The sequence below is a fragment of the Podarcis bocagei genome (assembly GCF_964188305.1).
Source record: "Podarcis bocagei genome assembly, chromosome: Z".
Taxonomy (NCBI): domain Eukaryota; kingdom Metazoa; phylum Chordata; class Lepidosauria; order Squamata; family Lacertidae; genus Podarcis; species Podarcis bocagei.
The window spans coordinates 33,842,716-33,914,804 of record NC_138140.1 but is presented as its reverse complement, the minus strand read 5'-3'; positions in this window follow the sequence as shown (position 1 = coordinate 33,914,804).

The following is a 72,089-nucleotide window of genomic DNA, read 5'->3' as shown; positions in this document are numbered from 1 at the left end:
TCCCTCTCCTTGTTCAGCTTGCAGAAATAGTCTGCCCTGTACTTGGCAGAATAGTCTATGGACCTCAGGTATGTCAGCGAGCCCATAGAGCTTGCCCAGGAGCACTGGGAAGACAGTGAAGAAAGCGACCGAGCGCTAGATGAGGTTGAAGTGGCCTTCCTAGAACTGGGAGCATGGGATGCTGCAGGAAAAGGAATAGCAAGGCTGCTACTTTTCAGGGGAAAGTGGTGCTTTAAACAGCTGCGCAGCAGAACTGGAAGGGGAGGAGTGTTTTATTTGCATAGAGGTGCTACGGAGTATTACCTGTGGGTTCCTGATCATCAAAATAGGATGGCTGCCTCAGGCAGCTGATTTTAGATGCCCTGAGAGGGGTAACAGGTTGTTCCTGATTTTAATTTATTATTATTGTATGTTTTATGGACAAGGAGCAGGAGAGCACTGTCCCTCAGACCTTGTGGGGGGCTGGACTAAATTTTTTTGGGGGAAGGAATTCCTATGCCCCACAAATAACCTAGAGAGGCATTTTTAATAAAAGGACACATTCTACTCATGTGAAAACACACAGATTCCCAGACCGTCAGCAGGCCAGATTTAGAAGGAGATTGGGCCGGATCCGGCACCCGGGCCTTAGTTTGCCTACCCATTGTTTGTTGCTGTTCTGCCTTGTGGGCTAGAAGAAACTGGCCACTCCTTATCCCTCAGCAAAATGTCTTAGGTCAGCTCTCAAAAGTTCAGTAGGCAAGCATGATTTCATAAAGTGGATATTCCTCAAGTTTGTGCTTCTTCAGATTAATTAAAAGAGTGAAAAGTAGTGTGGCCCTTACCTGTTCTGATTCTCTCCCTATCCTCCACTTTTGCAAAGAAACAGTGGACATTTTAAACATTGCAGTTTGGTTAATTCTTAGAATTTAAGTGCCCTTCCTGGGTTCAGAAGGTGTTGGAGCTTCACAATTACTATGGTTTTTTGTTTTTGATTTTTAATTGAAGATTCTTACTGGAAGGTTTTTATTTTATGGGAGCCAAAGTTTGTGAATCACTCTGCAATTTTCTAAATTCAAAGCAGTGTAACCTAGTCTCTCTAATCCCCCAGCAGAACTACAAAACCTGAGGGATCTTTAGTGGAGTTGTTCATTAAAATGTAGCTACCATCTTCAATGCTGCTTTTAGACAACCAATTGTGGTCATGACGCTATAGCTAAATGGTTATGTCAAGATTCAATCTCTAACATGAACAGGCTTCCACAGAAAATTTAGCATTTCACAGCCTTACTAGCAGATCAGTAGTCTCAATATATGTAACAATGTATGAAATTAAATTGGTCCGTTCTCCTCCTTACAGCCAGTTGCTTTGAAAGCATCACATCCCCAAACTGGCATTTCATTCTCTCATTCAAACATCTGACACCTTTGCAGTTGAAGGATTATTGTTGTTGGAGCCTCCTTTGGAATTCATTTGTTCCTGAATTTGCCCTCTTTTGTTCCAATGTGGGTAATGTGTCCAAAGTTCATGGGTTCTCCTAGCATGTTTCTGTCAAGGCTTGGAGGCTTCTTCACTTTGAGCTGGTCACCAATGCAACAATTAAAACAAACCAGGAACATTGTAGCACTCAGTGGCAGCCAAGTCTGCTAAACCAGCCACTCCTCTAAACACTGTAGTTTTTCTAAAATCACAATTGCTATTGTTGAGTCCAATGGGGCTTGCTCCCAAGTAATTGTGTGCTGAAAGCCAATTTCAGCCAGGGTCCCAAAGTCCCAATGAGTACGAGAATGTGCAGAGTGCCACCTTCTCCCACCTGTGTAGTGTCAGCTCCTATTTAGCTGAGATGGGAGGCAGAGAGGCGAATAAGAAACAGAAAACTTTTACAGCTTAATTCTTGTTTGTGTGACTGCTGGTTAGAAGACCCAGACGGACAGCTGGTCTTTCCTAGAATCGCCACCCTAAACGCCGGATGTTCTAGATTATAGATTTTTGCCAAAGCTCCTGTATCTTTCTGCCGTGCCTGTGACTCCCACCTGCATGCTTAAGTCAGCCTTCGCTAACCTGCTGTCTTTCAGCCTGCCAGGTGTGCCTGTGCCTTTAAGGGAAACGCAGGGCTAGAAAGAAATCTGCAGGTGACAATTCCGGGGACAGAAAGGGAAACAATGGAGCCTCAAGGCAGGGTCTGGAGGAGGCTGAAAAGTTGGCGGCCATGGGGTCTTTTGGATTTCCTTGGGGAACCAGGCTATAAGCTTGAATACACGTGTATTCGCAAGATATAGGGGGTTTAATTTATTGGAGGGTGCGTGGTCCCCGTGGGGGTGAAATGGGGAAGCAGAGTCCCTTTAACTCGCTGGAGTTTAAACTGGCCAGGGGGCGGGGCTGCAGATCTCTGTTTCTATCAGCTGGGGCGTCCTCGGCGTCTTCTCTGCTTCCATCTGCCTGGCGCTGCGGGAGGGAGGGTGGCAATGGGTGCTTGGAGCTCGCTCGCTCGCTCCTGCACCTCCTGCACCTCCTTCTCCTCCTTGGCGAAGGATGCGCTCCTGGCCGCGGCTCTGCTCAGCATCCGGGCGGCGCGCATCCGTGCCCTTTTCCAAGTGCTGCGGGACGGCGGAGAGTCCTGGGGTAGGTAGGGTTCTGGCGGGGGTTAGGGGCGGGTGGGGGGGGGGTTGGGTAGCCGCCTCGCTCAGCCAAGCAACTTCGTTGTGGCTTTGGGGATGTGTCCGGTCAGGAGGAAGGGCTGCTGCGCGGAGGTAGAGTTTTGCGGTGTGTCTGTGTGTGTGGGGGGGGGGGAGTGAGGGCAGGGTTACTCTACCCGCAGTATTTCCAGGCAGGGCTAGGGAAAGAGTCGGGTCTGAAAATGCGGAGAGCACGTGTGTATGGACATGGGCAGTGGCGTGTGGGGTTGGGACGGGGGAGGGTAGTCCGAAGCGCGCAACTTTTAGGGGGCGGGAGCCAGGCGCCCCCACGCAGAGAACCCCGTCCGGCCCTGAGTGCCGCCAGGACCCGGCTTGGACTAGCCGTTGCGCGTCCCAGGCCAGCGTGGGGGAGCGGGATTTGCCTGCCGACCAAGCTTCTCCTGGCAAGGGCAGGCAGGGGCGAAGCGCAGCCCCGCTTGGCTCTGGTGGCCAGGCTGAGTTGACGCGCGGAACCCTTCGCGCCCTGGGCACGTGTGCCCGACAACGTTGGTGGGTTGTGTTGGCCGCGCGCACTCCAACGCAAAAAAAGGACGCAAAGCCGCTGCGTCTTGGTTTTCCCCCAACCAACCCCCCATTTTTTGGCTTGAGCACCCCACGTCCCATCCCTTCCTCCTTGGTGCCTTTAGCTTCTGTGGGGAAGGTGAGGTGCAGGCAGAAGTTCCACAGGATAATCCCTGGCTTTTTGGGTAGGGTAGATTTCTTCTGGCCATGGAGGTTCTTTTACGTTATCCTTGGTTGTGATGGATGTTAGATGAATCCTATGTCTTCTTCTTTGGGAGCAAAGCCTGCTGCGCTCGCTGCAGTTTACTCTTAGGTAAAAATGTGTAGGATTATGCTGCTGCTCTATGATGGTTTCTTTCCTTTTAAAAAACAACAACACGCTTTTCTGTACACTTAGACGGGAAAACGTGTGCGAGTACTGCACATGGAAGGTTGGAAGCCATAGCAGCTTCTGTGGGGGAGGTGAGGTGCAGGCAGAAGTTCCACAGGATAATCCTTGGCCTCTTTGGGGTAGGGTTGGGAATGTCCCCTTGTCTGATATGATGGTGGGCTCCTCACAGTCAGGACAGAACTCTGGATGCGTCTGTGGTCAGATTTGGTACAACACAGCTCCTCTTTATGTTGTGTTCTTGGTTTTCCTCGAAATGTTTTTTTCTAGAGCCTAACTGCTAACCCAGAGCAGCTGCAGAGGAGCAGGAACTTTTGTCACTAGGGGGCGCAAGTCTCTAGAAATCTTAAGGGCTGCCTTTCACCAGCCTCTTAGTTCTCCTTAGTCCTTGAAGTGCAGCAGCAGCCTGCCTGGCCCTGGAGAGAGACTTTCTGCAGTGCAGCTATGCTGTCCATATCCTGCGTATGCTTACTTGGAATTGAGTCCTGCAGTGCTCAGTGGGATGTACTGCCTTGTCAAATGTGCCCAGGAAGAAAGCTGGCATGTGCTCCTGGGTGGCCTGGCTCTCAATATCTGGCTGCTGCTGGGCTCTCCATGGCTGAACTGGGAATAGAGAACTCTCCTGCCTGGACTTTTCTGTTGAGCTGACTAAGATGGTTTGAGTTTTCATCTGGCATTATTGTTCTTCCTCCCTTGCAGGGTTGGAGTGACCATGTTCTGAGGCAAGACGTGCAACTTGTCTTCAGCAGCAGTGTATAGGAATGTCAGAGGAGCCTTCTGCACCAGGCCAAAGGGGGACCATCTAGCTGAGCATCCTGTTCCCACCGTGACCACCAAGATGTCAGCCAAAGAGACAGGGCTGCTCTGTGGATGGGCAGAGCTAATGCACAGGGAAGAAGCCTCCCTGCCCGTCAGCAGTGCTTGCATGGGCAGGACAGGAGTGCTTCTGAATCCCAGCTGCTGCAAACCGCAGGCGGGGAGAGTTGCTCTTGGGCTCTTGTCCTATTTGTGGGTTTCCCTTAAGTAGCATGCGGGTGGCCACTGTGAACAGGATGATGGAGTGGAGGGGCCAGTGGCCAGATTCAGTAGACTCTTCTTACTTTCTTCTGTAAATACTTTCTTTTCTTTTCAATTTTTATTGGTTTTTACAACATTATAAACAAACAAACAAACAAACAAACAAACACATAAGACAAACAAACATAAATCATATCCTTATTGAAAATTACACTTCTTAACATTAAGTGACTTCCTCGCTTCCCCTTGGTTGGATTTCATTGCATATCCTTTTAACGGTTTTCCAAATCACAGTTCTCATAAAATTTAACTTAAACATTAGCATCCTTAGATCTTCACATTATGAAATTAAACATATTAATTCATCACTTAACATAAATAAAATCCTAAGCCAACTGAGTATCTGCAAGCTGTTTTCAGTTAATTTAACTTAACATATTTTACTTAGTAATCATTAAATTTAATCCACTCTTCCTGATACTCCTCCTCCTTCTGGTCGCGGACTCTTCCGGTTAGGTCGGCTAGCTCCGAAAAATTCATCATCTTCATCTGCCATTCTTCTATCCTTGGTAATTCTTGGGTTTTCCATTTTTTAGCTAACAAAATACGAGCAGCAGTTGTGGCGTACAAAAATAATTTAACATCTTTCTTGGGCAATTCCAAACCTGTTATTCCAAGAAGAAAGGCCTCTGGTTTCTTTATAAATGTATATTTCAACATTTTTTTCAATTCATTATAAATCTTTTCCCAGAAGTCTATCTCCTTGGGACAGGTCTACCACATATGATAAAAGGTTCCTTCCTTTTCTTTACATTTCCAACATAGATTGTCACAGTTATGATATATCTTTGCTAATTTTACAGGAGTCAAATACCATCTGTACATCATTTTCATTATATTTTCCTTTAACACAGTACATGCAGAGAACTTGACCCCTTTCTTCCACAATCTTTCCCAATCCTCAAACATTATATTATGTCCTACATCTCTTGCTCAATCTATCATCACAGATTTAACTTGTTCATCTTTTGTATGCTACTCCAACAATAACTTGTACATTTTAGATAATTTTTTACCTTTTGTATCGAACAACTCCGTCTCCAACTTATATTTTTCAAAAGCAAAACCATTTTTCTTATCCAATTTATACAATTCATTAATCTGGTGATAATGTAACCAATTTAACGTATCTTTACCTTGATCAAATGGTTTTAATTTCTAACCTTTTTCTTCTTCTATTAATAAATCATAATAGTTCAACCATTTGGTATCCATATTTAGTTTTCTCTGGGTCTTTGCCTCCATTGGTGAAAGCCATCTGGGCATCTTTCTTTCTAAAAGATCTTTATATTTTGTCCAAACATTATACAACAATTTCCTAATTACATGGTTTTTAAATGCATTATGGGCCTTTACTTTGTCATACCATAAATATGCATGCCAACCAAACACATTGTTGAATCCCTCCAAATCTAATAGATCTATGTCTTCTAACTGCATCCATTCTTTAATCCAGCAAAGTGTAGCAGCTTCAAAATAAATTTTTAAATCTGGCAAGAAAAATCCCCCTCTTTCTTTAGAGTCTGTAAGTAATTTGTATTTAATTCTGGGTTTCTTCCCCTGCCAGATAAATCTGGATAGTGCTTTCTGCCATTCTTTAAAACATTTCACATTATCTATAATTGGGAGGGCTTGAAACAAAAAAAGCATCTTTGGCAGCACATTCATCTTAATCACAGAAATCCAGCCCATTAATGACAGTTTTAGGTTCGACCATATCTCCAAATCTCATTTAATTTTATTCCATAGTTTCTCATAATTATCTTGTATATAAATTCAAAATTTTCCCTGTCAGGTTCACCGCCAAATATTTAACCTTTTCCACAAAATCTAGGCCCGTTTTTTCTTGCAATAGTTTTCTTTCTTCATTATCCAGATTTTTCACAGTTACTTTGGTCTTGCTCTTGTATAATTTGAATCCTGCTACCTGACCAAACTCTTGTATCAGTTCCAGTGCTTTGACTGCACTGGAGTCTGGATCTTGTAATGTCAGGACTAGATAATCAGCAAAGGCTTTTAATTTATATCGTTTCGAACCTACTGTAATACCTTTGACTTGTTCATCCTTTCTAATCATACTTGGCAAGACCTCCAGGACTGAAATAAACAGCAGAGGGGAAAGTGGGTACCCTTGCCTGGTTTCCTTCTCAATTCTAATTTCCTCTGAAACCACATTATTTACAATAATTTTAGCTTTTTGTTCTAGATAGACAGTTTTAATACTATTTAAAAAATCATGGCCTATCCCCATACTCTTTAAATTATGTAACATAAAACTCCAAGATACATTGTCAAAGGCTTTCTCTGCAACAATAAACATTAATATTGCTCTACAACTCTTTCTTGCTTCTAACTTTTCCAAATTATCCCCAACATTTCTAATGTTGTATTTCATATGTCTTCTGTAAATACTTTCTTATCCACTCTGAATCTTCCTGCATTGGTTCCTGCATTGGTTCCTAAGAATTAAGTTCTTAACCCGAGGTAACATTGTATTATTCAGAGAGAGAAGGAGGAACAGATTAGCTAAGCATGGAAGAGGTGTTGGAAGAGGTGTCCGGGCCTTAGTTTGCCTACCCATTGTTTGTTGCTGTTCTGCCTTGTGGGCTAGAAGAAACTGGCCACTCCTTATCCCTCAGCAAAATGTCTTAGGTCAGCTCTCAAAAGTTCAGTAGGCAAGCATGATTTCATAAAGTGGATATTCCTCAAGTTTGTGCTTCTTCAGATTAATTAAAAGAGTGAAAAGTAGTGTGGCCCTTACCTGTTCTGATTCTCTCCCTATCCTCCACTTTTGCAAAGAAACAGTGGACATTTTAAACATTGCAGTTATATAGTAGAAGATGAAACAAAACAGCGGGTACACCTGAAGAGGGACACAATTGAAAATACCTGCACCACAGCATACCCAATTCCAAACAAACTAAGGAAAATTCCCGCAATACTTAACAGGTACACACAGACCATGCTTAAAGCATGGAAAGCAGAAATAGGTAAGATTTTGATCACCTCCAGAAAGAATTAAGTTCTTAACCCGAGGTAACATTGTATTATTCAGAGAGAGAAGGAGGAACAGATTAGCTAAGCATGGAAGAGGTGTTGGAAGAGGTGTCCGGGCCTTAGTTTGCCTACCCATTGTTTGTTGCTGTTCTGCCTTGTGGGCTAGAAGAAACTGGCCACTCCTTATCCCTCAGCAAAATGTCTTAGGTCAGCTCTCAAAAGTTCAGTAGGCAAGCATGATTTCATAAAGTGGATATTCCTCAAGTTTGTGCTTCTTCAGATTAATTAAAAGAGTGAAAAGTAGTGTGGCCCTTACCTGTTCTGATTCTCTCCCTATCCTCCACTTTTGCAAAGAAACAGTGGACATTTTAAACATTGCAGTTATATAGTAGAAGATGAAACAAAACAGCGGGTACACCTGAAGAGGGACACAATTGAAAATACCTGCACCACAGCATACCCAATTCCAAACAAACTAAGGAAAATTCCCGCAATACTTAACAGGTACACACAGACCATGCTTAAAGCATGGAAAGCAGAAATAGGTAAGATTTTGAATACCAACAGACCCATCAGATGGAGTTGGGGATTTCATAGTTAGTTTGTTTGGAATTGGGTATGCTGTGGTGCAGGTATTTTCAATTGTGTCCCTCTTCAGGTGTACCCGCTGTTTTGTTTCATCTTCTACTATATAACTGCAATGTTTAAAATGTCCACTGTTTCTTTGCAAAAGTGGAGGATAGGGAGAGAATCAGAACAGGTAAGGGCCACACTACTTTTCACTCTTTTAATTAATCTGAAGAAGCACAAACTTGAGGAATATCCACTTTATGAAATCATGCTTGCCTACTGAACTTTTGAGAGCTGACCTAAGACATTTTGCTGAGGGATAAGGAGTGGCCAGTTTCTTCTAGCCCACAAGGCAGAACAGCAACAAACAATGGGTAGGCAAACTAAGGCCCGGACACCTCTTCCAACACCTCTTCCATGCTTAGCTAATCTGTTCCTCCTTCTCTCTCTGAATAATACAGTAGTGTGGCCCTTACCTGTTCTGATTCTCTCCCTATCCTCCACTTTTGCAAAGAAACAGTGGACATTTTAAACATTGCAGTTATATAGTAGAAGATGAAACAAAACAGCGGGTACACCTGAAGAGGGACACAATTGAAAATACCTGCACCACAGCATACCCAATTCCAAACAAACTAAGGAAAATTCCCGCAATACTTAACAGGTACACACAGACCATGCTTAAAGCATGGAAAGCAGAAATAAGGAAAATTCCCGCAATACTTAACAGGTACACACAGACCATGCTTAAAGCATGGAAAGCAGAAATAGGAGCTGACACTACACAGGTGGGAGAAGGTGGCACTCTGCACATTCTCGTACTCATTGTTGAGTCCAATGGGGCTTGCTCCCAAGTAATTGTGTGCTGAAAGCCAATTTCAGCCAGGGTCCCAAAGTCCCAATGAGTACGAGAATGTGCAGAGTGCCACCTTCTCCCACCTGTCTAGTGTCAGCTCCTATTTCTGCTTTCCATGCTTTAAGCATGGTCTGTGTGTACCTGTTAAGTATTGCGGGAATTTTCCTTATTTCTGCTTTCCATGCTTTAAGCATGGTCTGTGTGTACCTGTTAAGTATTGCGGGAATTTTCCTTAGTTTGTTTGGAATTGGGTATGCTGTGGTGCAGGTATTTTCAATTGTGTCCCTCTTCAGGTGTACCCGCTGTTTTGTTTCATCTTCTACTATATAACTGCAATGTTTAAAATGTCCACTGTTTCTTTGCAAAAGTGGAGGATAGGGAGAGAATCAGAACAGGTAAGGGCCACACTACTTTTCACTCTTTTAATTAATCTGAAGAAGCACAAACTTGAGGAATATCCACTTTATGAAATCATGCTTGCCTACTGAACTTTTGAGAGCTGACCTAAGACAGATCTTACGAAGATGTCCTGCTTGCATTCCCTTATGTACCTGGCAGCAAAGCAAGTGTTTTGCTCAGTTGGGTTAAAGGTGCCACTTGAAAATAATTCCCCTCTTTTCTCCTAGATTATTTCCGTTCAAAGTGCAATAAAGCCATTTTTTCCCCACATACACCCTGTGTTGGAGTTTTGCCAACATAGTGCCCCCCCGAGATGTTTTGGGCTATACCAGGTTGGCGAATCCTTCTCTAGAACCTGGGTTTGGCTGAGTCTATCAGTGGTCAGTGGCTTGAATAGCCAAATAGAACTTCCTGTTGAAGGAGCAGTCTACCTCTGAATATCAGCTGCTGGGGAGCCACTTAAGAACATCAAGGGGGATCAGGTTAGTCCTTGATGGAAGCAAGGTGCTGGACTAGATACACCTTGGCTCTGACAGAGAAGGGATTCTCTTTTGAGCAGAGGCCTCACTGTGCAGCAGCTTTCACCAAGTTTGTGTCTTCCAAGTGTTTCAGATTGAAAATCCCACAAGGCCCATCATGTGACTGGACCTGCTGGGAGTTGTTCAAAACATATGAAGAGTGCCATATTCACCATGGTTCTCCTATAAGCCCTTTCTGTTACTCGTTTTGTTAAAAGCAGATTTTGAATACCAACAGACCCATCAGATGGAGTTGGGGATTTCATAGAATTAGAAGGGACCTGAAGGGTCATCTAGTCCAACTCCCTGCAATACAGAAATCCCAATCAATGCATCCATGACTGATGGCCACCCAACCTCTACTGACAAACCTCCCAGCAAGGAGAGCCCACATACCTCCCAAAGCAGGCTGTCCCACTGTCTAAAGAGCTCTTACTGTCAGCAAATTCTTCCTGATGTTTAGTCCAAATCTCCTTTCATGTACCTTGAAGCCATTGGTTTGAGTCCTACCCCCCAGAACAGGAGAAAACAAGCTCGCTCCATCTTCCATGTGACAGCCCTTCAGATATTTGAAGATGGCTATCATATCGCTTCTAAATCTCCTCTTTTCCAGGCTAGACATACCCAGCTGCTTCAACCGTTCCTTCTAAGACTTGGTTTCTAGACCCTTGAAAATATTGGTTGCCCTCCTTGGCACAGGTTCCAGCTTGTCAACATCCTTCTTAAATTGTAGTGGCCAGAATTGCACAGTATTGCAGGTGTGGTCTGACCAAGGCAGAATAGCAAGGAACTATTCCTTCCCTTGATCTGGACACTATACTTCTGTTGATGCAGCCTAGAACAGTGTTAGCTTTTTTGTTGTTGCTGCTGCATCACACTGTTGATTGGTGTTAAGCATGTGGTCCACCCTTGATTGGTGGAAAGAGGAAACTGTGTCAGAAATACAGCCACAGACTATAGACTTGGCTATACAGATGCGTATACAATGTATTAAGTGCACTATACAAATGTGACACTAGATGGCGAGGGTGAGTTTATGGCAAATTCAATATATTTTTCAAAACACTTTTAAATTATTTTCTGTTTTCAATTTTTTATTTTCAAAGTTTCAAAAAGAAAAACACATTTTTTTACACACACACACACACACACACACACACACACACACAGAGAGAGAGAGAGAGAGAGAGAGAGAGAGAGAGAGAGAGAGAAACAGAAACATGCTTACATTACATCTCAGTCCATATCAGTACCTTTATAGTGTTCCCCCGGACTTTCCTCCACCCCACCCTTGGTTTCCAAGATTTCTCTTATTTTTTAAACTGCATCTAATTGCATTTATCCAAATTATGGTACTTCATTTTTATCCTTTGTTATTTTAAATTACAAGTGCTATGTCAATCCTGCCAACATTTTAAAATGATTACAGTGTTCTTTAATAATAATAATAATAATAATAATAATAATAATAATAATAATAATAATTAATTTATTATTTATACCCCGCCCATCTGGCTGAGTTTCCCCAGCCACTCTGGGCGGCTCCCAATCAGTGTTAAAACCAGTACAGCATTACATATGAAAAACTTCCCTGAACAGGGCTGCCTTAAGATGTCTTCTGAATGTCAGGTAATTAGTTATCTCTTTGACATCTGATGGGAGGCCGTTCCACAGGGCGGGCGCCACTACCGAGAAGGCCCTCTGTCTGGTTCCCTGTAGCCTCACTTCTCACAATGAGGGAACTGCCAGAAGGCCCTCGGTGCTGGATCTCAGTGTCTGGGCTGAATGATGGGGGTGGAGACACTCCTTCAGGTATACAGGACCGAGGCCGTTTAGGGCTTTAAAGGTCCGCACCAACACTTTGAATCGTGCTCGGAAACGTACTGGGAGCCAATGCAGATCTCTCAGAACCGGTGTTATGTGGTCCCGGCGGCCACTCCCAGTCACCAGTCTAGCTGCCGCATTCTGGATTAATTGCAGTTTCCGGGTCACCTTCAAGGGTAGCCCAATGTAGAGCGCGTTGCAGTAGTCCAAGCGTGAGATAACTAGAGCATGCACCACTCTGGCGAGACAGTTCGCGGGCAGGTAGGGTCTTAGCCTGCATACCAGATGGAGCTGGTAGACAGCTGCCCTGGACACAGAGTTAACCTACACCTCCATGGACAGCTGTGAGTCCAAAATGACTCCCAGGTTGCGCACATGGTCCGTCAGGGGGCACAGTTACCCCATTCAAGACCAGGGAATCCCCCACACCAACCCGCTCCCTGTCCCCCCGAAACAGTACTTCTGTCTTGTCAGGATTCAACCTCTATCTGTTAGCCGCCATCCATCCTACAAGCACTCACACAGGACCTTCACCGCCCTCACTGGTTCTGATTTAAAGGAGAGGTAGAATATATATAAAGAATATATTCTTTAGAGGTATGTCATTCTTTAGTAAATTGGTTAAACTCTTGGTGCCTGATTTTCCCAGTCAGCCTTGCCATCTCAGCATAGTCCATCATCTTCATTATCCATTCTCCTTTCGATGGGGCTCTTTCTTTTTTCCATCCCTGGGCAAGTAGTATTCTGGCATTGTCAACACATACATAAACAGTACTTTCTTATCCTTCGGTAATTCTTCTCCTACCAAATATTTTTTAATGTCTTTTTTATTAAAGATTTCTTGGTTTACAAAAGTATGTGCAATGTTTCTTTTTTCAAGTTAGATTTTCTTGATATATACAGGTCAGTTTCATTTGTTTTTTTAAAATGTATTTTTAGTAAAGATTTTCTTGATTTACAAAGGTATGTGCAATGTCTCTGTCTTGTATCCCCCCCATAACACATTCCCCCCCCCCATTTGTTGAGACTTTAGGAAGAATAGGGGGAAAGAGGTGGAGGTGGAGGAAAAAAAAAAGATGAGTGGGGGTTAGGGTTTGGTGGTGACAGTGGTGTAGCATGGGGGGTGCAGGGGGGGCTGGCCGCACCGGGCGCAACATCCGGGGGTTAGGGTTAGGGGGCGCAAATCCATGGGTTAGGGGGCACAAATTACTTGCCTTGCCCCGGGTGCTGACTACCCACGCTACGCCACTGGGTGGTGATGTTTCTATTTTACTTAATATATGTGGGGTTTCGTGTCAGCGTTGATTGTGCAGGTTCTTTGCTGTTCACTTGTGTTCCTTTGGTGGTGAGAGGGGTTGGGGTTGGCCTAGGGTGTGACTGTTGACTCTGGTGGTCTTTGTTTCCATGTGTGAGTGGGGTGGGTGGGATTTTTGGATCAGGTTAGCCATATTGATTTGTATTCTGTTGGTGGATTTTTGTCATTGTCTTGTTGGGCTATGTATGTGATAAAGGGGAGCCATACCAGGGTGAAGGCATCTTCTTTGATTTGTCCCTGTGTCAGTTTCAGTTTATTGGTTAATTTTTCTAGTAAGGCTGTTTCCCATAGTATTTGGTACCATTGGTCCATACTTATTCCTGACAGGTCACTCCAGTGTCTGGTCATGATGCTTCTGGCTGCTGAGAGTAGGTGGGTTATGAGATCTTTGTGGTGTAAGTGGGCATTATTGTCTTAGAAGATGTATAGTAGGGCCAGTTCTGGGGTGATTTCTAATACCTGCTTAGGTATTTTACATACGGTATTTCTCATATGGTTTTTGTACAGAAGAGTTGGATTTGTGGACATTCCCACCACATGTGGAGGTATGTGCCTGTGGAGGTGCACCCTCTCCAGCATTTTGGTGAATTACATGGGCTTCTTAGCTCTAATTTCCTTGGTGTTAGGTACCACCTGTAGGTGAGTTTCAGAGTGAGTGCTTTCCTTTTCTTTGATATGGATTGAAAGCAGGGTTTATACCACGTTCTGGTCCACTGAGTGGGGTTAATCTCATAGGAGGTTTCTGGGGGAGGTTTTGGAAGGTTGTCAGGGGCCTAGTTGCAGGTGATTTTACTACTGGATTGTTTAAGAGGGCATGTAATTGGTGGTGTGTTAACCAGGGCATTTGGGCGTCTTCTAGTTTGCCTTGCATTTCTTGTGTTGGCAAGGGTTTGCTATTTTATAGAGGTTAATTAGGCGATATAAGCCTTTTGTTTGACAGGTCTTTATCTGGAGGTTTTGTGCTGAGTGATGGAATAATGGGTGGTGTGGCAGGGGAAATAGTGGTGATGGGGTTGGGGACAGTTTACCTATTTCTGCTTTCCATGCTTTAAGCATGGTCTGTGTGTACCTGTTAAGTATTGCGGGAATTTTCCTTAGTTTGTTTGGAATTGGGTATGCTGTGGTGCAGGTATTTTCAATTGTGTCCCTCTTCAGGTGTACCCGCTGTTTTGTTTCATCTTCTACTATATATGGGATTATGTAGCATACTTGGTTGGCAATGTAATATGCTTCTGTGTTGGGGATTCGCCTTCCTCCCTCTGAGGAGGGGAGGTGCAGGTATTTGGGGCTTATTCTTGGTTTTTTGTTTGGAATAGGTAGGTTAGTTTTGGGAGGGTGATCATTTTGATCATGGCTATTTTGTCTGAGAGAGTGAAGTTGATGTTGTTCCATCTCTTTAGGTCTTGGTTAATTTGCCGCCAACAAGGGGTTGTAATTGTGAAGGTATACTTTATTGAGGTTTTTGGTTCTTTGTACCCCATGGTATCTGAAGTTGGTGTGGCAAAGTTTTATCTTGGTGACGTTAGCAAGTTCTTTTTGGGTGTGGGAAGCACATAGCTTCTGACTTTGCAAAATTTACCTGTAGGCCCGGCACCATTGCAAATGTGTTGAGTTCTCTGATTAAGGAGGTTATTGTATTCATGGGGTCTGGTGCTGTCATCTGCAAAGTGTCCTAATTTGTAGGTTTTGCCTTTTATTTCCACTCCCTTGATGTCTGTGGCTGCTCGGATTCAGATTGCTAAAGGTTCCAGAACCAAGATGAATAAGAAGAGAGACCGTGGGAATCCTTGTTTTGTGCCTTTTTGGATTGCTATGATATTAGAGTCCCTATTGTTAGTCTTCCATATTGCTGAGGCTTGGGATTATATTTGTTGGAGGATTTGCAGGAAATTGGGGCCAAATTTCATGACAATGCCAGAATACTACCGTACTTTTTGCTCTATAACACGCACCAGACCATAACACGAACATAGTTTTTGGAGGAGGAAAACAAACCAAAAAATATTCTAAATGAAACAGTGAATGTATGATTTTTGTTGTTCATGCTGTGGCCACAGACATGTGATCTAACGGTGAGTTTGGGGTAGCCCAATGCAAAAATCCTGAAGATCCATGTGGATCCATGCTAAAGTCACCCTAAAGTTGCAGGGGCGCTGGAAGTCGGAGGGGCGCTGGGGGACTGAACGGGAAGCAAGAGAAGGAGAACGATCCCACACACACACACACACACACAGACACACACAGTATCAATCCTAAAGTCGCAGGAGAGCGCAGGGGCACTGGGAGAGTGAACGGGAAGCAGGAGGAGGAGAACTATAGCTCAAGCACACACACACACACACAGTCAGTGGCGTAGCGTGGGTTGTCAGCACCCGGGGCAAGGGAAATAATTTGCGCCCCCTAACCCTAACCCCCAGATGTTGCGCCCGGTGCGGCCGGCCCCCCCTGCACCCCCCACGCTACGCCACTGCTCAGCCTGCAGAGGCCTCTTCCCAGCCGTGCTTGAAAGGGGCAGGCAGGCACTGCCCCCCACCTCCCCCCAGACAAATAGGACGTTGATTAGTTTTTCAATGGACCTGTTTAAAAGATTTTGTAAATTGTTCTTCTTCCTGAAGGAGCATCTCCACCCCCATTGTTCTGCCTGGACACTGAGGTCCAGCTCCGAGGGCCTTCTGGCGGTCCCCTCATGAGAAGCCAAGTTGCAGGGAACCAGGCAGAGGGCCTTCTTGGTGGTGGCGCCCGCCCTGTGGAACGCCCTCCCACCAGATGTCAAAGAGAAGAACAACTACCAGACTTTTAGAAGACATCAGAAGGCAGCCCTGTTTAGGGAAGCTTTTAATGTTTAATAGGTTATTGTACTTTAACATTCGGTTGGAAGCCACCCAGAGTGGCTGGGTAAACCCAGCCAGATAGGCAGGGCTTAAATTATTATTATTATTATTATTATTATTATTATTATTATTATTATTATTATTATTAGTTTTCATTACTTTGCTCCCCATTCTTGGGAGTGGGGAGAATTCAGCTGTAGAGAAGGCTATAGATTCTGCGAATAAGTCAATCATATTTCCCCTCTTTGGCCAGCTGCTGGTCCCCTCCATTTGTCAACTCCGAGGAGCCCAGGCTCTGCCTGTCCCTAAGCAGGGGCAGAGGAAGGGGGCGGTGGGGGCGGTCCACACCAGGTGTCATCACTCAGGGGCATGACATTCGGCGCACCGTGACTCCCAGGCCTACCCCGAGCCGTCAGGGGAAGGGGTGGAGATGCGCCGCCTTGCCAGCGGCCTTCCCCACCTTCCCCCTTTGTTTTAACAGCTGGGGGAGGCTTTGGAGTTGTGGGCCGGCGTTGCGCCATTGCCCCTCGCTTCCGGGCTGCTTGGGGGGGGGGGAGCCTCCCCATAGCTGTTAAAAGGAAGAGGGAAAGGAAGAAGGGCGCTGGCAAAGCGGCATGGCTCCCCACCCCCCAGGAAGCAGCCCAGCATGGACAGCTCGCTCCACCCCCCCCATGGGCATCTCTCCCCCTGGGACACTCACCCCATGGCATGTGCACCGCTCCGGGCGCTGGAGCAGCTAGATCTGCCTCTGTCCCTAAGGCCAGCCTCTCAGTCCCCCCCCGCCAATCATAGAGTTAGAAGGGACCCTGGGGGTCATCGAGTCCAATCCCCCCTGCAATGCAGGGATAAATATGCAGCCGTCCCAAACGAGGATCAGAGACGCAACCTTGGCGTTCTCATTGCCGCGCTCCAACCAACCGAGGTATCCACACTTCTCCCAAATGCCCCCTTCCCCGAGAGCTGCCCGAGGATTTGCTGTCGATTCCCCGCGTGAAAATGCTTGCCCATTAAAAGGAAGGGAGGCTCCCTCCGCCCCTGCCACGGGGAGCTCAGCCTGCACTTGGGCAGGCCCTTTGCCTCACGTGCGCTTGGCGCGCTGCTCTTTCCAGCTTCCTCCCCTCCGGGCCAGCGGCTCCACCTCTTTTCCTTTCCCTCTTTGAGCCGCTTAATTCCCAGCAAGGAATTAGCAGGCTCGCTCCACCACCTCCTCCTCCCGACTTTGCAAGGAATTAGCAGGCTCGCTCCACCTCCTCCTCCTCCCGACTTTGCTGCTGCTGCTGCGCGGCTTTTTTCCTCTGCCGACGGCACACTTTGCCTTGGAGAGGTTCCCACTTCCTCGAGGGGGGCCGGCCAAACGCGCCCCCAAAAATATTGCGCCCGGTGCGGCCGGCACCCCTGGCACCCCCCACGCTACGCCACTGCACACAGTGGCTAATCCAAAATCGGACAGCAAAAAACTGCAGGCAGGGACAGAGAGCAAGGGGTTGTTTTAAAGCAGCCAACCCCGCTCTGCTTCTCTCCCTCCTCACCGGCTGGGCTCGCTGAAAGGAGCCGCTTACACCCGCTTTGTTGTTTCAAAGCGAGCCACGGACTGCTCACAACTGCAGCAGATTCCCCTGCCATCTGTAGGCATTTGCTCCATAACACACAGAGACATTTCCCCTTACTTTCTAGGAGGAATAAACTGCGTGTTATAAAGCGAAAATTACGGTTTATGTATGTGATGACAATGCCAGAATACTACTTGCCCAGGGATGGAAAGAAGAAAGAGCCCCATCGAAAGGAGAATGGATAATGAAGATGATGGACTATGCGGAGATGGCAAGGCGGACCGGGAAAATCAGGCACCAAGAGTTTAAGAAATTTACTAAAGAATGACATACCTCATTTTATGGGATGTGGGTTTCCTTTCAATTCCCCCCAAACATTTAATATATACTGATTTGAAACTCAATCTAGGTCAAAATCGGTAGAACATCATAAAGGTAGAAGCAATGGCCCAGGGGCCATTCTAGACAGTATTACCTGAAAGTCAATTTGATTTATTTATCTGGTTATCACAGGAAACACTGCTGTTTTAGTGCAGGAACTCACATTGTGTGCCCTCTGAATTGTGTTGTGTCCATGTCTTACAAAACATATAACAATGTGCTGTACAAATTAATTGAAACAATGACTTTCGTACAGTAGTTTATTGTACAAAACTCACACATACATGTACAAAACTCACACAGACGTACATTAGTAACGGATATGACCTCCACTATTTCTAAGCAGCATTTGAACACGGTTTGACATGGAGTCTACTATTTTTTAACAGTTACTGTTGATTTTTGGATCCCTGTACCACACTTGAATCAGTGCCTGAATGAGTTTCTCCAGAGTTGTATAGTCTACAGCACACAAATTCCCAATAGGATTTACGTCCGGGGAATTCCCTGGCCAGTCAAGTACCTCTATTTGCTTCTCGGTCATGAATTTCTTCCCCACTTTTGATGTGTGACAGGGGGCTAGGTCCTGCTCCAGTATCCCAGTACTGTCAGGATACTGCTTTGCCAGCTCTGGAGTAACTATCTTTCATAGTACCATTGGTAGGACATATTTTCAGGATAGCTTCCTACAATGACCAACATTTAAAATTGGCTTGGCACACTGTGATTATACTTCTATTTGGTATTTTGATGATGCTTATATTAATGTGTATTTTATATGTTATAACTTAAACATTTGAATGGAAATCATATAGTACAGTAGTACAGACTCCGCTAACCCAGAAATAGTACCTTGGGTTAAGAACTTTGCTTCAGGATGAGATCAGAAATTTCATGGTGGCAGCGCAGCGGCAGCAGGAGGCCCCATTGGCTAAAGTGGTACCTCAGGTTAAGAATAGTTTCAGGTTAAGAACAGACCTCCAGAACGAATTAAGTTCTTAACCCGAGGTGGTTGTTGTTGTTTAGTTGTTTAGCCGTGTCCGACTGTTCGTGACCCCATGGACCAGAGCACGCCAGGCCCTCCTATCTTTCACTGCCTCCCGCAGTTTGGTCAAACTCATGCCGGTAGCTTTGAGAATATTGTCCCACCATCTCATCCTCTGTCGTCCCCTTCCCCTTGTTCCCTCCATCTTTCCCAACATAAGGGTCTTTTCCAGGGAGTCTTCTCTTCTCATGAGGTGGCCAAAGTATTGGAGCCTCAGCTTCAGGATCTGTCCTTCCAGTGAGCACTCAGGGCTGATTTCCTTCAGAATGGAGAGGTTTGATCTTCTTGCAGTCCATGGGACTCTCAAGAGTCTCCTCCAGCACCATAATTCAAAAGCACCAATTCTTCGGCGATCAGCCTTCTTTATGGTCCAGCTCTCACTTTCATACATCACTATTGGGAAAACCATGGCGTTAACTATACGGACCTTTGTCGGAAAGGTGATGTCTCTGCTTTTTAAGATGCTGTCTAGGTTTGTCATTGCTTTTCTCCCCAAAAGCAGGCGTCTTTTGATTTCGTGACTGCTGTCACCATCTGCAGTCATCATGGAACCCACAAAAGTAAAATCTATCACTGCCTCCATTTCTTCCCCTTCTATTTGCCAGGAGGTAATGGGCCCAGTGGCCATGATCTTAGTTTTTTTTTGATGTTGAGCTTCAGACCATATTTTGCACTCTCCTCTTTCACCCTCATTAAAAGGTTCTTTAATTCCTCCTCACTTTCTGCCATCAAGGTTGTGTCATCTGCATATCTGAGGTTGTTGATATTTCTTCCAGCAATCTTAATTCCGGCTTGGGATTCATCCAGCCCAGCCTTTCGCATGATAAATTCTGCATATAAGTTAAATAAGCAGGGAGACAATATACAGCCTTGTCATACTCCTTGATTGGTGGAAAGAGAGGAAACTGTGTCAAAAATACAGCCACAGACTAAAGACTTGGCTATACAGATGCGTATACAGTGTATTAAGTGCACTATACAAATGTGACACTAGATGGCAAGGGTGAACTTATGGCAAATTCAATATATTTTTCAAAACACTTTTAAATTATTTTCTGTTTTCAATTTTTTATTTTCAAAGTTTCAAAAAGAAAAAACACAATCTCTCTCTCTCTCTCTCTCTCTCTCTCTCTCTCTCTCTCTCTCTCTCTCACACACACACACACACACACACACACACACACACACACACAGAAAAACATGCTTACATTACACCACAGTCCATATCAGTACCTTTATGGGATTCCCCCGGACTTCCCTCCACCCCTCCCTTGGCTTCCAAGATTTATCTTCCTTTTTAAACTGCATCTAATTGCATTCATCCAAATTATGGTACTTCATTTTTATCCTTTGTTATTTTAAATTACAAGTGCTATGTCAATCCTGCCAACATTTTAAAATGATTACAGTGTTCTTTAATATATTCTTTAGAGGTATGTCATTCTTTAGTAAATTGGTTAAACTCTTGGTGCCTGATTTTCCTGGTCCGCCTTGCCATCTTTGCATAGTCCATCATCTTCATTATCCATTCTCCTTTCGATGGGGCTCTTTCTTCTTTCCATCCCTGGGCAAGTAGTATTCTGGCATTGTCATCACATACATAAACAGTACTTTCTTATCCTTCAATAATTCTTCTCTTACCAAATATTTTACAAAAATAGTTTATAAAAGTATGTGCAATGTTTCTTTTTTCAAGTTACATTTTCTTGAAATATACAGGTCAGTTTCATTTGTATTTTTTAAATGTATTTTTAGTAAAGATTGTCTTGATTTACAAAGGTATGTGCAATGTCTCTGACTCGTACCCCCCCCACATAACACATTTCCCCCCCATTTGTTGAGACATTAGGAAGAATAGGGGGAAAGAGGTGGAGGGAAAAAAAGATGAGTGGGGGTTGGGGTTGGGTGTTGATGTTTCTATTTTACTTAATATATGTGGGGTTTTGTGTCAGCGTTGCTTGTGCAGGTTCTTTGCTGTTCACTTGTGTTCCCTTGGTGGTGAGAGGGGTTGGGGTTGGCCTAGGGCAGTGTTTCCCAACCGGTGTTCCGCGGCACACTAGTGTGCCGCGAGATGTTGCCTGGTGTGCCGCGATATGTTGCCTGGAGGGAGGCGGGCGAGTCCAAAAAAGGTTGGGAAACACTGACTTAAGTTTCTCTTTCAAAAAGGAAACGTGGGTTAAAGCGCCGCCGCCGCCTCCCACTCACTTTCCTGCTCTGGCTTCCCTAACAGTTTTCCGAGTTGCGTCACTGGATCCAGCCCCCTTTTCCACATGTGACACGGGGCTGGAGGGAGGGAAAGAGGGCTTTACGTCGCGCACAAAGGCAGCCTCCTAGAAGCGCTCTGGGCCGGCGCCGTTTCGCCGAAGGCGCCGGAGGATCCCCACCCTCAGCTCCTTCAGAAAGGAAGCCCTGCCCCTCGGCTCCCTACGCTGCCAGGCAGCTCAGCAGACTGACGAGGACGTTCTGTGGCGGCGGCCGCCGCACAACCACCGCAGTTGCTGGCAGCGTCCGCAGCGCAATAAGTAACAGCGCCTGGTGCTGCCAACTCTTTCTCTCTCTCTCCCGCCCCCCCGCCCCCAAGCTCTCGCGCGCCCCGCGTCAACATCGCCGCACGCAGCTTCCCGAGCTTGAGGCCAGCCGCTGCACGCACGCGCCGGCTTGTCATCGGCTCCGGTTGTTGCCTTTCTCCGCCGAGGTCGGTGGACCCCGAGCCTAGGCTTCCTTCCCGCACCCCGCTTTCCGAAGACCGCACACCAGTTGTGCCAGTACATATTCCCCTCCCTTGACTGGAGCGGAATAGCCCTTTCTCTTCTTCCCCAACCCTTGTCGTTGGAGGAGTCCCTCAGTCCCTCGCTTTGCTGCCTCCTCCCCACCCCCACCCCCAAAGCTTGGAGGTTCCCCGGCAAGGGGGAGGGAAAAAATTGAAACTTACACTTTCGTGCGTCCCTCCCGGCGTGACGCTGTGTGCTGACGTCACGGGGCTGTAATGGTGGTGTGCCTCAAGATTTTTTTCATCAAACAAGTGTGCCTTTGCCCAAAAAAGGTTGGGAAACACTGGCCTAGGGTGTGGCTGTTCATTTGCAGTTGACTCTGGTTGTCTTTGTTTCCATGTGTGAGTGGGGTGGGTGGGATTTTTGGGTCAGGTTAGCCATATTGATTTGTATTCTGTTGGTGGATTTTTGTCATTGTCTTGTTGGGCTATGTATGTGATAAAGGGGAGCCATACCAGGGTGAAGGCATCTTCTTCTATTTGTCCCTGTGTCAGTTTCAGTTTATTGGTTAATTTTTCTAGTAAGGCTGTTTCCCATAGTATTTGGTACCATTGGTCCATACTTATTCCAGACAGGTCACTCCAGTGTCTGGTCATGATGCTTCTGGCTGCTGAGAGTAGGTGGGTTATGAGATCTTTGTGGTGTAAGTGGGCATTATTGTCTTGGAAGATGTTTAGTAGGGCCAGTTCTGGGGTGATTTCTAATACTTGCTTAGGTATTTTACATACGGTATTTCTCATATGGTTTTTGTACAGAAGAGTTGGATTTGGGGGCGTTCCCACCGCATGTGGAGGTATGTGCCTGTGGAGGTGCACCCTCTCCAGCATTTTGGTGAATTACGTGGGCTTATTAGCACTAATTTCCTTGGTGTTAGGTACCACCTGTAGGTGAGTTTCAGAGTGAGTGCTTTCCTTTTCTTTGATATGGATTGAAAGCAGGGTTTATACCACGTTCTGGTCCACTGAGTGGGGTTAATCTCATAGGAGGTTTCTGGGGGAGGTTTTGGAAGGTTGTCAGGGGCCTAGTTGCAGGTGATTTTACTACTGGATTGTTTAAGAGGGCATGTAATTGGTGGTGTGTTAACCAGGGCATTTGGGCGTCTTCTAGTTTGCCTTGTATTTCTTGTGTTGGCAAGGGTTTGCTATTTTATAGAGGTTAATTAGGCGATATAAGCCTTTTGTTTGACAGGTCTTTATCTGGAGGTTTTGTGCCGTGTGATGGAATAATGGGTGGTGTGGCAGGGGAATTAGTGGTGATGGGGTTGGGGACAGTTTACCTATTTCTGCTTTCCATGCTTTAAGCATGTTCTGTGTGTACCTGTTAAGTATTGTGGGAATTTTCCTTAGTTTGTTTGGAATTGGGTATGCTGTGGTGCCGGTATTTTCAATTGTGTCTCTCTTCAGGTGTACCCGCTGTTTTGTTTCATCTTCTAGTATATATGGGATTATGTAGCATACTTGGTTGGCAATGTAATATGCTTCTGTGTTGGGGATTCGCCATCCTCCCTCTGAGGAGGGGAGGTGCAGGTATTTGGGGCTTATTCTTGGTTTTTTGTTTGGAATAGGTAGGTTAGTTTTGGGAGGGTGATCATTTTGATCATGGCAATTTTGTCTGAGAGAGTGAAGTTGATGTTGTTCCATCTCTTTAGGTCTTGGTTAATTTGCCGCCAACAAGGGGTTATAGTTGTGGAGGTGTACTTTATTGAGGTTTCTGGTTCTTTGTACCCTATGGTATCTGAACTTGGTGTGACAAAGTTTTATCTTGGTGACGTTAGCAAGTTCTTTTTGGGTGTGGGAAGCACATAGCTTCTGACTTTGCAAAATTTACCTGTAGGCCCGGCACCATTGCAAATGTGTTGAGTTCTCTGATTAAGGAGGTTGTTGTATTTATGGGGTCTGGTGCTGTCATCTGCAAAGTGTCCTAATTTGTAGGTTTTGCCTTTTATTTCCACTCCCTTGATGTCTGTGGCTGCTCAGATTCAGATTGCTAAAGCTCCAGAGCCAGGATGAATAAGAAGAGAGACCATGGGAATCCTTGTTTTGTGCCTTTTTGGATCGCTATGATATTAGAGTCCCTATTGTTAGTCTTCCATATTGCTGAGGCTTGGGATTATATTTGTTGGAGGATTTGCAGGAAATTGGGGCCAAATTTCATGTTAATGCTGCTAATGGGAATTTCCACTCTAAGCAATCCAAAGCATTGAGGATGTTTAGGGACATAATTTTCAGTGGGCATTTAGTTGCCGTGCTGTGTTCAATCATGTTCAGTAGTTTCCTGATGGGGTCTGTTATATTGCCACCAGGGACGAAGCCAGTCTCGTCTGGGGCTCTTAACTTGTATAGGAAAATGATTAGGCGTTTGGGCAAGTTTAATATAAATATTTTGTCGTCTTGGTTTATTAATGAGATTGGGTGGTCTGATTCTACTTTGAGGCTGTCTTTAAGTGGTTTTGGGATGGAGACTATTTTGGAGTAGGTCCAGGTTTTGGGGAAGGGCCCCCCTTTAATGATATCATTCAATAGGCGGGTCATGTAGGGCATCAGGGGTTCTTTGAATTTTCTATAGAATTCTGCTGTAAAGCCATCTGGGCCTGGAACTTTGTGTGGCTTGAGGTTTTTGAGGACTATATCTATTTCCTCTGCGGTGATAGGACTGTCCATGAATTCCTGTTCCTCATCCGTTAAGGTAGGCATGGTCAGTTTTGGTGTTTATATATGAAGTGATGCATTGTCTTCTGATGGGGTTTCCCAACCTCCTCACATTTAATGTAATTGCTTTTAAGATAGCCATCTTGCGTATCTACAATATAGGGTGATTCCCTGCCAACCCGTCCGGGTTGCCCTGTGTCTCTCAGCTTGTCTATTGAACCAATGGAGTTGCGCTGAACTAGAGTGTGGTGGTGGGGGGAGTAAGGCAGTAGAATCAGATTAAGGTTAAAGAGTGGGGGGGGGGTAGATTGTAGAAATTGCAGGTTTTTATTGGGCTATCTGGCATTTAGCTGCTTCGTTCTCGGTCTCAGCTGGCGTGAAGGGCCATGTTTTCACAGGTGTCCTCAGGTGTCCTCCCTTTTTTTTAATTTTGATTTTTATTAAGTACAAATTAGAAAACATACATATTTACGACAAAAGAAAATACAAAGGAAAAGGAAAATACATATAACCAAGGAAAAAAATTAGAGAATACTTTGTCTCTTTTCATATTTATAGTTATATATCTCTATAAAATGCTATTCACAATAAAGGAGTGAAATGAAAGATAAGATATCAGAAAAAACAAAGAAAAAATAAAGAAGTAAAACAAAAAAATCATAGGTGAAAATGTTTTAAAGTAGATAAGTATTCACTTTACATAGCCATTTCCCATCTATATTTATATTTAATTGTATAATTTCATCTTGTCCTTATCTACCTTAAGTAAAGTGTGTTTTTTTTAAAAAAAGACTTCCACTGTTTGCCTCACGCGTTTTTAATAATCCGTTTGTCAGATCCTCTGTTCTTCATATTTTCGCTTTGGCTTTCCTTAATGTCTCACTTTGTATTTTTTATATTATGCACAAGATTATTCTAAACACAACCAGATTTTTGTAGTCGAGCCCTGTTTTTGTAAATAATCATTTAAGAACTCCCATTGCTTCATAACCATAGTTTTGGGTTTTCTCCTTATTATATCCGTCAGTTTTGGTAGTTCCAGGTACTTGCAAAGTTTCCCCAACCATTCTCTTTTTGTTGGGATGCTGTCTTCTTTCCAATAGCTAGCAATCAAAATTCTTGCTGCTGTTGTCGCGTATAGAAATGTTAGTTTTATCTTTTGGAATATCTTTATCTAGAATAGCTAAAAGATATGCCTCTTCCTTTTTTTTGTTTGATGTCCTTATCAATTGTTTTATTTCGTCGTGGATCATGTCCCAAAAGGTTTTAATCTTTGGGCAAGTCCACCACATGTGGTATAACGTACCTTTTGTTCTGTTACATTTCCAACATTTGTCGTTGTTCCTTTTATTTAATTTTGACAATCTGTCAGGGATTAGGTACCATCTGTGGTGAATTTTTCTGAAATTCTCCCTTAAATAAATCGCACGCAGTAAAATTTATGGTTTTTCTCCCAAAAAGTTTTCAATCTTTCCACATATATCTCATATCCCAAATCGTGATCCCATTTTAACATGTTTCCCCCTTTCGTCTCTTGTTCTAAGGTGTTTTTCATTATTAATCTGTACATTTTTGCAAGTAATTCTGATCACTTTGCAATTTTTACTTTTCTAATTTTGAAGTTTTATTTCCAAATCCCCCCTTTCTTATGTCTTTTTCATATGTTGCTTTTAATTGATAATATTGTAACCAATTTATTCCAAATGTTTGTAATTCGCAAGTTTTTAATTTAATATTTTTGTCTGCATCTTCTAATATTTCTCTATATGTTGGCCAAGTCTCTTTTGCATTACTCTTTAATGTTGTGGTTGCCTCCACTGGGGAAACCCATTGGGGAGTTTTCTCAATAATTTTTCCTTTTGTTCTTTCCCAGACATCCAATAGAGCCTTTCTTACTATGTGATTTATATTTTTTTTATGTTGTTCTTTTTTGTCATTAAATAAATAGCTATGCCAGCCGTATATTTTGTTTTTTTAAAAAATGATATTTATTGAGAAATTTTTTTAAAAAGTTACAAAAGAAAAACAAAATAGAAAAAAAGAAAAACAAGCCGCTTCCAACCATACACATACAAATTCAAAATAAGAGAGAGAGAGAAAAAAACAAAAATACACCACAAACATTTAAAAACATTTAAAAACAAATCCATTATTCTCAACCCCTCAACTATCACTACCCTCTTTCCTTGACCTCCTCCTCCTCCCCTTCTATGTATCCTGGTTGTTAATTGTCACAGCAAATCCTTTCCATATTTCATAATATTCTGTCATTACATTACCTTAAACTATTTTAATTTTATCTTACTATAAAAAACCTTGAAACTTAAAACTTAAATCTTATTTTTACCAACTTCTCATAACCATAATATTCTTGCATAATTCTTTAAACATTTTTACTAAAGCCAAGTAGTTTCATTCCAACATTTTTCTAACATTCATCAATGTTATAAAACAGTCCTAGTAGTGAAAAAAAGAAATAAAAACAAATCCAATCTTCATCCAGCGTCCCTTCCTCCTGGTCCCGGGTTTTGTCAGTCCTTATTATCCCATCGATCTGGCGCATTAACCTGGTATCCTAATATCCGAGGCCCTTAAGTCTCTTCCATGTCCCTTTCGCAACTCTTCTTCATATTTGTAACTGTATTTTCCCTTGTCTCCTGCTCGTTTCACTCATGGAAACTCCAGCTTAACAATATTTTTGACCCTTCTCGACAGATCAGCCCCTTTTCCATAATCGACACTAAATTCCATGTGGTATTTAAAGACATGTTTCGAAATCCCTCCAAAATTGAGAGCCCCCACAATCCCAAACATCTCACGGCCCATTGCCAGACTTGAAAAGTCCAAACGTCCCTGTATAGGAGGGTCTATCCAACCCCCCATTTCCAAACCAAACCAAACTTTTTCTTTCCAAATCTGGCTTTTTCCAAGTTCATTTGTCAAATCCAAAAGTTCATATTCCTGTTGGGCCTGTTCTGTCAGGGCGCACTCCTGATTTAATTCCTGGGTGGGCTCCACATATCTTCCCACTGCCTGTTCAAAATTTCCCACTGCCTGTTCAAAATTTCTAATCGAGTCAGCCATCAAATTTGTCTTCTCATGTAACTGTTCCAGTAGGGCATTTGTTTTATAGAAAGCACACAACAGAGCTTCTGAATACATTGTCCTGAAGGTCAGATGTCTATTCCCACGATTGTAATCTGTAACAACTGCCAGCTCCCAGGAGTTGGTTACAGTTTCACAGTCTCCCTCTAGGGGGAAAACTTCTATTTAATCTTTCTTTTAAAGACAAGTCTAGCAACAGAGTTTCCTTTTTTCAGATATTTTGTCAATATTAGTTCCTTTAAGGTGCGAAAGGAAACAATGGAATCACTGTGTTTCTCTTCTTTTAGCTATCTGTTAAAAGCGTTTGTCTCTGGTCAATGAGCTTCAAATGTCAGTCCTGACACCCCGCTCCAGGATCAGGACGATGGAAAGTTACTTTACTTTAAACTCACTTCTGCAGATTTAAACAGTCCAAAAAAGATCCCCCTTCTTCCCCTGTTGCCGAAGGGGGGTTCAACAATTTTAAATGATGAAAGCCAATCCTTTAGAAGCGATTTTCTGAGCTCTAGTTTACGTTGTCTTTGCTTTATTCTGTCTACAAAGAAACAGAAGGCTGACTTCCTGTTTAGACCTTAAATCTTATTTTTACCAACTTCTCATAACCATTACCTTTTTACATAATTCTTTAAACATTTTTACAAGAGCCAAGTAATTTCATTTCAACATTTTTCCAACATTCATCAATTTTATAAAACATTCCTTCGGAGCCTGTTAGTGGGTTCCTTTGTGGGTTGGGGGGGCGCTAAGGGTGCCTGCCGAGTCCCATGGTCACAGGCTTCATCTGCCTGTGATTTTTAAAAGGGTCCCCGCTTTGCCGTAGCGGAAAAGACCCGTTTCGCGCGGAGCTAGTCCCTCCAATTGAGAGGGAGTCCGCAATTGCCGATGGCGCCACCCCAGAAGTCCTTATTTTTGTCCCAACCCTCTAGTGTTAGGACTTCATTATCTTCATTATCTTTTTATCCATCACCAACACGCTGCCTCAAAATACTTCCTTAAATCTGGCACTGCAAATCCTCCACTTTCCTTTGGGCCCGTCATTACTTCTAATTTTATCCTTGACTTTCCCCCCTGCCATATAAAATTTGCAAGATCTCTTTGCCAGTTTATAAAATATTTAGTTCCTATTAGAATTGGAATCGTTTGAAATAAAAATAGAATTTTGGGGAGTATCATCATTTTAATCATAGATATTCTTCCTCCTAATGATAATTTTAGTTTCCCCCGTTTATCCATATTCCCTTTAATTTCTTTCCATTTTTTGATATAATTACAGTGGGCAACAATTTTTTACTTTTTGAATGTTGTCTAGATTTCTACAACTGATTTAGGGTATTTTTGCACTGCTGAATCAGGACATGGCATCAGTTTCTCTACATCAGGTCAGGTTTACTGTAAACTGAATGGTGGGCACTGATAAAGGTAAGTACACGTAAATTGCATGTTGCTTCACCATTTTTCAAACTTCAGGGCTTGAACTTCCGTTTCTTGGAACTCCTGGAATGCTCAGTGGCAGGGAGGTCTCTCTTCAGAGTCCAACAGTAGTCAGCCATCATGACTGCATCCCAGCGACCCTGATACCTGGTCTCCATCTCTTTCATGTCCTGATGGAATCTCTCCCCCTGCTCGTCACTCATTGAACCCAGGTTCTCAGGAAACCGGTCCATATGTGAAAATAGGTAGTGCATCTTGACGCTCATGTTGCAGCCCAGGTTTCTGTAAGCAGTCAGCATGTTGTTGACAAGTTCTGCGTAGTTTCTGGCCTTATTGTTGCCAAGAAAGTTCTTCACTACCAGAAGAACTTCCACTACCACGCTTCCAGTTCCACTTCGTTCATTGAGTTTCCGAACTCTGGATCACTGATGAGCTGACGGATCTGAGGACTGTCAAAGATGCCAGCTTTCAACTTCTCCATGGTCAATCCTGGAAAAGCCTGGCACAAGTAAGTGAAGCAGTCATCATCCTTGTCCAGAGCCTTGGTGAACTGCTTGATTAAGCCGAGCTTGATGTGCAGCGGTGGGAAGAGTATTCTGTCTCTGTCCACCAGAGGGTCGTTGATGACGTTCCTTTCTTTGCAAGGCACCAATTCCTCCCGCGCAGGCCAGTTCGGCAGAGTCCTTTGACAAGCTGAGATCACAAACTAGATCATCCAACTCCTTTTGGGAAAATGGATGTGGAGCATCATCTTCAAGAACCACTTCTTCTTCTTCTTCTTCTTCTTCTTCTTCTTCTTCATGTCCTTCAACACTGGAGGCATCTTTGTCACTAATGTCAGGAAGTTCTCTGAAGATAGGCACTGGAATTTCATCACAATGAGCTACAGGACGACGTGCTGATTGAAGATCAGGATACTTGAAGCTGCTCCGGTTTTTTCCTGTTGATCCCAGTCACATCAACAGCACACCAATTTATGGAAGATTTCGAGGTTTTATGACTTCAAACTGATCCCTTTTCGACATAATCACCCAGAACTATCGGACCTGAATACTTCTTGTCATTAAAATAATCATTTCCAATCAAAACAATTATTCGACATGGCATTTTACCCCCACCAACTTCTTCTAAAATGCTCCACACAAGCGTACATGTGAACAAAAACGTAAAAATACGACATGTGGCCATAGCTCAAAAACTTGACCTGATTGAGCAAAACCAATGTGATTTTTGGATTCAGCGCATCAGATTCATCCTAAATCAACTGAAAAAACCCAGACAACAAATTTGTTGTTGACCAGTGTTATCCTTAAATAAATTTATATTTTTATTTGTAATCCATTTCCCTAAGTAGTTCACTTTATTTTCTATTTTTAGTCCTGTTGTTTCCTCTAATTCCTTTCCCCCTTTCTCGCCTATATTTTTTGTTATCAATTTTTATTTATCTTTGTTCTATTTGAATTCTGCTACTTCGCCAAATTCTTTCATTCTTTCTAATGCTTTTTTATACTTTCTTTTGGTGTTTTGATTGTAATAATGACATCGTCGGCAAATGCTCTTACTTTGTAACACTGTGTACCAAGATATGCCCTTTATTTCTTCGTCCTTTCTCAGGGCTATTAATAGAGTTTCTAATATTGTTATAAATAGGAGTGGGGATAAAGGAAATCCCTGTCGTGTCCCTCTCTCGATGTCAAATTATTCTGTAATTTCATTGTTTAGGATTAATTTGGCTTTGTTTTTTGTAAATTGCTTGAATTCCATTCATAATTCTTTTACCTAAATTTAAACTTTTGCAGGTTTTAATCATAAATTTCCAAGAGACACTGTCAAATGCCTTTTCAGCATCTAACAAAAGCATTGAAATTTCTTGGATTCATTTCGGCCTATTCCTTTATTTGTCTGGCTGGCAAAAATCCTGCCTGATCTTTTTTAATTATCCTTTTTAGCAGAGTTTTCATTCTATTTGCAAGAACTCCAGTAAATATTTTATAGTCTATATTCAATAAAGATATTGGCCTGTAGTTTTTTATAAGTCTCAAATCCGTACCTTGCTTTGGGATAAGGGTTATCAATGCTTCTTGCCACAAACTGGGTATTTCTCCTTTGTCTAAAATTTCATTCATAATTAATTTAAATTTGGGTGTTATTATTTCCTCTAATTTTTTATAATATGTTACTGAAATTCCGTCTGGTCCCGGCGATTTCCCATCCTTCATATTTTTAATCACTTTTTTGATCTATTCAAGTTCAATATTTGAATTTAAAATTGCATATTCTTCTTCTTCTTTATCTGGTAATCTATTTTCTAATAGGTATCTTTGGATTTTCTTTTCCTCTTTCAATTCTACTTTATATCAATTTTTATAATATTTTATAATTCTTTCTTTGATTTGTTTTGGGTCAATAAATTCTTTTTCTTCGTCAATAAATCTATTTATTACTGTTCCATCATAGAGCTGCTCTTCCCATCGGCCAGTATGGAGTTGGAGTTCCTTGCCACCCAGAATGCAGTGGCCCTACAAGGTAGGTGGCATTGTGGGTCTTCTTCCAGGAGAGTGGAGTTTCTGCTGAGAAGTCCTAAGGCCTTTCAGCTGGGGTTGGCACACGAGGCTGGGTATCTTCAGAGGGTCAGGAAGTACACACATGCCCATCCTTCTTCCTGAGTTTCTGAAATGTGTTGAAACTGTTAATATGAGAGCTTAGCAATATGAGTAATTCCCTTTTAACCTGGCCTTTGTCTTTTAACCAACTGTGGACTTCTAAAGTGGGCGGGATGTGGCTTTCCTTTCAATTCCTCCCAAACATTTAATATGTACTGATTAGAAAAATAATATTCAATCAGGTCAAAATCAGTAGAACATCCTAAAGCTAGAAGCAATGGCCTAGGGGCTATACTAGACAGTATTACCTGAAAGTCAACTTGATTTATTTATCTGGTTATCACAGCAAACACTGCTGTTTTAGTGCAGGAACTCACATTGTGCACCCTCTGAATTAAGGGGGGTTTGACCTGTTTCAGGTTCAGTAATGTGAACAGTTCTAGTGTGTGTCCATGTCTTACTAAACACATAACAATGTGCTGTACAAAGTAATTGAAACAATGACTTTAGTACAGTAGTTTATTGTACAAAACTCACATAGATGTACATTAGTAACGGATATGACCTCCACTATTTTTAAGCAGCATTTGAACATGGTTTGGCATGGAATCTACTAGTTTTGAACAGTCACTGTTGATTTTTGGATCCCTGTACCACACTTGAATCAGCGCCTGAATGAGTTTCTCCATAGTCGTACAGTCTACAGCACAGAGGTGACTTTTGCATATAGCCCACAAATTCTCAATGGGATGTACATCCAGGGAATTCCCTGGCCAATCAAGTACCTGTATTTGCTGCTCTGTCATGAATTTCTTCACCACTTTTGATGTGTGACAGGGGGCTAGGTCCTGCTCCAGTATCCCAGTACCCTCAGGATACTTCTTTTCCTGCTCAGGAGTAACTATCTTTCATAGTACCATTAGTGGGACATATTTTCAGGATGGAGCCCTACCATGACCAACATTTAAAATTGGCTTGGCACGCTGTGATTATACTTTTATTTGGTATTTTGATGATGCTTATATTAGTGTGTATGTTATATGTTATAACTTAAACATTTGAATGGAAATCATATAGTATAGTAGTACCTCAGGTTATAGACTCCGATAAGCCAGAAATAGTTCCTTGGGTTAAGAACTTTGCTTCAGGATGAGAACAGAAATTGTGTGGTGGCAGCGCAGCAGCCGCAGGAGGCCCCATTAGCTAAAGTGGTACCTCAGGTTAAGAACAGTTTCAGGTTAAGAACGGACCTCCAGAATGAATTAAGTTCTTAACCCGAGGTAACATTGTATTATTCAGGGAGAGAAGGAGGAACAGATTAGCTAAGCATGGAAGAGGTGTTGGACCAAGGGTGGAGTTTATGGGCAAGCTATCCGGAAGACATTTGTATTTTGAGGAGTTAGTGGTCTGACATGGTTACCCTTCCTGCCTTCTCTTCCTTCTCCCTCTCTATATCCTCAGCTGTGTATCGGGAGATTTTTAATGCTGGATGTTTTTAGGTATGCTGTAAGCCCCCCAGAGTCCCTTGGGAAAGCCAGCCAAATGGGTGGGGTTATAAAGATGATGATGATGATGATGATTTATTTATACATATAGCTGATGTTCATACAGAAACTGTGCAAAAACTTGCAAAGTTTATATTTTTAAAAGATGAATGCTACAGTCACAGTTGCAAACACTCCCCTCCCTCTTTCTTAACATCTAATATTATAGTCCCTTGATGAAAGCAAGTTAGCCCATGATTTCTTAGACCCAAAAAGCACTAGAAAGCAACATTTGTAAGGGCAGTACAGAACTGACCAAGTGTGAAGGCTGGAGCACTTACAAGTGACGCACACAAAATGTAAGCCACAAAGAGCAACGTGAAGGTGTTTCCATGCGATGGCTACCTTTGTGCCGCAAGGCATAATGTGCATATTGGCTTGGCATTCCAAACCATTCTTCTCCATGGCATTGCCAAGTTCAAAAACCCACCACCGCCAAGCCAGCAGCACCCCCTGTATGGCAATTATATGTGCCAGCTCTCACAATCCCATTTCTGAGAAGCAGACATATGTTGAATACAGTGTAAAGTCTCTGAGGTTTAGGAGGCTTGTGCTGATCCGCTGTCTAGGCTTTAAGTTGCACTTCACTGGGCGGCAGCCTATGTACCATATTTTTCACTCTATAGGACGCACCAGACGATAGGACGCACCTAGTTTGGGGAGAGCAAAGAAGAAGAAAAAAATTCTGAATCCCAGAAGCCAGGACAGCAAGAGGGATCTGGCTTCTGGGATAGCCTCTTGCTGTTCTGGCTTCTGGGATAGCCGCTGGGATACCCATGCCCTGCGGTGGCTTCGTGGGGCTATCCAAAAGCCAGAATAGCTAGAGCTAGAACGGCGCAGCACTTCCTCTAGCTGTTCTAGCTTTGTGCGAAGCCTCCGCAGGGCACGGGGAGCCTTCATCCCCGTGCCCCGAGGAGGCTTCTGGGACAGTCCGCGAAGCCTCCGGAGGGCAGCTGGATGAAGGCACCCCGCTGCCCTGCGGAGGATTTGTACAGCTAACCCTGAAGCCTTTGGAGTGCAGTGCGAGTTCCTGCTGTGCTTTAAAGGCTTTGGGTTCCTTTCGCTGAAGCCAGGAGTCCCTCCAGGCTTCAGCGAAAGCAATGCGTAGCCTCCAGAGCGAGGAAGGAGCGCTCCCTCTGTGCTTTGGAGGCTTTGTGTTGCTTTCGCTGTAGCCGAGGAGCCTGCATTCGCTCCATAGGACGCACAAATATTTCCCCTTAATTTTTGGAGGGGGAAAAGTGTGCCCTATAGAGTGAAAAATACGGTAGTTTTCTGCCACTTTGCCCCTCCTAGGCAGCATGGAAACCACGTGATTCAGCTTCAAGCGGATGACAGAGTAGTGGAATTCCCTCTCCTTGTTCAGCTTGCAGAAATAGTCTGCCCTGTACTTGGCAGAATAGTCTATGGACCTCAGGTATGTCAGCGAGCCCATAGAGCTTGCCCAGGAGCACTGGGAAGACAGTGTAGAAAGCGACCGAGCACTAGATGAAGTTGAAGTGGCCTTCCTAGAACTGGGAGCATGGGATGCTGCAGGAAAAGGAATAGCAAGGCTGCTACTTTTCAGGGGAAAGCGGTGCTTTAAACAGCTGCGCAGCAGAACTGGAAGGGGAGGAGTGTTTTATTTGCATATTGGGGGAGCCCGCGAAAGCTCATGAATAATAAATAAGCTCATGAATATGCAGATAAAGTGGCGCCGCCTCCTCGTGAGCGAATAGGGGAGAGCGTGCTGTGCCTATTAATCAGCTCCGAAGGAAATTGGGTGGAGCTTTTGCTCGGGAGGGAGGGCAGGAGGCATGCAGCCCGACCCTGTGCATTTTGGGCTGGGGAGGGGTGGCGGTGGCGCTCTGCTGGAGGGGCGCCCGAGATTATTGGGGGGGCAGAGCCCCCCCAAATGAATTTTTGAGGGGGCTCGGGCCCCCTCAGGTCCCATGGAGTTGGCGCCTATGATAGAGGTGCTACGGAGTATTACCTGTGGGTTCCTGATCATCAAAATAGGATGGCTGCCTCAGGCAGCTGATTTTAGATGCCCTGAGAGGGGTAACAGGTTGTTCCTCATTTTAATTTATTATTATTGTATGTTTTATGGACGAGGAGCAGGAGAGCACTGTCCCTCAGACCTTGTGGGGGGCTGGACTAAATTTTTTTGGTGGGAAGGAATTCCTATGCCCCACAAATAACCTAGAGAGGCATTTTTAATAAAAGGACACATTCTACTCATGTGAAAACACACAGATCCCCAGACCGCCAGCAGGCCAGATTTAGAAGGCGATTGGGCCGGATCCGGCACCCGGGCCTTAGTTTGCCTACCCATTGTTCGTTGCTTTTCTGCCTTGTGTGCTAGAAGAAACTGGCCACTCCTTTTCCCTCAGCAAAATGTCTTAGATCAGCTCTCAAAAGTTCAGTAGGCAAGCATGATTTCATAAAGTGGATGTTCCTCAAGTTTGTGCTTCTTCAGATTAATTAAAAGAGTGAAAAGTAGTGTGGCCCTTACCTGTTCTGATTCTCTCCCTATCCTCCACTTTTGCAAAGAAACAGTGGACATTTTAAAGATTGCAGTTTGGTTAATTCTTAGAATTTAAGTGTTGGAGCTTCACAATTACTATTGTTTTTTGTTTTTGATTTTTTTTAAAAAAAATTAATTTTATTTATCATTAATACACATATACAAGCATACAAACATACATTTCATACAATCTTTAAAAATATTCAAACATACTTACACTCAATCCCACAAATAGTTCCTTTCCCCATCACCATCTACCGACCCTTCACCCCACCACCCCACCTTTGTGTTTTACTTCCAATCTACTCAATTACAATATCTTTCCCCTTCTATTACTTTCTTTCACACACCTTTACCCTAATTTCATACTTCTTTTTCTATTACACATTGTTTTCCATCTTATTTGATATTTCAGTATTTGAAACGGAACTTGTTTATTTTTTTTTCCATTCCATGTTTTCCCATAGTTCTCATTACCTAAGTCTATAGTATTTGTTGTTAAATTTATTCCAAGATACATTATTTTCTTTTTAATTTCCAATCCTGTAATTTCTTGTAATTTCACTTTATCTTTTTCTTCCATATTTTTCACTAGTATTTTGGTTTTCCCATAGTTTAATTTGAATCCTGCTAATCTGCCATATTCGTTTATGCATTCCAATATTCTAGGTGTACATTGTAGGGGATTTTCTGTTGTGATCATAACATCATCTGCAAAGGCTCTTAACTTATATCTTTTTTCACCAACTGCTATTCCTCTTATTTGGTTGTCCTGCCTTATTTTCTTTAATAGAACCTCTAATACTATTATAAATAACATTGGGGATAGGGGGCATCCTTGTCGTTGCCATTGTTTTTGATTTCTAATTGAAGATTCTTACTGGAAGATTTTTATTTTATGGGAGCCAAAGTTTGTGAATCACTCTGCAATTTTCTAAATTCAAAGCAGTGTAACCTAGTCTCTCTAATCCCCCAGCAGAACTACAAAACCTGAGGGATCTTTAGTGGAGTTGTTAATTAAAATGTAGCTACCATCTTCAATGCTGCTTTTAGACAACAAATTATGGTCATGATGCTATAGTTAAATGGTTATGTCAAGCTTCAATCTCCAACATGAACAGGCTTCCACAGAAACAAGAGGTGGCATTAAATTTAGCATTTCACAGCCTTACTAGCAGATCAGTAGTCTCAATATATGTAACAATGTATGAAATTAAATTGTTCCGTTCTCCTCCTTACAGCCAGTTGCTTTGAAAGCATCACATCCCCAAACTGGCATTTCATTCTCTCATTCAAACATCTGACACCTTTGCAGTTGAAGGATTATTGTTGTTGGAGCCTCCTTTGGAATTCATTTGTTCCTGAATTTGCCCTCTTTTGTTCCAATGTGCGTAATGTGTCCAAAGTTCATGGGTTCTCCTAGCATGTTTCTGTCAAGGCTTGGAGGCTTCTTCACTTTGAGCTGGTCACCAATGCAGCAATTAAAACAAACCAGGAACATTGTAGCACTCAGTGGCAGCCAAGTCTGCTAAACCAGCCACTCCTCTAAACACTGTAGTTTTTCTAAAATCACAATTGCTATTGTTGAGTCCAGTGGGACTTACTCCCAAGTACAGTGATACCTCGGGTTAAGTACTTAATTCATTCCAGAGGTCCGTTCTTAACCTGAAGCTGTTCTTAACCTGAAGCACCACTTTAGCTAATGGGGCCTCCTGCTGCTGCCGGAGCACGATTTCTATTCTCATCCTGAAGCAAAGTTCTTAACCCGAGGTTCTATTTCTGGGTTAGCGGAGTCTGTAACCTGAAGCGTATGTAACCTGAAGCTTTGTAACCTGAGGGACCACTGTAATTGTGTGCTGAAAGCCAATTTCAGCCAGGGACCCAAAGTCCCATTGACTACGAGAATGTGCAGAGTGCCACCTTCTCCCACCTGCGTAGTGTCAGCTCCTATTTAGCTGAGATTGGGGGCAGTGAGGTGAGTAAGAAACAGAAAAGTTTTACGGGCTTAATTCTTGTTTGTGTGACTGCTGGTTAGAAGACCCAGATGGACAGCTGGTCTTTCCTAGAATCGCCACCCTAAACGCCGGATGTTCTAGATTATAGATTTTTGCCAAAGCTCCTGTATCTTTCTGCTGTGCCTCTGGCTCCCACCTGCACGCTTAAGTCAGCCTTCGCTAACCTGCTGTCTTTCAGCCTGCCAGGTGTGCCTGTGCCTTTAAGGGAAACGCAGGGCTAGAAAGAAATCTGCAGGTGACAATTCCGGGGACAGAAAGGGAAACAATGGAGCCTCAAGGCAGGGTCTGGAGGAGGCTGAAAAGTTGGCGGCCATGGGGTCTTTTGGGTTTCCTTGGGGAAGCAGGCTATAAGCTTGAATACGCGTGTATTCGCAAGATATAGGGGGTTTAATTTATTGGAGGGTGCGTGGTCCCCGTGGGGGTGAAATGGGGAAGCAGAGTCCCTTTAACTCGCTGGAGTTTAAACCGGCCAGGGGGCGGGGCTGCGGATCTCTGTTTCTAACAGCTGGGGAGTCCTCGGCGTCTTCTCTACTTCCATCTGCCTGGCGCTGCGGGAGGGAGGGTGGCAATGGGTGCTTGGAGCTCGCTCGCTCCTGCACCTCCTGTACCTCCTCCTTCTTGGCGAAGGGTGCGCTCCTGGCCGCGGCTCCGCTCAGCATCCGGGCGGAGCGCATCCGTGCCCTTTTCCAAGTGCGGCGGGACGGCGGAGAGTCCTGGGGTAGGTAGCGTTCTGGCGGGGGTTAGGGGCGGGTGGGGGGGGGTTGGGTAGCCGCCTCGCTCAGCCAAGCAACTTCGTTGTGTCTTTGGGGATGTGTCCGGTCAGGAGGAAGGGCTGCTTCGCGGAGGTAGAGTTTTGCGGTGTGTCTGTGTGTGTGTGGGGGGGGGGGGGAGGAGAGTGAGGCCAGGGTTACTTTACCCGCAGTATTTCCAGGCAGGGCTAGGGAAAGAGTCGGGTCTGAAAATGCGGAGAGCACGTGTGTATGGACATGGGCAGTGGCGTGTGGGGTTGGGCCGGGGGAGGGTAGTCCCAAGCGTGCGATTTTTAGGGGGCGGGAGCCAGGCGCCCCCACGCAGGGAACCCCGTCCGGCCCTGAGTGCCGCCAGGACCCGGCCGTTGCGCGTCCCAGGCCAGCGTGGGGGAGCGGGATTTGCCTGCCGACCAAGCTTCTCCTGGCAAGGGCAGGCAGGGGCGAAGCGCAGCCCCGCTTGGCTCTGGTGGCCAGGCTGAGTTGACGCGCGGAACCCTTCGCGCCCTGGGCACGTGTGCCCGACAACGTTGGTGGGTTGTGTTGGCCGCGCGCACTCCAACGCAAAAAAAGGACGCCAAGCCGCTCCGTCTTGGTTTTCCCCCAACCAACCCCCCATTTTTTGGCTTGAGCACCCCACGTCCCATCCCTTCCTCCTTGGTGCCTTTAGCTTCTGTGGGGAAGGTGAGGTGCAAGCAGAAGTTCCACAGGATAATCCCTGGCTTTTTGGGTAGGGTAGATTTCTTCTGGCCATGGAGGTTCTTTTACGTTATCCTTGGTTGTGATGGATGTGAGATGAATCCTCTGTCTTCTTATTTGGGAGCAAAGCCTGCTGCGCTCGCTGCAGTTTACTCCTAGGCAAAAATGTGTAGGATTATGTTGCTGCTCTATGATGGTTTCTTTCCTTTTAAAAAACAACAACACGCTTTTCTGTACACTTAGAGGGGAAAACGTGTGCGAGTACTGCACATGGAAGGTTGGAAGCCATAGCAGCTTCTGTGGGGGAGGGGAGGTGCAGGCAGAAGTTCCTCAGGATAATCCTTGGCCTCCTTGGGTAGGGTTGGGAATGTCCCCTTGTCTGATACTATGGTGGGCTCCTCACAGTCAGTAGAGAACTCTGGATGCGTCTGTGGTCAGATTTGGTACAACACAGCTCCTCTTTATGTTGTGTTCTTGGTTTTCCTCGAAATGTTTTTTTCTAGAGCCTAACTGCTAACCCAGATCAGAAATCTTAAGGGCTGCCTTTCACCAGCATCTTAGTTCTCCTTAGTTCATCTTAGTGCAGCAGCCTGCCTGGCCCTGGAGAGAGACTTTCAGCAGTGCAGCTATGCTGTCCATATCCTGCGTATGCTTACTTGGAATTGAGTCCTGCAGTGCTCAGTGGGATGTACTGCCTTGTCAAATGTGCCCAGGAAGAAAGCTGGCATGTGCTCCTGGGTGGCCTGGCTCTCAATATCTGGCTGCTGCTGGGCTCTCCATGGCTGAACTGGGAATAGAGAACTCTCCTGCCTGGACTTTTCTGTTGAGCTGACTAAGATGGTTTGAGTTTTCATCTGGCATTATTGTTCTTCCTCCCTTGCAGGGTTGGAGTGACCATGTTCTGAGGCAAGACGTGCAACTTGTCTTCAGCAGCAGTGTATAGGAATGTCAGAGGAGCCTTCTGCACCAGGCCAAAGGGGGACCATCTAGCTGAGCATCCTGTTCCCACCGTGACCACCAAGATGTCAGCCAAAGAGACAGGGCTGCTCTGTGGATGGGCAGAGCTAATGCACAGGGAAGAAGCCTCTCTGCCTGTCAGCAGTGCTTGCATGGGCAGGACAGGAGTGCTTCTGAATCCCAGCTGCTGCAAACCGCAGGCGGGGAGAGTTGCTCTTGGGCTCTTGTCCTATTTGTGGGTTTCCCTTAAGTAGCATGCGGGTGGCCACTGTGAACAGGATGATGGAGTGGAGGGGCCAGTGGCCAGATTCAGTAGACTCTTCTTACTTTCTTCTGTAAATACTTTCTTTTCTTTTCAATTTTTTATTGGTTTTTACAACATTATAAACAAACAAACAAACAAACACATAAGACAAACAAACATAAATCATATCCTTATTGAAAATTACACTTATTAACATTGTTAAGTGACTTCCTTGCTTCCCCTTGGTTGGATTTCATTGCATATCCTTTTAATGGTTTTCCAAATCACAGTTCTCATAAAATTTAACTTAAACATTAGCATCCTTAGATCTTCACATTATGAAATTAAACATATTAATTCATCACTTAACATAAATAAAATCCTAAGCCAACTGAGTATCTGCAAGCTGTTTTCAGTTAATTTAACTTAACATATTTAACTAAGTAATCATTAAATTTAATCCACTCTTCCTGATACTCCTCTTCCTTCTGGTCACGGACTCTTCCGGTTAGGTCGGCTAGCTCCGAAAAATTCATCATCTTCATCTGCCATTCTTCTATCGTTGGTAATTCTTGGGTTTTCCACTTTTTAGCTAACAAAATACGAGCAGCAGTTGTGGCATACAAAAATAACATCTTTCTTGGGCAATTCCAAACCTATTATTCCAAGAAGAAAGGCCTCTGGTATCTTTATTATTGTTTATTTCAACATTTTTTTCAATTCATTATAAATCTTTCCCCAGAAGTCTATCTCCTTGGGACAGGTCTACCACATATGATAAAAGGTTCCTTCCTTTTCTTTACATTTCCAACATAGATTGTCACAGTTATGATATATCTTTGCTAATTTTACCGGAGTCAAATACCATCTGTACATCATTTTCATTATATTTTCCTTTAACACAGTACATGCAGAGAACTTGACCCCCTTCTTCCACAATCTTTCCCAATCCTCAAACATTATATTATGTCCTACATCTCTTGCTCAATCTATCATCACAGATTTAAGTTGTTCATCTTTTGTATGCTACTCCAACAATAACTTGTACATTTTAGATAATTTTTTACCTTTTGTATCGAACAACTCCGTCTCCAACTTATATTTTTCAAAAGCAAAACCATTTTTCTTATCCAATTTATACAATTCATTAATCTGGTGATAATGTAACCAATTTAACTTATCTTTACCTTGATCAAATGGTTTTAAATTCTAACCTTTTTCTTCTTCTATTAATAAATCCTAATAGTTCAACCATTTGGTATCCATATTTAGTTTTTTCTGGGTCTTTGCCTCCATTGGTGAAAGCCATCTGGGCATCTTTCTTTCTAAAAGATCTTTATATTTTGTCCAAACATTATACAACAATTTCCTAATTACATGGTTTTTAAATGCATTATGGGCCTTTACTTTGTCATACTATAAATATGCATGCCAACCAAACACATTGTTGAATCCCTCCAAATCTAATAGATCTATGTCTTGTAATTGCATCCATTCTTTAATCCAGCAAAGTGCAGCAGCTTCAAAATAACTTTTTAAATCTGGCAAGAAAAATCCCCCTCTTTCTGTAGAGTCTGTAAGTAATTTATATTTAATTCTGGGTTTCTTCCCCTGCCAGATGAATCTGGATAGTGCTTTCTGCCATTCTTTAAAACATTTCACATTATCTATAATTGGGAGGGCTTGAAACGAAAAAAGCATCTTTGGCAGCACACTCATCTTAATCACAGAAATCCGGTCCATTAATGACAGTTTTAGGTTCGACCATATCTCCAAATCTCTTTTAATTTTATTCCATAATTTCTCATAATTATCTTTATATAAATTCAAATTTTTCCCAGTCAGGTTCACCGCCAAATATTTAACTTTTTTCACAAAATCTAGGCCCGTTTGTTCTTGTAATAGTTTTCTTTCTTCATTATCCAGATTTTTCTCAGTTACTTTGGTCTTGCTCTTGTATAATTTGAATCCTGCTACCTGACCAAACTCTTGTATCAGCTCCAGTGCTTTGACTGCACTGGAGTCTGGATCTTGTAATGTCAGGACTAGATAATCAGCAAAGGCTTTTAATTTATATTGTTTCGAACCTACTGTAATACCTTTGACTTGTTCATCCTTTCTAATCATACTTGGCAAGACCTCCAGGACTGAAATAAACAGCAGAGGGGAAAGTGGGTACCCTTGCCTGGTTCCCTTCTCAATTCTAATTTCCTCTGAAACCACATTATTTACAATAATTTTAGCTTTTTGTTCTAGATAGACAGTTTTAATACCCTTTAAAAAATCATGGCCTATCCCCATACTCTTTACATTATGTAACATAAAACTCCAAGATACATTGTCAAAGGCTTTCTCTGCAACAATAACCATTAATATTGCTCTACAACTCTTTCTTGCTTCTAACTTTTCCAAAATATCCCCAACATTTCTAATGTTGTATTTCATATGTCTTCTGTAAATACTTTTTTATCCACTCTGAATCTTCCTGCATTGGTTCCTGCATGAGTTCTGGTGTTATGAGAGAGGGAGAAAAACACTTTTCCTACCCACTTTCTGCAAGTCTTGCAGGATTTTAGAACCTCTGGTTCCATTGCCTCTAACTTGCTTTTCCTCTAAACTTCAAAGTTCTGAAAGCTGCATATTTTCCTCCTAGGGTAGTTGTTCCATTGATACGGCTGATCTTACGAAAATGTCCTGCTTGCATTCCCTTATGTACCTGGCAGCAAAGTAAGCATTTTGCTCTATTGGGTTAAAGGTGCCATTTGAAAATAATTCCCCTCTTTTCTCCTAGATTATTTCCGTTCAAAGTGCAATAATGCAATTTCCCCCCACATTTTCCCCCAACACCCTGTGTTGGACCTTTGCCAACATAGTGCCCCCCCCCGAGATGTTTTGTACTATACCAGGTTGGCGAAGCCTTCTCTAGAACCTGGGTTTGGCTGAGTCTATCAATGGCCAGTGGTTTGAATAGCCAAATAGAACATCCTGTTGAAGGAGCAGTCTACCTCTGAATACCAACTGCTGGGGAGCCACTTAAGAACATCTAGGGGGATCAGGTTAGTCCTTGATGGAAGCAGGGTGCTGGACTAGATACACCTTGGCTCTGACAGAGAAGGGATGCTCTTTTGAGCAGAGGCCTCACTGTGCAGCAGCTTTCACCAAGTTTGTGTCTTCCAAGTGTTTCAGATTGCAACTCCCACAAGGCCCATCATGTTGACTGGACCTGCTGGGAGTTGTTCAAAACATATGAAGAGTGCCATATTCACCCTGGTTCTCCTATAAGCCCTTTCTGTTACTCGTTTTGTTAAAAGCAGATTTTGAATACCAACAGACCCATCAGATGGGGATGGGGATTTCATAGAATTAGAAGGGACCTGAAGGGTCATCTAGTCCAACTCCCTGCAATGCAGGAACCCCAACTAAAGCAGCCATGACTGATGGCCACCCAACCTCTACTGACAAACCTCCCAGCAAGGAGAGCCCACATACCTTCCAAAGCAGGCTGTCCCACTGTCTAAAGAGCTCTTACTCTCAGCAAATTCTTCCTGATGTATAGTTCGAATCTCCTTTCATGTACCTTGAAGCCAATGGTTTGAGTCCTACCCCCCAGAACAGGAGAAAACAAGCTCACTCCATCTTCCATGGGGCAGCCCTTCAGATATTTGAAGATGGCTATCATATCTCTTTCAAATCTCTTCTTTTCCAGGCTAGACATACCCAGCTGTTTCAAGCCTTCCTCCTAAGTCTTGGTTTCTAGACCCTTGAAAATCTTGGTTTCCCTCCTTGGCACAGGTTCCAGCTTGTCAACATCCTTCTTAAATTGTAGTGGCCAGAATTGCACAGTATTGCAGGTGTGGTCTGACCAAGGCAGAAAAGCAAGGAACTATTCCTTCCCTTGATCTGGACACTATACATCTGTTGATGCAGCCTAGAACAGTGTTAGCTTTTTTGTTGTTGCTGCTGCATCACACTGTTGATTAGTGTTAAGCATGTGGTCCACCCTTGATTGGTGGAAAGAGAGGAAACTGTGCCAAAAATACAGCCACAGACTAAAGACTTGGCTATACAGATGCGTATACAATGTATTAAGTGCACTATACAAATGTGACACTAGATGGGGAGGGTGAGCTTATGGCAAATTAAATATATTTTTCAAAACACTTTAAAATTATTTTCTTTTTTCAATTTTTTATTTTCAAAGTTTCAAAAAGAAAAAACACATTTTTACACACACACACACACACACACACACACACACACACACAGACAAACATGCTTATATTACATCACAGTCCATATCCTTACCTTTATAGTGTTCCCCCGGACTTCCCTCCACCCCTCCCTTGGCTTCCAAGATTTATCTTCCTTTTTAAACTGCATCTAATTGCATTTATCCAAATTATGGTACTTCATTTTTATCCTTTGTTATTTTAAATTACAAGTGCTATGTCAATCCTGCCAACATTTTAAAATGATTACAGTGTTCTTTAATAATAATAATAATAATAATAATAATAATAATAATAATAATAATTTATTATTTATACCCCGCCCATCTGGCCGAGTTTCCCCAGCCACTCTGGGCGGCTCCCGATCAGTGTTAAAAACAGTACAGCGTTACATATTAAAAACTTCCCTGAACAGGGCTGCCTTAAGATGTCTTCTGAATGTCAGGTAATTATTTATCTCTTTGACATCTGATGGGAGGCCGTTCCACAGGGCGGGCGCCACTACCGAGAAGGCCCTCTGTCTGGTTCCCTGTAGCCTCACTTCTCGCAATGAGGGAACCGCCAGAAGGCCCTCGGTGCTGGATCTCAGTGTCCGGGCTGAATGATGGGGGTGGAGACGCTCCTTCAGGTATACAGGACCGAGGCCGTTTAGGGCTTTAAAGGTCAGCACCAACACTTTGAATCGTGCTCAGAAACGTACTGGGAGCCAATGCAGATCTCTCAGAACCGGTGTTATGTGGTCCCGGCGGCCACTCCCAGTCACCAGTCTAGCTGCCGCATTCTGGATTAATTGCAGTTTCCGGGTCACCTTCAAAGGTAGCCCCACGTAGAGCGCGTTGCAGTAGTCCAAGCGTGAGATAACTAGAGCATGCACCACTCTGGAGAGAGAGTTCGCGGGCAGGTAGGGTCTTAGCCTGCGTACCAGGTGGAGCTGGTAGACAGCTATCCTGGACACAGAGTTAACCTGTGCCTCCATGGACAGCTGTGAGTCCAAAATGACTCCCAGGCTGCGCACCTGGTCCTTCAGGGGCACAGTTACCCCATTCAAGACCAGGGAGTCCCCCACACCTACCCGCTCCCTGTCCCCCCAAAACAGTACTTCTGTCTTGTCAGGATTCAACCTCAATCTGTTAGCCGCCATCCATCCTCCAACCGCCTCCAGGCACTCACACAGGACCTTCACCGCCCTCACTGGTTCTGATTTAAAGGAGAGGTAGAATATATATAAAGAATATATTTTTTAGAGGTACCGTATTTTTCGCTCTAAAGGACACACTTTTCCCCCTTCAAAAATGAAGGGGAAATGTGTGTGCGTCCTATGGAGCGAAGACGCCATAGGCCCACGACCCTCTCCCGGCTGGAGAGATGACGTGCAGCTATGGCAGGAACCTCTACAGCCCTGTGTCAGCGCTCCAGCCGGGAGAGCGCGTGCGGGGCTAAAGAAGCACCCCGCGACCCTCTCCCGGCTGGAGAGGTGACACGCGGCTATGGCAGGAGCCTCTATAGCCGCGCGTCACCTCTCCAACCGGGAGAGCACTCGTGGGGCTAAAGCAGCCCCCCGCAACCCTCTCTCAGCTGGAGAGGTGGCGCACGGCTATGGCAGGAGCCTCTCCGCTGCGCCTTTCCGCTGCCCCCTGACCTGCTCTTTGGGGCTGGTGGTGGGCTTCCCCTCGCCAGCCCCAAAGAGCAGGTTGAAAGGAACCTGAAGCCTGGAGAGCGAGAGGGGTCGGTGCACACTGACCCCTCTCGCTCTCCAGGCTTCCAAGGTAGCCGCCTGAACACACCTTAAACGGCACCTTGTTTTAGAGCGGGAAAACAAGAGGGGGAAAGTTCTCCCCCTCTCTGTGCTTCACTGAAGGGGCGCTGGGCAGAGAGGGGGAGAATTTTTTTCTTGTTCTCCCCCCTCTAAAACAAAGCGCGTCCTATTGTCCAGTGCGTCCTATGGTGCGAAAAATACGGTATGTCATTCTTTAGTAAATTGGTTAAACTCTTGGTGCCTGATTTTCCCGGTCAGCCTTGCCATCTCCGCATAGTCCATCATCTTCATTATCCATTCTCCTTTCGATGGGGCTCTTTCTTTTTTCCATCCCTGGGCAAGTAGTATTCTGGCATTGTCATCACATACATAAACAGTACTTTCTTATCCTTCGGTAATTCTTCTCCTACCAAATATTTTTTAATGTCTTTTTTATTAAAGATTTCCTGGTTAACAAAAGTATGTGCAATGTTTCTTTTTTCAAGTTACATTTTCTTGAAATATACAGGTCAGTTTCATTTGTATTTTTTTAATGTATTTTTAGTAAAGATTTTCTTGATTTACAAAGGTATGTGCAATGTCTCTGTCTCGTATTCCCCCCCCCCATAACACATTTATCCCCATTTGTTGAGACATTAGGAAGAATAGGGGGAAAGAGGTGGAGGGGGGAAAAAGATGAGTGGGGTTGGGGTTGGTTGGTATGTTTCTATTTCACTTAATATATGTGGGGTTTTGTGTCAGCGTTGCTTGTGCAGGTTCTCTGCTGTTCACTTGTGTTCCTTTGGTGGTGAGAGAGGTTGGGGTTGGCCTAGGGTGTGACTGTTCATTTGTAGTTGACTCTGGTGGTCTTTGTTTTCATGTGTGAGTGGGGTGGGTGGGATTTTTGGATCAGGTTACCCATACTGATTTGTATTCTGTTGGTGGATTTTTGTCATTGTCTTGTTGGGCTATGTATGTGATACATGCCTGGGTGAAGGCGTCTTCTTCTATATGTCCCTGTGTCAGTTTCAGTTTATTGGCTAATTTTTCTTGTAATTTTTCTAGCTGTTTCCCATAGTATTTGGTACCATTGGTCCATATTTATTCCTGACAGGTCTCTCCACGGTCTGGTTATGATGCTTCTGGCTGCTGAGAGTAGGTGGGTTATGAGTTCTTTGTGGTGTAAGTGGGTACAGTGGTGCCCCGCAAGACGAATGCCTCGCAAGACAGAAAACTCGCTATATGAAAGGGTTTTCCGTTTTTGAGCTGCTTCACAAGACGAATTTCCCTATGGGCTTGCTTCGCAAGACGAAAAACGAAAATGTCTAGCAAGTTAGTTTCCTTTTTCTTAACACCGTTAATACAGTTGCGACTTGACTTCAAGGAGCAACTCATAGAACGCAGTGTACATAGTAGCCTTTTTTGAGGTTTTTAAAGACTTTGGTGATTTTTGAAGCTTTTCCAAAACTTATTTTGCAGCCATTTGGTAAGTTAAGCTTTTAAAACTTTTTTGGGGGGTTTTGGATTTTGGGTTGGGGTGCTTGGAATTCAAGGACTTGGTGTTGGGAAGGGGTTTGCAAGAATCTGGAAGCTTGTCCCCCCCCCTGCATTTTTATGATTTTTTGTGACCATTGGGCCACTCTGCTGTTTTTTTTTAAAAAAATCTGGGTTTGAATTTTGAAATGCTCTTTACAGTATGTGTGACTTTAAAGAGCACTTAATAAACTCTTGTTGTACCAAATTTGGCTTTGTTTGGACTTTTTTTGACCATAGGAACGCATTAATTGATTTTCAATGCATTCCTATGGGAAACCGTGCTTCGCAAGACGAAAAATTCGCTAGACGAAAAAATTCACGGAACGAATTAATTTCGTCTTGCAAGGCACCACTGTATTATTGTCTTGGAAGATGTTTAGTAGGTCCAGTTCTGGGGTGATTTCTAATAGTTGCTTAGTTATTTTACATGTTTCTCATATGGTTTTCGTACAGAAGAGTTGGATTTGTGGACATTTCCACCACATGTGGAGGTATGTGCCTGTGGAGGTGCACCCTCTCCAGCATTTTGGTGAATTACGTGGGCTTATTAGCGCTAATTTCCTTGGTGTTAGGTACCACCTGTAGGTGAGTTTCAGAGTGAGTGCTTTCCTTTTCTTTGATATGGATTGAAAGCAGGGTTTAGACCATGTTCTGGTCCACTGAGTGGGGTTAATTTCATAGGAGGTTTTGGGGGGAGGTTTTTGAAGGTTGTCAAGGGCCTAGTTGCTGCTGATTTTACTACTGGATTGTTTAAGAGGGCATGTAATTGGTGGTGTGTTAACCAGGGCATTTGGGTGTCTTCTAGTTTGTCTTGTATTTCTTGTGTTGGCAAGGGTTTGCTATTTTATAGAGGTTAATTAGGCGATAGAAGCCTTTTGTTTGACAGGTCGTTATCTGGAGGTTTTGTGCTGAGTGATGGAATAATGGGTGTATGGCAGGGGAATTAGTGGTGATGGGGTTGGGGACAGTTTACCTATTTCTGCTTTCCATGCTTTAAGCATGGTGTGTGTATCTGTTAAGTATTGTGGGAATTTTCCTTAGTTTATTTGGAATTGGGTATGCTGTGGTACTAGTATTTTCAATTGTGTCCCTCTTCAGGTGTACCCGCTGTTTTGTTTCATCTTCTACTATATATGGGATTATGTAGCATACTTGGTTGGCAATGTAATATGCTTCTATGTTGGGGATTCCCCATCCTCCCTCTGTGGAGGGGAGGTGCAGGTATTTGGGGCTTATTCTTGGTTTTTTGTTTGGAATAGATAGGTTAGTTTTGGGAGGGTGATCATTTTGATCATGGCTATTTTGTCTGAGAGAGTGGAGTTGATGTTGTTCCATCTCTTTAGGTCTTGGTTAATTTGCCGCCAATAAGGGGTTATAGTTGTGGAGGTATACTTTATTGAGGTTTTTGGTTCTTTGTACCCCATGGTATCTGAACTTGGTGTGGCAAAGTTTTATCTTGGTGACGTTAGCAAGTTCTTTTTGGGTGTGGGAAGCACATAGCTTCCGATTATGCAAAATTTACCTGTAGGCCCAACACCATTGCAAATGTGTTGAGTTCTCTGATTAAGGAGGTTGCTGTATTTATGGGGTCTGGTGCTGTCATCTGCAAAGTGTCCTAATTTGTAGGTTTTTCCTTTTATTTCCACTCTCTTGATGTCTGTGGCTGCTCGGATTCAGATTGCTAAAGGTTCCAGAGCCAGGATGAATAAGAAGAGAGACAGTGGGAATCCTTGTTTTGTGCCTTTTTGGATTGCTATGATATTAGAGTCCCTATTGTTAGTCTTCCATATTGCTGAGGTTTGGGATTATATTTGTTGGAGGATTTGCAGGAAATTGGGGCCAAATTTCATGTTAGTACTGCTAATGGGTATTTCCACACTAAGCAATCCAAAGCATTGAGGATGTTTAGGGACATAATTTTCAGTGGGCATTTAGTTGCCGTGCTGTGTTCAATCATGTTCAGTAGTTTCCTGATGGGGTCTGTTATATTGCCACCAGGGACGAAGCCAGTCTCGTCTGGGGCTCCTAACTTGTATAGGAAAATGATTAGGCATTTGGGCAAATTTAATATAAATATCCTGTCGTCTTGGTTTATGAATGAGATTGGGTGGTCTGATTCTACTTTGAGGCTGTCTTTCAGTGTTTTTGAGATGGAGACTATTTTGGAGTAGGTCCAGGTTTTGGGGAAGGGCCCCCCTTTTATGATATCATTGAATAGGCGGGTCATGTAGAGCATCAGGGGTTCTTTGAATTTCCAATAGAATTCTGCTGTAAAGCCATCTGGGCCTGGAACTTTGTGTGGCTTGAGGTTTTTGAGGACTATATCTATTTCCTCTGCGGTGATAGGACTGTCCATGAATTCCTGTTCCTCATCCGTTAAGGTAGGCATGGTCAGTTTTGGGGTTTATATATGAAGTGATGCATTGTCTTCTGATGGGGTTTCCCAACCTCCTCACATTTAATGTAATCTTGCTTATCTACAATATAGGGTGATTCCCTGCCAACCCGTCCGGGTTGCCCTGTGTCTCTCACCTTGTATTGTCTATTGAACCAATGGAGTTGGTAGAGTGTGGTGGTGGGGGGAGTAAGGCAGTAGAATTAGATTAAGGTTAAAGAGTGGGGTGGGGGGTAGATTGCAGAAATTGCAGGTTTTTATTGGGCTATCTGGCGTTTAGCTGCTTTGTTCTCGGTCTCAGCTGGCATGGAGGGCCATGTTTTCACAGGTGTCCTCAGGTGTCCTCCCTTCTGCCTGCCATTGCTTTCAATTTCTTTTTTTTAAATTTTAATTTTTATTAAGTACAAATTAGAAAACATACATATTTACAACAAAAGAAAATACAAAAGAAAAAGAAAATACATATAACCAAGGAAAAAAATAGAGAATACTTTGTCTCTTTTCATATTTACAGTTACATATACCTCTATAAAATGCTATTCACAATAAAGGAGTGAAATGAAAGATAAGATATCAGAAAAAAACAAAGAAAAAATAAAGAAGTAAAAGAAAAAGTCATAGGTGAAAATGTTTTAAAGTAGATAAGTATTCACTTTACATAGCCGTTTCCCATCTATATTTATATTTAATTGTATAATTTCATCTTGTCCTTATCTACCTTAAGTAAAGTGTTGTTTTTTTAAAAAAAAGACTTCCACCATTTGCCTCACGTGTTTTTAATAATCCGTTTGTCAGATCCTCTGTTCTTCATATTTTCCCTTTGGCTTTCCTTAATGTCTCACTTTGTATTTTTTATATTATGCACAAGATTATTCTATACACAACCAGATTTTTGTAGTCGAGCCCTGTTTTTGTAAATAATCATTTAAGAACTCCCATTGCTTCATAACCATAGTTTTGGGTTTTCTCCTTATTATATCCGTCAGTTTTGGTAGTTCCAGGTACTTGCAAAGTTTCCCCAACCATTCTCTTTTTGTTGGGATGCTGTCTTCTTTCCAATAGCTAGCAATCAAAATTCTTGCTGCTGTTGTATAGAAATAAGTTAGTTTTATCTTTTGGAATATCTTTATCTAGAATTCCTAATAGATATGCCTCTTCCTTTTTTTTGTTTGATGTCCTTATCAATTTTTTTTTCCCATCGTGGATCATGTCCCAAAAGGTTTTAATCTTTGGGCAAGTCCACCACATGTGGTATAACGTACCTTTCGTTCTGTTACAATTCCAACATTTGTCGTAGTTCCTTTTATTTAATTTTGACAATCTGTCAGGTGTTAGGTACCATCTGTGGTGAATGTTTCTGAAATTCTCCCTTAATAAATCACACGCAGTAAAATTTATGGTTTTTCTCCCAAAAAGTTTTCAATCTTTCCACATATATCTCATATCCCAAATCGTGCTCCCATTTTAACATGTTTTCCCCTTTCGTCTCTTGTTCTAAGGTGGTTTTCATTATTAATCTATACATTTTTGCAAGTAATTCTGATCACTTTGCAATTTTTACTTTTCTAATTTTGAAGTTTTATTTCCAAATCCCCCCTTTCTTATGTCTTTTTCATATGTTGCTTTTAATTGATAATATTGTAACCAATTTATTCCAAATGTTTGTAATTCGCAAGTTTTTAATTTAATATTTCCGTCTACATCTTCTAATATTTCTCTATATGTTGGCCAAGTCTCTTTTGCATTACTCTTTAATGTTGTGGTTGCCTCCACTGGTGAAATCCATTGGGGAGTTTGTTTTCTCAATAATTTTTCCTTTTGTTCTTTCCCAGACATCCAATAGAGCCTTTCTTACTATGTGATTTATAATTTTTTTATGTTGTTCTTTTTTGTCATAAAATAAATAGCCATGCCAGCCGTATATTTTGCCCCAGCACTCTAGTGTTAGGACTTCATTATCTTCATTATCTTTTTATCCAACACCAACACGCTGCCTCAAAATACTTCCTTAAATCTGGCACTGCGAATCCTCCACTTTCCTTTGGGCCCGTCATGACTTCTAATTTTATCCTTGACTTTCCCCCCTGCCATATAAAATTTGCAAGATCTCTTTGCCAGCTTATAAAATATTTAGTTCCTATTACAACTGGAATCATTTGAAATAAAAATAGAATTTTGGGGAGTACTGTATCATCATTTTAATCATAGATATTCTTCCTCCTAATGATAATTTTAGTTTTCCCCGTTTATCCATACTCCCTTTAATTTCTTTCCATTTTTTGATATAATTACACTGGGCAACAATTTTTTACTTTTTGAATGTTGTCTAGATTTCTACAACTGATTTAGGGTATTTTTGCACTGCTGAATCAGGACATGGCATCCGTTTCTCTCCATCAGGTCAGGTTTACTGTAAACTGAATGGTGGGCATTGATAAAGGTAAGTACACATAAATTGCATGTTGCTTCACCATTTTTCAAACTTCAGGGCTTGAACTTCCATTTCTTGGAACTCCTGGAATGCTCAGCGGCAGGGAGGTCTCTCTTCAGAGTCCAACAGTAGTCAGCCATCATGACTGCGTCCCAGCGACCCTGATACCTGGTCTCCATCTCTTTCATGTCCTGATGGAATCTCTCCCCCTGCTCGTCACTCATTGAACCCAGGTTCTCAGGAAACCGGTCCATATGTGAAAATAGGTAGTGCATCTTGACGCTCATGTTGCAGCCCAGGTTTCTGAAAGCAGTCAGCATGTTGTTGACAAGTTCTGCATAGTTTCTGGCCTTATTGTTGCCAAGAAAGTTCTTCACTACCAGAAGAACTTCCACTACCACACTTCCAGTTCCACTTCGTTCATTGAGTTTCCGAACTCTGGATCTCTGATGAGCTGATGGATCTGAGGACTGTCAAAGATGCCAGCTTTCAACTTCTCCATGGTCAATCCTGGAAAAGCCTGGCACAAGTAAGTGAAGCAGTCACTGTTAAGTCGTGGGTTGACATAGCAGCCGGCACAGCGATTTCTTCAAGTAGCTCTTTATTATGGTAAGCTGGAATAGAACTGACTGCGAACAGCTCAGCCGGCCTGTATTTATAGGCAGCCGGCTGTCAACATTGTAACCACAACAGCCCCAGAGTTCCCGCCTAAAATAACTGCCGCGGACCTGAGTGAAAACTATCTACAGACCTGAGTGAAAACTATATACAGTATCCCCCTGTTGGCCCAGGGTGAAACTACACTACATAACACCCCTCCCCACCGAGATAAGGCGTTAGTTACAATCGTAATGGTTTCCTTATATACAGCACTACGCGTAATGGTTCAATTAAGCACAAAAGCATATCGGTTACATTTCTCATACATAGACCAACAGTGATACCTGTCCAACAACATAGTCCTTTAAATAAGTTGGGCGCTTGGAAACTCTGCCAGACCGCCGGGGACTGGTAGCCAAGTCCGGAGGGCCACACAGTTCTCGCTGAGGCTGTGGTGCGACCCTAGGTGGCGTTGGAACCAACTCCCCTGGATCCGCTGCTGTGGGTGGAGCCTCCGCAAGTGGAGTGGTCTGAGTCTGTTCTGAAACGGCTTGGTTCGGCTCCACGCTGGCAGTTTGCGAGGGAGGTGTAGGTGGGGCCTCGCCATCTGTATGTGTCTCTTCTGGAGCCGCAAGCGCAGTTGGGGGCACCTCGGTAGTGTCCAAGTCCCCAACCCTGCGCCTAAGCTGGTCTATGTGCCGTCGCCACAAGCGTCCGTCTTTGAGTGCCACCTGGTACGAGCGAGGTCCAGTGACTCCCACTACTGTGGCTGGCACCCAAGGGATGTCCCCCACATAGTTCCGGGCAAAGACCTGGTTTCCTGGGACAAATGACCGTGGTGCGTTGGCACAGCCTGGGGGTTCAGCCACGGCAAAGTCTGCGTGTAGCCGGTCGAGCGGTGACCTGAGGCGGCGGCCCATAAGCAGTTCAGCAGGACTCCTCCCTGTGGCCGCATGAGGGGTGATGTGTTGCACGAACAAGTATTCGGCGACCCGCTCATGCCAGTCTTCCCGGTCCAGGCGCGCCAGTGCCTCTTTTGTCGAGCGCACCATTCTTTCCGCTTGCCCGTTGCTGGATGGATGAAAGGGTGCCGTTAGGGCATGGCGGATGCCCAGTCCCAAAAGATACCGCTCAAACGTGCCTGACGTGAACTGCGGTCCGTTGTCAGAGACAAGGACATCAGGAAACCCATGCGTTGCAAACAGGCCTCGCAGCACCCGGATGACAGCTTCGGTAGTGGTGGAGGGCATCAGGGCGACCTCCAGCCATTTGGAATAGGCGTCCACCACTACCATAAAGGTCCGGCCGTGAAAGGGGCCAGCCAGATCGATGTGCACCCTCGACCAGGGTGTCTTTGGCGTCTCCCAGGTGTGTCCCTTAGCTGCCGGTGGTGCAGGCCTTGACTCCTGGCACGCTTGACAGGCGGACACCCAGGCAGTGATGGCATCGCATCGTCCATATTAGGCCACCAGACGTAACACCGAGCCAACGCCTTCATTTTGACAATTCCCGGGTGGCCAACGTGCAGAGCCTCCAGGACGCGCTGACGGAGTTCCTGGGGAATCACGACGCGGTCTCCCCACAGCAGGCAGCCGCGATGAGCTGAGAGTTCATGTTGTCTGGTTGCGAAGGGCTGGAACTCCGATGCAAAAGGCCCTTGTGGCCACCCCCTCCACACCCAGTTGAGCACCCGGCTGATGGTGCGATCCTGGGCAGATGCGGAGGCCACAGTGGCAGCCGATACAGGCGCTGCCGGAAGATCCTCAATCAGAAGGAGCGATGAAGCTGGAGCCGGGTCTTCCACAAATGCTGGAAGAGGGCAACAGCTGAGGGCGTCGGCATGGCCCATCGATTTCCCCGGGCGATGGATGAGCCGGTAGTGGTAGGCAGCCAGGAAAACAGTCCATCGCAGCATGCGTGGTGAGAGGACCGGTGGAGTTGGACAATCACCGGCGAGGAGGCCCAGGAGTGGCTTGTGGTCAGTGATGAGGTCAAAAGTCCTGCCATAGAGGTATTCATGGAACCTCTTCACTCCAGCCACAAGTGCCAATGCCTCCTTGTCGAGCTGGCTGTAATTCCGTTCCGTCGGAGATAGTGTCCTGGAAAAGTAGGCGAGCGGTGCTTCTCTTCCATCTGGAAAACGGTGACTAAGGACAGCACCGATGCCAAAAGGTGAGGCGTCACAGGCAAGGACCAGCGGCCTGGATTCACTGTACTGTACCAGCACACTGTCTGAAGAAAGGAGAGCCTTGACCGCGTTGAAGGCCGCCGTCTCCCGATGACCCCAGGCCCAAGGCGTCTTAGTGCTAAGGAGTCGGTGAAGAGGCTCAGCCACTGTGGCTTTGTGGGGCAGGAACATGTTATAAAAGTTCAGCAGCCCCAGGAATGCCTGCAACTCCGTTTTGTTCTTTGGGGTGGGGGCCTGCTGGATAGCGCGGATCTTGGATGTGGTTGGATGAAGACCGGAGGCATCGATAAGATAGCCCAGGAACTCTACCTGTGGAACGGCGATCTGGCAGTTGTTGATAGGCTTGGGCAAGGTCCAGCTTAGCGAAGACCTTACCCTCACCCAGGGAATGCAGCAGGTGTTGGACAACAGGAACCGGATAAGCGTGCTGCTGAAGTGCCTTGTTGATCGTGCACTTGTAGTCAGCGCAGATTCTCACCGACCCATCTGGCTTGACAGGCGTGACGATGGGGGTTTCCCACTTTGCGTGGTCAACCGGCTCCAAAACTCCTTGGGCGATCAGTTTGTCCAGTTGTTCGTCCACCTTAGCCTTGAGAGCAAAGGGAACCTGGCGTGGCTTTAGCTTGATGGGGGCGACTTGTGGATCAAGGCTAAAGGAGATGGGCGTACCTGTATATTGGCCCAAGGTGCCGTCAAAAACCTTGGCAAAGTCTTTGACCAGACCCTCAGTCTCTGCGTTAGAGATGCAGTTGATGCCAGTGACTTCCAGGCCGAGGCATCAAACCAGTCTAGCCCTAGGAGGCTTGGCTGCTGACCTTCGACCACCACCAACCGGAGCAGGCCCGAAAAATCCTTGAAGGCGATCCGGAACCGGACAACGCCTACCACGGGAATGTCGTTTGCCTGGTAGTCTCTCAGGTGTACGCGGTGAGAGTTGAGTTGCCTTTTGGACACTCTGGGTACCAGTCTTTTGATGGTGCTCCAAGACACGATGGACAGGGCAGACCCGGTGTCGATCTCCTTGTCACATGGAGCTCCTTCAATGAGCACCGTAACGTTCAGCTTGCGTCGCGTAGGCGAGTCGGTTTGGCCAATCGTGGTTCCAGACGGGCAGCGGCAGTTGGTGAGAGCGAAACAGATTTCCTTGGCAGACTGGAGTGAAGACTTGGACTTGTGAGTCGGTGAAGGGGGGTTGTCAGATGGAGCCGATCGGCAGAGCTTAGCGATGTGGCCCCTTCTGGAACACTTCCTACAGCTTCCTACACTACATAACAGTCACCATCCTTGTCCAGAGCCTTGGTGAACTGCTTGATTAATCCGAGCTTGATGTGCAGCGGTGGGAAGAGTATTCTGTCTCTGTCCACCAGAGGGTCGTTGATGACGTTCCTTTCTTTGCAAGGCACCAATTCCTCCCGCACAGGCCAGTCCTTCTTTGTGTAATGCTGAGCACGGTCCCTACTATCCCACATGCACAGAAAACATGGGTACTTGGTGAAGCCAGACTGTTGTCCCAACAAAAAGTTCACCATCTTCAGGTCAACACAAATAAACCACTTATGCTGATCATAACCAATTTTCTCCAGCACATACTTCACCACTTCATAGTTCTCCTTCAGTGTACTCGAGTGAGCCAGGGGTATAGAGGCAAACTGGTTGCCGTTGTGTAGCAGAACACATTTCAGTGATCGCTTGCTGCTGTCGATGAACAGTCTCCAATCTTTGGGTTTGTACTGTGGCACTCCAAGCTTGAGCAGAAGCTGCGCAATATCTTCACAGTACACCAAGTCCTTCTCTTCCGAGAAAAAACGGAGGTACTCTTGATGCCTGTTGCGGAAGAAGCTGATGCGAGCACTGTCAGAGAGGTTTTTTTCCTTCAATCTGGATGCCAACAGTTCGGCAGAGTCCTTTGACAAGCTGAGGTCGCGAACTAGATCATCCAACTCCTTTTGGGAAAATGGATGTGGAGCATCATTTTCAAGAACCACTTCTTCTTCTTCATGTCCTTCAACACTGGAGGCACCTTTGTCACTAATGTCAGGAAGTTCTCCGAAGATAGGCACTGGAATTTCATCACAATGAGCTACAGGACGACGTGCTGATTGAAGATCAGGATACTTGAAGCTGCTCCGGTTTTTTTCTGTTGATCCCAGTCACATCAACAGCACACCAATTTATGGAAGATTTCAAGGTTTTATGACTTCAAACTGATCCCATTTCGACATAATCACCCAGAACTATTGGACCTGAATACTTCTTGTCATTAAAATAATCATTTCCAATCGAAACAATTATTCGACATGGCATTTTACCCCCACCAACTTCTAAAATGCTCCACACAAGCGTACATGTGAACAAAAACGTAAAAATACGACATGTGGCCATAGCTCAAAAACTTGTCCTGATTGAGCAAAACCAATGTGATTTTTGGATTAAGCGCATCAGATTCGTCCTAAATCAACTGAAAAAACCCAGACAACAAATTTGTTGTTGACCAGTGTTATCCTTAAATAAATTTATATTTTTATTTGTAATCCATTTCCCTAAGTAGTTCACTTTATTTTCTATTTTTAGTCCTGTTGTTTCCTCTAATTCCTTTTCCCCTTTCTCGCCTATATTTTTTGTTATCAATTTTTATTTATCTTTGTTCAATTTGAATCCTGCTACTTTGCCAAATTCTTTCATTCTTTCTAATGCTTTTTTATACTTTCTTTTGGTGTTTCGATTGTAATAATCACATTGTCTGCAAATGCTCTTACTTTGTAACACTGTGTACCAAGATATGCCCTTTATTTCTTCGTCCTTTCTCAGGGCTATTAATAGAGTTTCTAATATTGTTATATATAGGAGTGGGGATAAAGGAAATCCCTGTCATGTCCCTCTCTCGATGTCAAATTATTCTGTAATTTTGTTGTTTAGGATTAATTTGGCTTTGTTTTTTGTAAATTGCTTGAATTCCATTCATAATTCTTTTAGCTAAATTTAAACTTTTGCAGGTTTTAATCATAAATTTCCAAGAGACACTGTCAAATGCCTTTTCACCATCTAACAAAAGCATTGAAATTTCTTGGATTCATTTCGGCATATTCCTTTATTTGTCTGGCTGGCAAAAATCCTGCCTGATCTTTTTTAATAATCCTTTTTAGCAGAGTTTTCATTCTATTTGCAAGAACTCCAGTAAATATTTTATAGTCTATATTCAATAAAGATATTGGCCTGTAGTTTTTTATAAGTCTCAAATCCGTACCTTGCTTAGGGATGAGGGTTATCAATGCTTCTTGCCACAAATTGGGTATTTCTCCTTTGTCTAAAATTTCATTCATAATTAATTTAAATTTGGGTGTTATTAGTTCCTCTAATTTTTTATAATATGTTACTGAAATTCCATCTGGTCCCGGCGATTTCCCATGCTTCATATTTTTAATTACTTTTTTGATCTATTCAAGTTCAATATTTGAATTTAAAATTGCATATTCTTCTTCTTCTTTATCTGGTAATCTACTTTTCTAATAGGTATTTTTGGATTTTCTTTTCCTCTTTCAATTCTACCTTATATAAATTTTTGTAATATTTTATAAATCTTTCTTTGATTTGTTTTGGGTCAATAATTTCTTTTTCTTCGTCAATAATTCTATTTATTACTGTTCCATCATAGAGCTGCTCTTCCCATCGGCCAGTATGGAGTTGAAGTTCCTTGCCACCCAGAATGCAGTGGCCCTCCAAGGTAGGTGGCATTGTGGGTCTTCTTCCAGGAGAGTGGAGCTTCTGCTGTGAAGTCCTAAGGCCTTCCAGCTGGGGTTGGCACACGAGGCTGGGTATCTTCAGAGGGTCAGGAAATACACACATGCCCATCCTTCTTCCTCAGTTTCTGAAATGTGGTGAAACTGTTAATATGAGGGCTTAGCAAAATGAGTAATTCCTTTTTAACCTGGCCTTTGTCTTTTAACCAACTGTGGACTTCTAAGGTGGGTGGGATGTGGGTTTCCTTTCAATTCCCCCAAACATTTAATATGTACTGATTTGAAAAATAATATTCAATCAGGTCAAAATCAGTAGAACATCCTAAAGCTAGAAGCAATGGCCTAGGGGCTATACTAGACAGTATTACCTGAAAGTCAACTTGATTTATTTATCTGGTTATCACAGCAAACACTGCTGTTTTAGTGCAGGAACTCACATTGTGCACCCTCTGAATTAAGGGGGGTTTGACCTGTTTCAGGTTCAGTAATGTGAACAGTTCTAGTGTGTGTCCATGTCTTACTAAACACATAACAATGTGCTGTACAAATTAATTGAAACAATGACTTTATTACAGTAGTTTATTGTACAAAACTCACATAGATGTACATTAGTAACGGATATGACCTCCGCTATTTTTAAGCAGCATTTGAACATGGTTTGGCATGGAATCTACTAGTTTCGAACAGTCACTGTTGATTTTTGGATCCCTGTACCACACTTGAATCAGCGCCTGAATGAGTTTCTCCATAGTCGTACAATCTACAGCACAGAGGCGACTTTTGCATATAGCCCACAAATTCTCAATGGGATTTACATCCGGGGAATTCCCTGGCCAATCAAGTACCTGTATTTGCTGCTCTGTCATGAATTTCTTCACCACTTTTGATGTGTGACAGGGGGCTAGGTCCTGCTCCAGTATCCCAGTACTGTCAGGATACTTCTTTTCCTGCTCAGGAGTAACTATCTTTCATAGTACCATTGGTGGGACATATTTTCAGGATAGAACCCTACCATGACCAACATTTAAAATTGGCTTGGCACGCTGTGATTATACTTCTATTTGGTATTTTGATGATGCTTATATTAGTGTGTATGTTATATGTTATAACTTAAACATTTGAATGGAAATCATATAGTACAGTAGTACCTCAGGTTATAGACTCCGCTAACCCAGAAATAGTTCCTTGGGTTAAGAACTTTGCTTCAGGATGAGAACAGAAATTGTGCGTTGGCAGCGCAGCAGCCACAGGAGGCCCCATTAGCTAAAGTGATACCTCAGGTTAAGAACAGTTTCAGGTTAAGAACGGACCTCCAGAACGAATTAAGTTCTTAACCCGAGGTAACATTGTATTATTCAGAGAAAGAAGGAGGAACAGATTAGCTAAGCATGGAACAGGTGTTGGACCAAGGGTGGAGTTTATGGGCAATCTATCCGGAAGACATTTGTATTTCGAGGACTTAGTGGTCTGACATGGTTACCCTTCCTGCCTTCTCTTTTTTCTCCCTCTCGATCTCCTGAGCTGTGTATCAGGAGATTTTTAATGCTGGATGTTTTTAGATATGCTGTAAGTCCCCCAGAGTCCCTTGGGAAAGCCATGCAAATGGGTGGGGTATAAAGATGATGATGATGATTTATTTATACATATAGCTGATGTGCATACAGAAACTGTGCAAAAACTTGCAAAGTTTATATTTTTAAAAGATGAATGCTACAGTCACAGTTGCAAACACTTTCTTTTTGCACTTTCTAAACGGCTAATATTATTGTCCCTTGATGAAACCAAGTTAGCCCATTATTTCTTTTACCAAACACTCCCCCCCACACTTTCTTAACATCTAATATTATAGTCCCTTGATGAAAGCAAGTTAGCCCATGATTTCTTAGACCCAAAAAGCACTAGAAAGCAACATTTGTAAGGGCAGTACAGAATTGACCAAGTGTGAAGGCTGGAGCACTTACAAGTGACGCACACAAAATGTAAGCCACAAAGAGCAACGTGAAGGTGTTTCCATGCGATGGCTACCTTTGTGCCGCAAGGCATAATGTGCATATTGGCTTGGCATTCCAAACCATTCTTCTCCATGGCATTGCCAAGTTCAAAAACCCACCACCGCCAAGCCAGCAGCACCCCCTGTATGGCAATTATATGTGCCAGCTCTCACAATCCCATTTCTGAGAAGCAGACATATGTTGAATACAGTGTAAAGTCTCTGAGGTTTAGGAGGCTTGTGCTGATCCGCTGTCTAGGCTTTAAGTTGCACTTCACTGGGCGGCAGCCTAGGTACCATATTTTTCACTCTATAGGACGCACCAGACGATAGGACGCACCTAGTTTGGGGAGAGCAAAGAAGGAAAAAAAAATTCTGAATCCCAGAAGCCAGAACAGCAAGAGGGATCTGGCTTCTGGGATAGCCTCTTGCTGTTCTGGCTTCTGGGATAGCCGCTGGGATACCCATGCCCTGCGGAGGCTTCGTGGGGCTATCCAAAAGCCAGAATAGCTAGAGGGAGCACTGCGCAGCACTTCCTCTAGCTGTTCTAGCTTGTGCGAAGCCTCCGCAGGGCACAGGGAGCCTTCATCCCCATGCCCTGAGGAGAATTCTGGGACAGTCCGTGAAGCCTCCGGAGGGCAGCTGGATGAAGGCACCCCACTGCCCTGCGGAGGCTTTACAGCTAACCCTGAAGCCTTTGGAGTGCAGCGCGAGTTCCTGCTGTCCTTTAAAGGCTTTGGGTTCCTTTCGCTGAAGCCAGGAGTCCCTCCAGGCTTCAGCGAAAGCAATGCGTAGCCTCCGGAGCGTGGAGGGACTTTGCGTTGCTTTCGCCGAAGCCAAGGAGCCTGCATTCGCTCCATAGGATGCACAAATATTTCCCCTTAATTTTTGGAGGGGCAAAATACGGTAGTTTTCTGCCACTTTGCCCCTCCTAGGCAGCATGGAAACCATGGGATTCAGCTTGAACTGGATGACAGAGTAGTGGAATTCCCTCTCCTTGTTCAGCTTGCGGAAATAGCAGACTGTACTTGGCAGAATAGTCTATGGACCTCAGGGATGTCAGCGAGCCCATAGAGCTTGCCCAGGAGCACTGGGAAGACAGTGAAGAAAGTGACCGAGCGCTAGATGAAGTTGAAGTGGCCTTCCTAGAAATGGGAGCATGGGATGCTGCAGGAAAAGGAATAGCAAGGCTGCTACTTTTCAGGGGAAAGCGGTGCTTTAAAGAGCTGCGCAGCAGAACTGGAAGGGGAGGAGTGTTTTATTTGCATAGAGGTGCTACGGAGTATTACCTGTGGGTTCCTGATCATCAAAATAGGATGGCTGCCTCAGGCAGCTGATTTTAGATGCCCTGAGAGGGGTAACAGGTTGTTCCTGATTTTAATTTATTATTATTGTATGTTTTATGGACAAGGAGCAGGAGAGCACTGTCCCTCAGACCTTGTGGGGGGCTGGACTAAATTTTTTTTGGGGAAGGAATTCCTATGCCCCACAAATAACCTAGAGAAGCATTTTAAATAAAAGGACACATTCTACTCATGTAAAAACACACAGATTCCCGGACCGTCAGCAGGCCAGATTTAGAAGGAGATTGGGCCAGATCCGGCACCCGAGCCTTAGTTTGCCTACCCATTGTTTGTTGCTGTTCTGCCTTGTGGGCTAGAAGAAACTGGCCACTCCTTTTCCCTCAGCAAAATGTCTTAGATCAGCTCTCAAAAGTTCAGTAGGCAAGCATGATTTCATAAAGTGGATATTCCTCAAGTTTGTGCTTCTTCAGATTAATTAAAAGAGTGAAAAGTAGTGTGGCCCTTACCTGTTCTGATTCTCTCCCTATCCTCCACTTTTGCAAAGAAGCAGTGGACATTTTAAACATTGCAGTTTGGTTAATTCTTAGAATTTAAGTGCCCTTCCTGGGTTCAGAAGGTATTGGAGCTTCACAATTACTATTGTTTTTTGTTTTTGATTTTTAATTGAAGATTCTTACTGGAAGGTTTTTATTTTATGGGAGCCAAAGTTTGTGAATCACTCTGCAATTTTCTAAATTCAAAGCAGTGTAGCCTAGTCTCTCTAATCCCCCAGCAGAACTACAAAACCTGAGGGATCTTTAGTGGAGTTGTTAATTAAAATGTAGCTACCATCTTCAATGCTGCTTTTAGACAACAAATTGTGGTCATGATGCTATAGTTAAATGGTTATGTCAAGATTCAATCTCCAACATGAACAGGCTTCCACAGAAACAAGAGGTGGCATTAAATTTAGCATTTCACAGCCTTACTAGCAGATCAGTAGTCTCAATATAGGTAACAATGTATGAAATTAAATTGGTCCGTTCTCCTCCTTACAGCCAGTTGCTTTGAAAGCATCACATCCCCAAACTGGCATTTCATTCTCTCATTCAAACATCTGACACCTTTGCAGTTGAAGGATTATTGTTGTTGGAGCCTCCTTTGGAATTCATTTGTTCCTGAATTTGCCCTCTTTTGTTCCAATGTGGGTAATGTGTCCAAAGTTCATGGGTTCTCCTAGCATGTTTCTGTCAAGGCTTGGAGGCTTCTTCACTTTGAGCTGGTCACCAATGCAACAATTAAAACAAACCAGGAACATTGTAGCACTCAGTGGCAGCCAAGTCTGCTAAACCAGCCACTCCTCTAAACACTGTAGTTTTTCTAAAATCACAGTTACTATTCTTGAGTCCAATGGGACTTACTCCCAAGTACAGTGGTACCTTGGGCTAAGTACTTAATTCGTTCCGGAGGTCCGTTCTTAACCTGAAACTGTTCTTAACCTGAAGCACCACTTTAGCTAATGGGGCCTCCTGCTGCCGCCGGAGCACAATTTCTATTCTCATCCTGAAGCAAAGTTCTTAACCCGAGGTACTATTTCTGGGTTAGCGGAGTCTGTAACCTGAAGCGTATGTAACCTGAAGCGTATGTAACCTGAGGGACCACTGTAATTGTGTGCTGAAAGCCAATTTCAGCCAGGGTCCCAAAGTCCCAATGAGTACAAGAATGTGCAGAGTGCCACCTTCTCCCACCTGTCTAGTGTCAGCTCCTATTTAGCTGAGATGGGGGGCAGAGAGGCGAATAAGAAACAGAAAACTTTTACAGCTTAATTCTTGTTTGTGTGACTGCTGGTTAGAAGACCCAGACGGACAGCTGGTCTTTCCTAGAATCGCCATCCTAAACGCCGGATGTTCTAGATTATAGATTTTTGCCAAAGCTCCTGTATCTTTCTGCTGTGCCTGTGGCTCCCACCTGCACGCTTAAGTCAGCCTTCCCTAACCTGCTGTCTTTCAGCCTGCCAGGTGTGCCTGTGCCTTTAAGGGAAACGCAGGGCTAGAAAGAAATCTGCAGGTGACAATTCCGGGGACAGAAAGGGAAACAATGGAGCCTCAAGGCAGGTTCTGGAGGAGGCTGAAAAGTTGGCGGCCATGGGGTCTTTTGGATTTCCTTGGGGAACCAGGCTATAAGCTTGAATACACGTGTATTCGCAAGATATAGGGGGTTTAATTTATTGGAGGGTGCGTGGTCCCCGTGGGGGTGAAATGGGGAAGCAGAGTCCCTTTAACTCGCTGGAGTTTAAACTGGCCAGGGGGCGGGGCTGCAGATCTCTGTTTCTAACAGCTGGGGAGTCCTCGGCGTCTTCTCTACTTCCATCTGCCTGGCGCTGCGGGAGGGAGGGTGGCAATGGGTGCTTGGAGCTCGCTCGCTCCTGCACCTCCTGCACCTCCTCCTCCTTGGCGGAGGGTGCGCTCCTGGCCGCGGCTCCGCTCAGCATCCGGGCGGAGCGCATCCGTGCCCTTTTCCAAGTGCTGCGGGACGGCGGAGAGTCCTGGGGTAGGTAGGGTTCTGGCGGGGGTTAGGGGCGGGTGGTGGTGGTGGTGGGGTTTGGGTAGCCGCCTCGCTCAGCCAAGCAACTTCGTTGTGGCTTTGGGGATGTGTCCGGTCAGGAGGAAGGGCTGCTGCGCGGAGGTAGAGTTTTGCGGTGTGTCTGTGTGTGTGTGTGGGGGGGGGGGAGTGAGGGCAGGGTTACTCTACCCGCAGTATTTCCAGGCAGGGCGAGGGAAAGAGTCGGGTCTGAAAATGCGGAGAGCACGTGTGTATGGACATGGGCAGTGGCGTGTGGGGTTGGGCTGGGGGAGGGTAGTCCGAAGCGCGCGATTTTTAGGGGGCGGGAGCCAGGCGCCCCCACGCAGAGAACCCCGTCCGGCCCTGAGTGCCGCCAGGACCCGGCTTGGACTAGCCGTTGCGCGTCCCAGGCCAGCGTGGGGGAGCGGGATTTGCCTGCCGACCAAGCTTCTCCTGGCAAGGGCAGGCAGGGGCGAAGCGCAGCCCCGCTTGGCTCTGGTGGCCAGGCTGAGTTGACGCGCGGAACCCTTCGCGCCCTGGGCACGTGTGCCCGACAACGTTGGTGGCGAGGGCAGCGCCTGGCGCGGTGCGTTGTGTTGGCCACGCGCACTCCAGCGCAAAAAAAGGACGCAAAGCCGCTGCGTCTTGGTTTTCCCCCAACCAACCCCCCATTTTTTGGCTTGAGCACCCCACGTCCCATCCCTTCCTCCTTGGTGCCTTTAGCTTCTGTGGGGAAGGTGAGGTGCAGGCAGAAGTTCCACAGGATAATCCCTGGCTTTTTGGGTAGGGTAGATTTCTTCTGGCCATGGAGGTTCTTTTACGTTATCCTTGCTTGTGATGGATGTTAGATGAATCCTATGTCTTCTTCTTTGGGAGAAAAGCCTGCTGCGCTCGCTGCAGTTTACTCCTAGGTAAAAATGTGTAGGATTATGTTGCTGCTCTATGATGGTTTCTTTCCTTTTAAAAAACAACAACACGCTTTTCTGTACACTTAGAGGGGAAAACGTGTGCGAGTACTGCACATGGAAGGTTGGAAGCCATAGCAGCTTCTGTGGGGGAGGTGAGGTGCAGGCAGAAGTTCCACAGGATAATCCCTGGCTTTTTGGGTAGGGTAGATTTCTTCTGGCCATGGAGGTTCTTTTACGTTATCCTTGCTTGTGATGGATGTTAGATGAATCCTATGTCGTCTTCTTTGGGAGAAAAGCCTGCTGCGCTCGCTGCAGTTTACTCCTAGGTAAAAATGTGTAGGATTATGTTGCTGCTCTATGATGGTTTCTTTCCTTTTAAAAAACAACATCACGCTTTTCTGTACACTTAGAGGGGAAAACGTGTGCGAGTACTGCACATGGAAGGTTGGAAGCCATAGCAGCTTCTGTGGGGGAGGTGAGGTGCAGGCAGAAGTTCCACAGGATAATCCCTGGCTTTTTGGGTAGGGTAGATTTCTTCTGGCCATGGAGGTTCTTTTACGTTATCCTTGCTTGTGATGGATGTTAGATGAATCCTATGTCTTCTTCTTTGGGAGAAAAGCCTGCTGCGCTCGCTGCAGTTTACTCCTAGGTAAAAATGTGTAGGATTATGTTGCTGCTCTATGATGGTTTCTTTCCTTTTAAAAAACAACAACACGCTTTTCTGTACACTTAGAGGGGAAAACGTGTGCGAGTACTGCACATGGAAGGTTGGAAGCCATAGCAGCTTCTGTGGGGGAGGTGAGGTGCAGGCAGAAGTTCCACAGGATAATCCCTGGCTTTTTGGGTAGGGTAGATTTCTTCTGGCCATGGAGGTTCTTTTACGTTATCCTTGCTTGTGATGGATGTTAGATGAATCCTATGTCGTCTTATTTGGGAGCAAAGCCTGCTGCGCTCGCTGCAGTTTACTCCTAGGTAAAAATGTGTAGGATTATGCTGCTGCTCTATGATGGTTTCTTTCCTTTTAAAAAACAACAACACGCTTTTCTGTACACTTAGAGGGGAAAACGTGTGCGAGTACTGCACATGGAAGGTTGGAAGCCATAGCAGCTTCTGTGGGGGAGGTGAGGTGCAGGCAGAAGTTCCACAGGATAATCCTTGGCCTCCTTGGGTAGGGTTGGGAATGTCCCGTTGTCTGATACTATGGTGGGCTCCTCACAGTCAGTACAGAACTCTGGATGCACCTGTGGTCAGATTTGGTACAACACAGCTCCTCTTTATGTTGTGTTCTTGGTTTTCCTCGAAATGTTCTTTTCTAGAGCCTAACTGCTAACCCAGAGCAGCTGCAGAGGAGCAGGAACTTTTGTCACTAGGGGGCGCAAGTCTCTAGAAATCTTAAGGGCTGCCTTTCACCAGCATCTTAGTTCTCCTTAGTCCTTGAAGTGCAGCAGCCTGCCTGGCCCTGGAGAGAGACTTTCTGCAGTGCAGCTATGCTGTCCATATCCTGCGTATGCTTACTTGGAATTGAGTCCTGCAGTGCTCAGTGGGATGTACTGCCTTGTCAAATGTGCCCAGGAAGAAAGCTGGCATGTGCTCCTGGGTGGCCTGGCTCTCAATATCTGGCTGCTGCTGGGCTCTCCATGGCTGAACTGGGAATAGAGAACTCTCCTGCCTGGACTTTTCTGTTGAGCTGACTAAGATGGTTTGAGTTTTCATCTGGCATTATTGTTCTTCCTCCCTTGCAGGGTTGGAGTGACCATGTTCTGAGGCAAGACGTGCAACTTGTCTTCAGCAGCAGTGTATAGGAATGTCAGAGGAGACTTTTGCACCAGGCCAAAGGGGGACCATCTAGTTGAGCATCCTGTTCCCACCGTGACCACCAAGATGTCAGCCAAAGACACAGGGCTTCCCTAAGGAGCATCCGGGTGGCCACTGTGGACAGGATGATGGAATAGAGGGGACAGTGGCCAGATCCAGTAGACTCCTCCTACTTTCTTCTGTAAATACGGTACTTTCTTATCTGCTCTGAATCTTCCTGCATTGGTTCCTGCACGAGTTCTGGTGCATGAGAGAGGGAGAAAAACATTTTTCCTACTCACTTTCTGCAGGATTTTAGAACCTCTGGTTCCATTGCCTCTAACTTGCTTTTCCTCTAAACCTCAAAGTTCTGAAAGCTGCATATTTTCCTCCTAGGGTAGTTGTTCCATTGATACGGCTGATCTTACGAAAATGTCCTGCTTGCATTCCCTTATGTACCTGGCAGCAAAGTAAGCATTTTGCTCTATTGGGTTAAAGGTGCCATTTGAAAATAATTCCCCTCTTTTCTCCTAGATTATTTCCATTCAAAGTGCAATAATGCAATTTCCCCCCACATTTCCCCCCAACACCCTGTGTTGGACCTTTGCCAACATAGTGCCCCCTCCCGAGATGTTTTGGACTATACCAGGTTGGCGAAGCCTTCTCTAGAACCTGGGTTTGGCTGAGTCTATCAATGGCCAGTGGTTTGAATAGCCAAATAGAACATCCCATTGAAGGAGCAGTCTACCTCTGAATACCAACTGCTGGGGAGCCACTTAAGAACATCTAGGGGGATCAGGTTAGTCCTTGATGGAAGCAGGGTGCTGGACAGATACACCTTGGCTCTGACAGAGAAGGGATGCTCTTTTGAGCAGAGGCCTCACTGTGCAGCAGCTTTCACCAAGTTTGTGTCTTCCAAGTGTTTCAGATTGCAACTCCCACAAGGCCCATCATGTTGACTGGACCTGCTGGGAGTTGTTCAAAACATATGAAGAGTGCCATATTCACCCTGGTTCTCCTATAAGCCCTTTCTGTTACTCGTTTTGTTAAAAGCAGATTTTGAATACCAACAGACCCATCAGATGGGGATGGGGATTTCATAGAATTAGAAGGGACCTGAAGGGTCATCTAGTCCAACTCCCTGCAATGCAGGAACCCCAACTAAAGCAGCCATGACTGATGGCCACCCAACCTCTACTGACAAACCTCCCAGCAAGGAGAGCCCACATACCTCCCAAAGCAGGCTGTCCCACTGTCTAAAGAGCTCTTACTCTCAGCAAATTCTTCCTGATGTTTAGTTCGAATCTCCTTTCATGTACCTTGAAGCCATTGGTTTGAGTCCTACCCCCCAGAACAGGAGAAAACAAGCTCGCTCCATCTTCCATGGGGCAGCCCTTCAGATATTTGAAGATGGCTATCATATCTCTTTCAAATCTCTTCTTTTCCAGGCTAGACATACCCAGCTGTTTCAAGCCTTCCTCCTAAGTCTTGGTTTCTAGACCCTTGAAAATCTTGGTTTCCCTCCTTGGCACAGGTTCCAGCTTGTCAACATCCTTCTTAAATTGTAGTGGCCAGAATTGCACAGTATTGCAGGTGTGGTCTGACCAAGGCAGAAAAGCAAGGAACTATTCCTTCCCTTGATCTGGACACTATACATCTGTTGATGCAGCCTAGAACAGTGTTAATTTTGTTGTTGCTGCTGCTGCATCACACTGTTGATTGGTGTTAAGCATGTGGTCCACCCTTGATTGGTGGAAAGAGAGGAAACTGTGCCAAAAATACAGCCACAGACTAAAGACTTGGCTATACAGATGCATATACAATGTATTAAGTGCACTATACAAATGTGACACTAGATGGCGAGGGTGAGCTTATGGCAAATTCAATATATTTTTCAAAACACTTTAAAATTATTTTCTTTTTTCAATTTTTCATTTTCAAAGTTTCAAAAAGAAAAAACACAATTTTCACACACACACACACACACACACACACACACACACACACACACACCCACACACGCTAACATTACATCACAGTCCATATCAGTACCTTTATAGTGTTCCCCCGGACTTCCCTCCACCCCTCCCTTGGCTTCCAAGATTTATCTTCCTTTTTAAACTGCATCTAATTGCATTTATCCAAATTATGGTACTTCATTTTTATCCTTTGTTATTTTAAATTACAAGTGCTATGTCAATCCTGCCAACATTTTAAAATGATTACAGTGTTCTTTAATATATTCTTTAGAGGTATGTCATTCTTTAGTAAAATGGTTAAACTCTTGGTGCCTGATTTTCCCGGTCAGCCTTGCCATCTCCGCATAGTCCATCATCTTCATTATCCATTGTCCTTTCGATGGGGCTCTTTCTTTTTTCTATCCCTGGACAAGTAGTATTCTGGCATTGTCATCACATACATAAACAGTACTTTCCTATCCTTCGGTAATTCTTCTCCTACCAAATATTTTTTAATGTCTTTTTTATTAAAGATTTCTTGGTTTACAAAAGTATGTGCAGTGTTTCTTTTTTCAAGTTACATTTTCTTGAAATATACAGGTCAGTTTCATTTGTATTTTTTAAATGTATTTTTAGTAAAGATTTTCTTGATTTACAAAGGTATGTGCAATGTCTCTGTCTCGTATTCCCCTCCCCCATAACACATTTATCCCCATTTGTTGAGACATTAGGAAGAATAGGGGGAAAGAGGTGGAGGGGAAAAAAAGATGAGTGGGGTTGGGGTTGGGTGGTGATGTTTCTATTTTACTTAATATATGTGGGGTTTTGTGTCAGCGTTGCTTGTGCAGGTTCTTTGCTGTTCACTTGTGTTCCTTTGGTGGTAAGAGAGGTTGAGGTTGGCCTATGGTGTGACTGTTCATTTGTAGTTGACTCTGGCGGTCTTTGTTTTCATGTGTGAGTGGGGTGGGTGGGATTTTTGGATCAGGTTAGCCATATTGATTTGTATTCTGTTGGTGGATTTTTGTCATTGTCTTGTTGGGCTATGTATGTGATACAAGGGAGCCATACCAGGGGGAAGGCATCTTCTTCTATTTGTCCCTGTGTCAGTTTCAGTTTATTGGTTAATTTTTCTAGTAAGGCTGTTTCCCATAGTATTTGGTGCCATTGGTCCATACTTATTCCTGACAGGTCACTCCAGTGTCTGGTCATGATGCTTCTGGCTGCTGAGAGCAGGTGGGTTATGAGATCTTTGTGGTGTAAGTGGGCATTATTGTCTTGGAAGATGTATAGTAGGGCCAGTTCTGGGGTGATTTCTAATACTTGCTTAGGTATTTTACATACGGTATTTCTCATATGGTTTTTGTTCAGAAGAGTTGGATTTGGCGGCATTCCCACCACATGTGGAGGTATGTGCCTGTGGAGGTGCACCCTCTCCAGCATTTTGGTGAATTACGTGGGCTTAGCGCTAATTTCCTTGGTGTTACCGTAGGTACCACCTGTAGGTGAGTTTCAGAGTGAGTGCTTTCCTTTTCTTTGATATGGATTGAAAGCAGGGTTTAGACCACGTTCTGGTCCACTGAGTGGGGTTAATCTCATAGGAGGTTTCTGGGGGAGGTTTTTTCAGGTTGTCAGGGGCCTAGTTTCAGCTGATTTTTACTACTGGATTGTTTAAGAGGGCATGTAATTGGTGGTGTGTTAACCAGGGCATTTGGGCGTCTTCTAGTTTGTCTTGTATTTCTTGTGTTGGCAAGGGTTTGCTATTTTTATAGAGGTTGATTAGGCGATATAAGCCTTTTGTTTGACAGGTTTTTATCTGGAGGTTTTGTGCTGAGTGATGGAATAATGGGTGGTGTGGCAGGGGAATTAGTGGTGATGGAGTTGGGGACAGTTTACCTATTTCTGCTTTCCATGCTTTAAGCATGGTCTGTGTGTACCTGTTAAGTATTGTGGGAATTTGTTTGGAATTGGGTATGCTGTGGTGCCGGTATTTTCAATTGTGTCCCTCTTCAGGTGCACCCGCTGTTTTGTTTCATCTTCTACTATATACAGTGGTGCCCCGCAAGACGAATGCCTCGCAAGACGGAAAACTCGCTAGACGAAAGGATTTTCCGTTTTTGAGCTGCTTCGCAAGACGAATTTCCCTATGGGCTTGCTTCGCAAGACGAAAACGTCTTGCAAGTTTGTTTCCTTTTTCTTAACACCGTTAATACAGTTGCGACTTGACTTCGAGGAACAACTCATAGAACACAGTGTACATAGTAGCCTTTTTTGAGGTTTTTAAAGACTTTGGTGATTTTTGAAGCTTTTCCAAAACTTCTTTTGCAGCCATTTAGTAAGTTAAGCTTTTAAAACTTTTTTGGTGGGTTTTGGGTTTTGGGTTGGGGTGTTTGGAATTCAAGGACTTGGTGTTGGGAAGGGGTTTGCAAGAATCTGGAAGCTTGTGGTTTCTTTCTGCATTTTTATGATTTTCTGTGACCATTGGGCCACTCTGCTGTTTTTTAAAAAAAATTCTGGATTTGAATTTCTGTGTGCTGGGTGGCTGGGGGAAC